General features: G+C 45.1%; 2 protein-coding genes and 3 pseudogenes across 2 annotated transcripts; 3 read left to right on the top strand and 2 right to left on the bottom strand.

Moving 5' to 3' along the window:
- Positions 1 to 11,528: 11,528 nt before the first annotated feature.
- On the bottom strand, positions 11,529 to 12,571 carry LOC136455037 (glutathione S-transferase T3-like). Its single transcript, XM_066455228.1, has 2 exons — positions 12,474 to 12,571; positions 11,529 to 12,201 (listed from the first exon to the last, which is right to left on the bottom strand). The coding sequence occupies exons 1-2, from the start codon at positions 12,569 to 12,571 to the stop codon at positions 11,529 to 11,531; spliced, it is 771 nt and encodes a 256-aa protein (XP_066311325.1).
- Positions 12,572 to 15,931: 3,360 nt separating this feature from the next.
- LOC136452819 (WD-40 repeat-containing protein MSI4-like) lies at positions 15,932 to 21,337 on the top strand. The gene is made up of 15 exons (XM_066453409.1): positions 15,932 to 16,190; positions 16,845 to 16,908; positions 17,061 to 17,147; positions 17,369 to 17,431; positions 17,650 to 17,715; positions 17,809 to 17,883; positions 17,963 to 18,038; positions 18,993 to 19,191; positions 19,413 to 19,494; positions 19,930 to 20,003; positions 20,107 to 20,218; positions 20,329 to 20,403; positions 20,541 to 20,602; positions 20,699 to 20,798; positions 20,931 to 21,337. Exons 1-15 carry the CDS (start codon positions 16,066 to 16,068, stop codon positions 21,030 to 21,032), a joined length of 1,362 nt encoding a protein of 453 aa, XP_066309506.1. The 5' UTR covers positions 15,932 to 16,065; the 3' UTR covers positions 21,033 to 21,337.
- Positions 21,338 to 24,818: 3,481 nt separating this feature from the next.
- Positions 24,819 to 33,619, bottom strand: LOC136455036 (vacuolar-sorting protein BRO1-like; annotated as a pseudogene).
- Positions 33,620 to 63,467: 29,848 nt separating this feature from the next.
- Positions 63,468 to 65,136, top strand: LOC136455035 (glutathione S-transferase T3-like; annotated as a pseudogene).
- A 449-nt stretch (positions 65,137 to 65,585) lies between these two features.
- Positions 65,586 to 67,131, top strand: LOC136452818 (uncharacterized; annotated as a pseudogene).
- Positions 67,132 to 70,132: the final 3,001 nt, after the last annotated feature.

The following is a 70,132-nucleotide window of genomic DNA, read 5'->3' as shown; positions in this document are numbered from 1 at the left end:
CTTGTTTATCTTGCTGATCTTAGAGCAACAGCAATGTATATGGGTGAACCAGTCCATAGGACTAGGTCCCACAGCAGGTGGCAATAGCTATTTCACAAGGCACAATGTATCCGACTCATCTGTCCAAAGGAGTGGGGCCCACGATCAAATAAAATTCTTGGTCCTCAACCTCCCGTTTCCTTCGCGCGAGTTGCTGGAGAGCTTCGTCCGCCGCCGCCGCCGCCTCCATCACCTCCATCCCCGATCTCACTCTTTCCACCAAATCCGACCATGCCCTTCCGTATCTACCTCCTCAAGTATTGCATCAACTAGGATGTGCAACTTCCCTGTCCTGATGAAGCCTACACAGTCAGATTGGGTGGCTTTGCACGGTGACCTCGCGGGCGCCCGGTGACCTAGGGCGTGCCCCCTCACGGATGGCCGGCAACCTGGGGCACCAGCACCTCGCGGACGGCCCGCGCGTCCACCTCGCAGACGGCCGGCGTGGCCAGCTCACGGACGGGCGGCGCGGCTAGATCGCGGACGGGCGGCACGACCACCTCCCATGGCGCGTGGATGGGCGAAAATCTTGGGCGCGTCCACCTCGCGGAAGGCCACCTCATAGACGGCCAGCGCGGCAACAAGCCTCCGCCTCATCAGGTATCTCTACCACCAATCTCTGCTATATTTAGTTTATGTTTGCATGGACTTACAGTTGGTACGATTGCTATATTTAGTTTATGTTTGCAAACTGAGAACAATGAAAGGAAGAAAGTACAAGTGCCTAAATATTGATACGATTACAAAGTATTTGGAGGGGAACACATAATCCTTAATTAATTGGATAAGCCATAATCTAGCTGAGGCAATACTGTAAAATTACATTGCATAAAAACTATAAAATTTCACTCCTTGAGACTCTACTCTTGGTGTGCTTGATGCTGTTGTGTACTGAATTTTTGCCATATGTGCTCTATTAAATCTTCCTTGAGACGCATGTGACTTGATCGATTGCGAATTTTCCATGTCTTTGTCAAGTACATCTGTGAATCCATAAATTGGTCCATGTGCTAGTCCGATTAAATTTGGGGATGATTGTGCTTGCTCATATGTGTTATCATCTGGTGTGTCATAGATGCCTCTCTCATCCTCTATTATCATGTTGTGCAAAATAATACATGCATACATAATATTGGCTAGCTCTTCCCGTTCCCAGAGTCTAGCTGGGTGACGTATGATAGCCCAATGCTTTTGGAACACCCCTGAAAGGTCCTAATATGGCTAGAGGGGGGGTGAATAGCCTATTTAAAAATCTATAAATTAACTAGAGCAATTTGATTAGTATGACAAATAGCATAATACAAACTTGCTCTAGCTCTACAAGGGTTGCAAGCCACCTATCCAATAATTCTAGTTGCAATGATTACTTAGGCACCCAAACTTGCTATGTAATTACTCACTATGAGCTCTCAGTCTTGCTACTCTAAAGAGCTCAACTAGATGAATATAAATAATAAAGCAAGCTCTTAATTCTAATTACACTAAAGAGCTTGTATCAACTAGTTTGCAAGAATGTAAATAAGTGAGTAGGATGATTATACCGACGTGTAGGGGATGAACCAATCACAAGATGAATATATAGCCAATCACCGGGAGAATACCAAAGACAAGAGACAATCGATTTTCTCCTGAGGTTCACGTGCTTACCAATACGCTACGTCCCCGTTATGTCGACCAACACTTGGTGATTCGGCGGCTAAGAGGTGTTTTACAAACCTCATCCACACGATAGGACACCGCAAGAACTGACCCATAAGTAAGGTAACTCAATGACACGAGCAATTTACTAGAGTTACCTTTCGGCGCTCCGCCGGGGAAGGTACAACTCCCCTCACAATCATCGGAGATGGCCACGAACAATCACCAACTTGTGCCAATCCTCCACCGCTGCTCCAACCATCTAGGTGGTGGCAACCACCAAGAGTAACAAGCGAAATCCGTAGCGCAACACGAATATCAAGTGCCTCTAAATGCAATCACTCAAGCAATACACTTGGATTCTCTCTCAATCTCACAAAGATGATGAATTAATGATGGAGATGAGTGGGAGGACTTTGGCTAAGCTCACAAGGTTGCTATGTCAATGAAAATGTGCAAGAGTTTTGGCTTGAGCCAGCCATGGGGCTATATATAGAGCCCCCATTAAATAGAGCCGTTATACCCCTTCACTGGGCAAAACGCGCTCTGACCGGACGCTCTAGTCATATTGACCGGACCCTGGACTCAGCGTCTGGTCCACTGATTCATGCCATGTGTCACTAGCTTCAAACGCTATTCATCAGATTTCAACGGCTACGTAGTTGACCGGACGCTCCGGCTAAACTGACCGGACGCAGAAGCCTCAGCGTCCGGTCGTTTCCAGTAAGCTCCCCGAGGCATATTTCTTCGACCGGACGCATCTGGTCCACCTTGACCGGACCCAGACCAGCGTTTGGTGCAGTACCCTAGGTACTGTGCTGACCGACCAGCTCGATCGGACGCATGCTACAGCGTCCGGTGCTTTTAGACCCAGCGTCCGGTCAGTTGACCGACGCCAGTGTCTTCGCGACCAACTCGTTTTCACTTCTAACTTCTTCACCCTTATTCCAATGTGCCAACCACCAAGTGTATCACCATGTGCATATGTGTTAGCATATTTTCACAAACATTTTCAAGGGTGTTAGCACTTCACTAGATCCTAAATGCATATGCAATGAATTAGAGCATCTAGTGGCACTTTGATAACCGTATTTCGATACGAGTTTCACCCCTCTTAATAGTACGGCTATTAATTCTAAATGTGATCACACTCGCTAAGTGTTTTGATCACCAAAACAAAATGGCTTCTATATTTTATACCTTTGCCTTGAGCCTTTTGTTTTTCTCTTTCTTCTTTTCCAAGTTTAAGCATTTGACCATCACCATGCCATCACCATTGTCATGATCTTCACCATTGCTTCATCACTTGGAGTAGTGCTACCTATCTCATAATCATCTTGATAAACTAGGTTAACACTTAGGGTTTTATCAATTAACTAAAACTAAACTACAGCTTTCAATCTCCCCCTTTTTGGTAATTGATGACAACCCTTATACAAAGATATGAATTAAAGTTCATTTGAATCCATGTTGCTTGTCCAAGCATATTTACCATGTGTAAAGGATATGGATAAGTTTCATGAACTCCAAATGGTAGCAATTGCTCCCCCTACATATGTGCTAAGAGTTTGGATTGTAGCTTGCACATATGCTTAGATAGGAAATATAGGAGACAATTTCTACCAAATGATGCTAAGGTGTAAGAGATGGACCTTTGAAGCGTGATACCAATTAGAGTGCACCAATATATCATCCTTAGCACCATTAGTAACTAGACATATACTAGAACTAGAATACCCCATGAGATCAATCATTACATGCAAGGGTCTAGTTTCCATAGAATGAACATAAGTCTAGTTACTTAGCCTATGCATGCTAGTTTTTCATTTCAACATTCAAACCTACAACTAGCATACACCACACAAGCATGGATATTTAACATTAAACTTATGCCATGCAAGCAAACATATGTAATGCTCATTCAAATGCACCATACAAGTTTATGAGCTTGCTCTCCCTATTTGTATGCTCAAAATTTTAATTGATCCCCTTCTTTTGTCATATATTATCTATCCCCCTTTGTTTCACTATCTTTGTACACTATTTCTCCCCCTTTGTCATCAATGACCACAAAGGCTTAAAGTATAGATAGTGGTGACCTCAAATTATAGATATATTGGGGTGAAACCATGTGAAATGAGGATAATTTTCCCAATTTGTTCAATCTAGAGTACTTGCAAAAGTTATTTAACTCGGTTTGATCCAAGGACAAGCTTCTTCATACCTCTAAATAAGGGTTATCTTGTACCATGTTGAGTTAAAAACTTATAGCTCATTTTCTAAATCAGACACTAGGTTTACAAGCCCACAAATATGTCATATGCTACCACTAGATCATTTCAAACATACAAGCAATAGTGGTACCATACAAGCATCAAGTTCATTTAATCTTTATGAATGAGCCTATTCAAATATAAAATATGCCTAGATGCACTAATCATGTCCTTAGCAAGGATGTATGTCATGCCAATCAACTTTTACCTTGGATTGCTCAAAGGAGAGGTATGTCAAATAATGGGGGTGCATCAACACATATTGGAGAAGTTAAGTATATTCAATTCATTCCTTAGCTTACAAAACCTCTTCTCATCAAGTGGCTTGGTGAATATGTCGGCAAGTTGATCTTCAGTGCCCACACTCTCTATGCAAATGTCCCCCTTTTGTTGATGATCTCTTATGAAATGATGACGGACATCTATATGCTTTGTTCTTGAGTGTTGAACCGGGTTATTGGTGAGCTTTACGGCACTTTCATTGTCACATAGCAATGGCACTTGCTTGAACTTGATTCCAAAATCACTTAAAGTGGCCTTCATCTAAAGTAATTGTGCACAACAACTACCGGCCGAAATGTATTCCGCTTCGGCGGTTGAAAGTGCTATACTATTTTGCTTCTTTGATGACCAAGACACAAGTGATCTTCCCAATAGTTGACATGTGCCCGATGTGCTCTTTCTCTCAACTTTGCATCCCGCATAATCAGAGTCCAAATATCCAATCAACTCAAATCTTGCTCCTTTGGGATACTATAATCCCACATATTCTGTATGCTTCAAATACCTCAATATTCTCTTAGTTGCCTTCAAATGACTTTCTCTTGGTGAGGCTTCAAATCTAGCACACATGCATACACTAAACATCATATCCGGTCTTGATGCGGTCACATAGAGTAGGCTTCCAATCATAGACCGATATATCTTTTGATCCACCATGTTGCCACTAGCATCACTATCCAAGCTTCCACTTGTTCCTATTGGTGTACTAATAGCTTTACTCTTATCCATTTCAAACTTCTTGAGCATGTCCTTGATATACTTGCCTTGACTTACAAATGTGCCATTCTTCATTTGCTTGATTTGAAGACCAAGGAAGTAACTAAGTTCTCCAATCATAGACATCTCAAACTCACTTGCCATTATCTTGCCAAACTCCTCACAAAATTCTTGATTTGTTGATTCAAAGATGATATCATCAACATAGATTTGTATTACAAACAAGTCATTCCTAAGCTTCTTGGTGAAGAGAGTGGTGTCAACCTTTCCTATCTTAAATCCCTTAGAGAGTAGGAAATCCCTCAATCTCTCATATCATGCTCTAGGTGCTTGTTTCAATCCATACAAAGCTTTTCTCAACTTATAGACATGGTTGGGTTTCTTCTCATCTTCAAATCCATGAGGTTGCTCAATATACACAAGCTCATTGATGTATCCATTTAGAAATGCACTTTTCACATCCATTTGGTACAACTTGATGTTGTGGGCATAAGCATAAGCTAGCAAGATCCTAATTGTTTTCAATCTTGCAACCGAGGTATATGTTTCTCCAAAGTCAAGACCTTCAACTTGAGTGTAACCTTAAGCCACCAATCTTGCTTTGTTCCTTATTACTGTCCCATCTTGATCTTACTTGTTCCGAAAGACCCACTTAGTTCTAATTACATTATGATCCTTAGGCCTCTCAACTAAATCCCATACTTGATTTTTTGTGAAGTTGTTTAGCTCTTCATGCATAGCATTGATCCAATCAACATCCCTCAAAGCTTCATCTATCTTCTTAGATTCAATGGATGACACAAATGAGAAATACTCACAAAATGAAGCTAATCTTGATCTTGTTTGTATACCTCTTGAAATATCACCAATGATAGTGTCCAATGGATGATCTCTTACAACATTGGTTGGTTGAAGCACTTGCACTTGATTGCTTGCATTAGATTGATCATTTGGTTGAGATGATGAACTAGCCATTTGTTGATTTTGCACATTACCATTACTAGTGCTTGCTTGGATTTGATCATGAGAACCACTAGATTGTATATTTGAGTTAGAGAGCACTTGATTCTTGTCATCTTCAACATCAAACACCTCTCTAGGCCTTAACTCACCAATGTCCATGTTCTTCATTGCATTGACCAATTGAGTGCCTTTTATATCATCTAGGTTCTTATCTTCCTCTTGGGAACCATTTGTTTCATCAAATTTCACAACATGAACCTCCTCAAGAGTACCACTAGCCAAATTCCAAACTCTATAAGCCTTGCTAGTAGTGGAGTAACCAAACAAGAAACCTTCATTACATTTCTTTTTAAACTTGCTCAATCTAGTGCCTTTCTTCAATATATAGCATTTACAACCAAAAACCCGAAAGTATGCTATATTGGGCTTTCTTCCATTCAATAGCTCCTAAGGTGTCTTTTCCATCATGGGGTGACAATAGAGTCGGTTGCTATAGTAGCAAGCCGTGTTGATTGCTTTGACCCAAAATGAATGACTCACATTGTACTCACTCAACATTGATTTTGCCATATCAATCAAGATTCTATTCTTTCTCTCAACTAGCCTATTTGATTGAGGAGTATACTTGGCCAAGAATTGATGTCTAATTCTAAATTCATCACATAACTCATCAACTCTAGTGTTCTTGAATTCACTACCATTGTCACTTCTAACTTTCTTGATTGTGGTTTCAAACTCATTGTGAATGCCTTTAACAAATGATTTAAATATTGCAAACACATCACTCTTATCAACAAGAAAGAATACCCATGTGTATCTAGTGAAATCATCCACAATCACAAATCCATATTTGTTTCCACCAATGCTAGTGTATGTGGTTGGTCCAAACAAGTCAATGTGCATCAACTCAAATGCCTTAGATGTGCTCATTATGCTCTTCTTAGGATATGTATTATCAACTTGCTTTCCGGCTTAACATGCACTATATAGCTTATCTTTCTCAAATATGACATCTTTCAAGCCTCTAACTAGGTCATGCTTAATCAATTTGTTCAATTGTTTCATTCCAACATGGCCAAGCCTTCTATGCCATAACCAACCCATGCTAGACTTAATGATCAAACATGTTGACAATTGAGCTTCTTTAGCATTAAAATCAACTAAGTATAGATTCTCATATCTAAATCCTTTGAATATCAAGTTAGAGCTATCTACACTTATGATCTCTACATCATCCACACCAAATATGCACTTGAAACCAAAATCACACAATTGAGCTATCGACAATAGGTTGAAGTTCAAGCTCTCTACAAGTAACACATTGGAAATGCTAAAATCATTGGATATTGCAATCTTACCAAGCCCTTTGACCTTACCTTTGCCATTGTCACCAAATGTGATGCTATCAATCCCATTGCTCTTGCTTTCATTGATTGAATTGAACATTCTTGGATCACCAGTCATGTGTTGTGTGCACCCACTATCAAGTACCCAATGCCTTCCTCTAGCTTTATAATTTACCTACAAGAGAAGATTAATTCTTTTTAGGTACCCAAACTTGCTTGGGTCCTTGTAGGTTAGTCACCAAGATCTTTGGTACCCAAATAGCCTTCTTCTTTGGGCCCACAATTGGTGCACCAATGAACTTAGCCTTCACACCATTGGCACCCTTATAAAGCATGTAACAAGAATCAAATTTGATTGAGGATACATTAGGTAGCTTGTTCTTGTTAGTATTACAATTTTGCTCTATATGCCCAACTTGCTTGCATCTATTGCAAAATCGATCATTGTCCTTCACAAAGCTAGCTTTGGGAGTGACAAAGGCTGCCTTGCCTTTCTTGGGGGTATAGCCTAATCCCTCTTTGTTGAGAGAAAACCTTTGGCTACCCAAGCACTTTAGTAAGTGGGCATCTCCACCATAGGCATTGCCTAAGGCACGAGTGAGTTCATTCACCTCCTTCTTGAGGGTTTCATTTTTCACTATTAGTGATGTATTATTCATAGGTGGAGTGGTAATAATTATGCTACAAGAAGTGTTAGTGGGAGCAACAATAATGGGTTTATGAAAAGATTCATCAATGAGATCACATGTTAGTCCCACATCACATGTTACTATCACTTGCTCCTTCTTGGCTTCCTCCTTCTTGACTTGCTCAATGAGAGAGGAGTGAGCCTTTTCAAGCTTAGAATGAGCTTTTCCAAGCTTCTCATAGACTTTCATTAGCCTCTCATGAGTTGCATTGAGCTTATCAAGGGATTGCTCAAGAAATTTGACTTTCTTGTTCAATTCTTTGCACTCCTTTCTCTTCATCTCAAAGCAAGTATGTACTTGCTCACACATGTCCATGAGCTCCTCCTTGGAGTACTCCTCTTCCTCATCATCATCATCACTCCTACAAGCATCACTTTCACATTCATTATCATCACTCATATCATATTTTATCTTGGTAGGTTTTGCCATGAGGCACATCGATGGAGTGTCGAAGATGGAGGGCTTGTTGTTGATGGCGATGCTTGCTAGTGCTCTCTTGATAGATTTTTTGTCATCATCACTAGAGCTATCACTATTCGAAGAGCCATCACTATCCCATGTGACCATATAGCCTCCACCTTTTTTCTTCTTTTGGAAGGTCATCTTCTTCTCTTTCTTCTCCTTCTTTTCTTTCTTATTCTCCTTGTGCTTCTTCTTCTCATCTTCATCATTGTCACTATTATATGGATAATTTGCTACTACATGATCGGGGCTCTTACAATTATAGCATCTTCTCACATACTCCTTTTTTGTGTGTGATCTCTTCTCTTTCTTGCACCATAGCCCTTCTTCTTCATGAATTTCCTATCTTGCGCACAAAGAGAGCCATAGCTTCATCATCAATATCACTAAGATCATCATCATCACTTGATTCTTTCTTGAACTTGCCCTTGTTCTTTAATGATGATGAGCTAGCCTTAAATGATATGCTTTTCTTCTTCTTATCTTCTTCTTCCTTTTTGTCATCCTTGTCATCCCCCTCCCTTTCCACACGGTATGTCTCTTGTGTCATGACATCACCTAGTACTTGGTTGGGGGTAATATCCTTCAATCATCCTCTTATGATGAGCAATCTTAACATCTCAAATCTTGGAGGTAGGCACATTAAGAACCGATAAGAGACATCATCATCCTTGATCTTTTCTCCCAAAGCCTTTAATTCATTGACAATTACTTGTAATCGATGGAACATCTCTAGAATGCTCTCATCTTCCTTCATCTTGAAGCTTGTCAACTTGTCCTTGAGGATGTACAACTTGGCACTCTTCACCGCCGGTGTGCCCTCATATGTTTCCTCCATTCTCTTCCACACCTTATTTGCTCTTTCACAATCCTTGATTTGCTCAAACACCTTGGAATCAATGGCATTATATATGGTGTTGAGAGCCATTATATTGCATTGCTTGTTGATCTTATCTTGGTTAGTTGGATCATCGGGATCAATGATAGCATAGTTATTCTCGGTCACTTTCCATACTTGATCATTGATTGAACCAAGATACATCCTCATCTTTCTCTTCCAATAATCATAGCATGTGCCATCAAAGAACGGTGGTTTGTCCCCCACATGGTTGAACACAACTTGAGCCATAATTTGACACCGAGGTTGTTAAGCCTTCAATCAAACGGTGACCACGGCTCTGATACCATTTGAAAGGTCCTAATATGGCTAGAGGGAGGTTAATAGCCTATTTAAAAATCTACAAATTAACTAGAGCAATTTGATTAGTATGACAAATAGCGTAATGCAAACTTGCTTTAGCTCTACAAGGGTTGCAAGCCACCTATCCAACAATTCTAGTTACAATGATTACTTAGGCACACAAACTTGCTATGTAATTACTCACTATGAGCTTTCAATTTTGCTACTCTAAAGAGCTCAACTAGATGAATGTAAATAATAAAACAAGCTCTCAATTCTAATTACACTAAAGAGCTTGTATCAACTAGTTTGCAAGAATGTAAATAAGTGAGTAGGGTGATTATACCGACGTGTAGGGGACGAACCAATCACAAGATGAATATATAGCCAATCACTGGGAGAATGCCAAAGACAAGAGACAATTGATTTTCTCCCAAGGTTCACGTGCTTGCCAACACGCTACGTCTCCGTTGTGTCGACCAACACTTGGTGGTTCGGCGGCTAAGAGGTGTTTCACAAACCTCGTTCACACGATAGGACACCGCAAGAACTAACCCACAAGTGAGGTAACTCAATGACACGAGTAATTTACTAGAGTTACCTTTTGGCGCTCTACCGAGGAAGGTACAACTCCCCTCACAATCACCGGAATAACTGTGAATAACAGTGACTGGTCAAGCACATTAATATCATTGTTCGAACCAGCAGCTCCAATAAAATGCATAGCAAATCCATAGGTCATAAGACGCAACAGCCTCTAGCATTATGGTAGGTACCTTATAATCACCTCGAGTGAATTGCCCTTTCCAAGCAACCAGGCAATTCTGTCACTCCCAATGCATACAATCAAGACTACCCAACATCCTAGGGAAACCACGCTGTTCTGCTACTTGCAGTAAGCGTTGGATGTCTTCACTAGTAGGCTTGCGTAGATACTGCGCACCGAATAGGCTTCTAACACCAGTAACAAAATGAATCAAACACTCCATTACTGTACTCTCAGCAACCCCAAATGTTTCATCCATAAGATCTGCTGGTGAACCATAAGCCATCATTCTAATGGCAGCAGTACATTTCTGTAATGGTGATAGACCCACTTTGCTAAATGCATCTCGACGTAGACGAAAATATGGAGACCAAACACCTAGAGCTTGGACTATGCGTAGAAATAAATGCTTCCTCATGTGAAATCTTCTATGAAACTGATCATATTGTATAAGGGCTTATCTGAAAAATATTTAGCAACTAGTCTGTTGTGATCACCTTCATGATCTCTGTTGATGTACCTCCTTGTATAACCCCCACGTCGAATAGAGGACCTAGCTGATTCTGCTTCAATCTTAGCTTTAATCTCCTGCTCAAGCTTAGACTCAGTCTGTGCTTCAAGGTCAGACTCAGTAGAATCACTTGAGTTAGTTGACATTATTTGTACTAGTTGTGGGCTGGTGTCTAGTAAATGAGGGAGTGCAGTGAGTGTGAATGAGGGAGTGGCTGTGGACTGGTGTCTAGTGAATGAGGGAGTGCAGTATTTGTAGCTGATATCCACTTGTATGCAACAACCATCTACTGCTTTTGTTTGTCTTTTTCTCAACATCTATATTCTTGTTTGTCTTTTTCTCAACAGCTATATTCTTGTTTGTTTTGTTCTCAACAGCTATATTCATGTTTGTCTTTTCTTAACAGCTACATTTACCCACAACAGCAAGTTTTTTTGTCAACATCCATCTGCTGGTTTCATTAATAATGGGGTACAACCATCAATAGCTTACAAATACACTGCCAATACTAACAATTACACTAATATTAGGAGTACAGCCATGCAACCTAATACATAAACTAATTAACTTAAAGCTTACATACATAGGTTTACAGATACACCGACCAAACTTGAAAACAACTACACTAAATATTAGGGATACATGCATCTCGTGCTGCTTTTCTACTCCTCAGCCAAGTCTTTTGTAATCTGATCCAGTATGCTCTCATGCCTGTTTTTCTCTTTTTCACTGAAGTTTGAGGTATCTATTTCCAGCAGTTTCAAATAGGTGTTATACTTTTTAGCCCTTGCTGATTTTGCTTTCATTGACATTGCTTCATGATACATAACCATATGTTGACTTGGTTGGCTGCTCAAAGGAGATGGCGCAACAGCTTTTCCTATCCCTTTCAGCCTTGCCTTCGCTTTCTTCTGCCCCTCGGGATGTACCTCTCTACTCATGGTTTCTCCCTCTGTGTCTTGGTTGGACGAAGAAGTGTATGCTCCTGAGTTAGATAGCTTGATCCTTTTTGGTATGCTCTCCTCTTGGATGATTCTACGCCATTTGGGCATCTTCTTGACCACATCCCATAGGTACTCATATATAAAAGACCTACCCTTGTTGCCATTCTTGAAAAACTCATGGGCTGCTTTCTTCACCATGTCATCAGATTGCCCACTGCTGCGTGCATTCATAGCTTTAGCATAGGCTCCACTGAACTTTGTGATATCCCTCTTGACATCACTCCAATGTGTCTTCAATTGTTTGATTGACCTCTTGTGGCTATTATTTGGTGCGTTGTCGTTGAACTCAGCGGCTACAGCTTTCCAATAGTACTCAAATTTCCTGTCATTGCTGATTACAGGATCAGTGGAGTGTTTTGTCCATACACTGAATAGCTTATCATTTTCTTCTTCACTCCAATTGATGTGTTGATGCCTCTTTGGTTCTTCTTCGCTGCTATCACCTAACTCTTCAATGTTGACTGATTACTTCTCTTGTTGTGCAGAGCATCAAGAACTTGACTCAGATCCATGAGAAGAAGTATTGGCTGCAGCTCCACCAAGATGGGTGAATTGCAGCACTGATGGTGGCCTATTGCCTACAGTTGCATCCAAAGGACCAACACTTTCATGCAGATGAAATCCTTGAAAGCCTGGTGGAGGTGCTTGAAGCCAACTCCCTTGTTGTTGAACACCTTGAAATATGGGAGCAGATTGGCCATATTGTGGGTGGATTCCCGGAGGACCAAAAGGATTGAAGTTTTGCAGAAAGTTGGATGTTCCAAAGGAAAACTGAGATTGGGGTGTAGGAGGTGAGATCTGACCACTACCCTCTGATGAGTACTGGGATGGAAAGTCCTGATTCAAGAGGTTTGAAAAAAATCTAAAGGGAGGTTTCATTGGAAAGTTGTGTTCTAGAGTAGATCTCAGGTGCTGAGAATTAAGCAACAAGCTTCAAGTTTGAGTTCGTAGAGGCAGCAAGCAGGCAAGTGAAGATGAGGCCAGCGCCCTTCAGTTTTGTAGAGGAGCAAGCAGGCACGTGAAGAGGAGGCCAATGGCTAGCTTTCTGAGCCAACGGCTCCTTGTATGTTTAATGTGTTGTGTCAGATGAACAGTTAAAATAATATTTTTTATTCTCTGGTGGGCTGGGCATATCGCAATGGGTAACTTTTATTATTTCTTTGCTATAGACTGCTGCTATAATGTATCAGCTACCTGGTACCTATTTTTTTATTCTCTATGGAATACTTTCTCTGAACCTCGTGGTTGCTCTTACCACGGCGTTGAGGATAGGTATGGATTTTATAAAAAAGAATGCTAAACTAATATGGTGAGGAGAAGCAATTGACTTTTGGGTAAGGTATGATATTTCTTTTTGAGTAGGATGTTCAGGAATAAGCGGCCGGACCAAATGGAGAATAACCGACATATTCCAAGCTCTTATTTTAGCGCAAAGCAGTCTGAACATGCGAAAGAATTAACGGTAGTCAGTGCTTAACGTCCCCATCAAAGATCATGATGCCGTTCCCGTGCTAACGTCCCCATGAAAAATCGAGAATCGACATATGCCGAACCAACTCGTCCTTTCAAATTTCAGCTACCCCCTAACTACATTTCGTTGACTTCAATTCATAGCTACTCCTACTATGTATCACACTATCACTACACCTATAAACTCGTACGTACGTATTCAATTTGATTGCACGTTATCAAACACGGGGAGCTCAAGTTAAATAATAGGAAAAAGTCTACTCCACCCTCCTCATTATGGGGTGGTCTACATAACCCCTTTAACTATGAAATAGTCTGATTTACCCCATGAACTTTCCAAAACCGTCTATTTTACCCCCTAGGTGGTTTTCAACGGCGGTTTTGCTACAGTGGCAGGGTTTTGTCTTTTTTCCTTATTTCCGCTGAATCTTTGAAAAATCATAGTAAATCACAGAAAAATCATAAAATGAAAAATCTAATTTTGTTGGACTCCACATGAGTAGATCTACACAGTGAACATATAATATGGTACACTTTAGCACAAAACTTTTACTGTAGATTTATATTAATTAGAAAATCTAATTTTGTTTGTAATTAATTAGAATTTATCTATAACTAAGTTATACATGGTCCAATGAGTACGAAATTTTTACTATAGTTTAAGCATATAATAATTAACCTACCATAAAAATTTCACCACAATTGAACCATAGAAGCTGCAGCTATGAATTATTCTAATTAATTACAGACAAAATTGGATTTTTCAATTAATCTAAAGCAACAGCAAAAACTTTGTACTAAAGCGTACTATATTATATGTTCACTGTGTAGATCTACTCATGTGGAGTCCAACAAAATTAGATTTTCCATTTTATGATTTTTCAAAGATTCAGCGGAAACAAGAAAAAGACAAAACCCTGGCACTGTAGCAAACCGTCGTTACTGTAGCAAAAACATGTTACTGTAGCGAAGAGCCGCTGAAAACCTCCCGGGAGGTAAAATAGATGGATTTGAAAAGTTCAGGGAATAAATCAGATCGTTTCATAGTTGAGGGGTTATGTAAACCACCTCTATAATTGAGGGGTGGAATAGACTTTTTCCTTAAATAATAAGTAGTACTTCACAATCACCGATCAAGTCTCGTAGGAGTAGATGAGAAGAGACGCAGACAACTAGAGCCGCCTTGACAGGTTGACTAGGGCCGCCAATTTCGTCTGTATCATCATCATACATATTTTATTAGGACGTATAATATATTTTATTTGCAATAAAAAAGGCATATAAGCAATCAATAGCAGCTCGGAAACGCACCAAAGTCTCAGTTTTCACAATATAATACCTCTTGAAACATACTAGGAGTATTGAATATAACAAAAATGGTAATTTTTTTATAAAAAACAATTGGAATATAAATGGTTTTATTTAATCAAAGGAGGGGGAGATTTTTTTTCTAATAAAAGGAAGAAAAAAGTCCACATTACCTCACTCAATTTTCGCGAAAGTCCGTTTTTTCTCCCTGAACTCCAAAATCGGGCAAAACACATTTCTCAACTTTTAAAACCGTTCATCTTACCTCCTTGACCCTGTTATAAGCAGTTTTGAAGGCGATTTTGTCTTTTTCTTATTTATTTATTTCGGCCGAATCTTTAAAAAATCATAGTAAATCATAGAAAAATCATAAAATATAAAATCTAATTTTATTAGACTTCACGTGAGTAGATTACACAGTGAACATATAATATGATATGCTTTAGTACAAAGTTTTTGCTGTCGCTTTAGATCTATGCTTTTCTATAATTAATTGGAATAATTCTTAGCTGCAGTTTCTATGGTACAATTGTGATGAAAATTTTATGGTGGACTACTTATTGTATGATTGAACTATACTAAAAATTCCACACTCATTAAATCACGTATGGCTTAGTTATAGATTTATTTATATTTAATAAGCATAAACCTAAATGAAATCTATAACTAAGTTATACATGATCAAATGAGTATGAAAATTTTACTATAGTTTAAGCATACAATAATTAGCCCACCATAAAAGTTTCACCATAATTAGACCATAGAAACTGCAGCTATGAATTATTCATTTTAATTACGAAAAAGCATAGATCTAAAGCTACAACATAAACTTTGTACTAAAGCATACTATATTATATGTTCAATGTGTATATCTACTCATGTAGAGTCCAACAAAATTGGATTTTCCATTTTATGATTTTTTATGATTTACTATGATTTTTTAAAGATTCAACCAAAATAAATAAAAAAAAAGACAAAACTGCCTTAAAACCGCTTATAACTAGGCCAGGGAGTTAAGATGAACGGTTTTAAAAGTTGAGGGAGGTGTTTTGCCTAATTTTAGAGTTCAGGAGGAAAAACGGACTTTCGCGAAAATTGAGGTAATGTGGATTTTTTCCAAATGAACGAAAACCAACTTCTTCACAGGCTATTAGAAGGTCCACGGTCCAGCCCAACTTATAGCAGGCCACGAAATACTCTCTCCGGCCTTAAGATTACTCGGCCCAGCCCAGACAGCCCCCGCTCCGCTCCGAACATTGGATCCCTCTGTCTGCTCGCAACGCAGGCGGAACCACCGAACCAGGGACTCCACAAGCGTCCAGGCTCGAGACGCCAGCACGCTCTCGCAGTAGCAGCGAGCGTGCCGTGGGAGTGAGAGGCGCGGGGCAGTCGCCGGCGTCGACCAGCGGTGTCGGAGATGAAGGAGAGAAGCGGCTCCAGGGCGGCGGTGGACGAGCGCTACGCGCAGTGGAAGTCGGTCATCCCCGTTCTCTACGACTGGTTTGCCAACCACAACCTCGTCTGGCCATCCCTCTCCTGCCGGTAACTTCCTCTGCCCACCGCACCTCCTCTTCCTTCCGGCTCGCCCTTTCGGTTGTTTCGTGCCCGTAGCCACCGTTTCCCTGAAGATTCCTGCAGGATTAGGGTTTTGATGCTGGTGAGATGGAGTAGGGCGTGGTTCGTGCCTAGGGTTTTGATCCGGGGTTGTACTTGCGGTGACTCTAGATCTGTCCCATGGATCGTGCGTTGGTGGGAATAGCGTGGGAAGGGGCGGGAATGATGGGTCTGGATGGTGGATTAGCGTTTTGTGATGCTAGGGTTTATGGGTGGGTGGGTTTTGGCGGGTGTCACTGTTTGACAGTTTGAGGGGGTAGAAGCCTTGTCTTCATGTTATTAACTTATTACTAAGCAAAAAAATGTTATTAACTTATTATTGCTGCGGCTACTTGTTCAATTTGAACAAATCTCTGAAAATTCCTAATGCACAGTTGATTAGAGTGGGAACATGATTTTGGTCATGCACCTTATGTGCATGAGTGCATCAGAGTTGTGCTTGTGCAGCATCCTGTTATCTCACCAGATAATTTGAAACTAATGATAAATATTTGCACATTAACTGCTTTCTGTAAGATGCTTGTCCCCTCCTCCATGTGACTCTGCAACTTACGATACTGATATCTGGTTGTTCGGTAACAGGTGGGGGCCACAGTTTGAGAAAGCTACCTACAAGAATCGTCAACGCCTTTACTTATCTGAGCAGGCAAGTGCATCTGCAAGCATATACGTATTATTTTATATCAGTTTGAAGAAGCAAATGCTGTCAATGCTTAGGTTTTTGTTGGCTGATGAGTATGCATGCTATCGTTATTGGAGCTAGCTAACTGTGGGGTTGCTTTTGTGCTATGCTTTCAGACGGATGGGAGTGTGCCTAATACTCTGGTTATCGCAAACTGTGAAGTTGTGAAACCAAGGGTTGCAGCAGCTGAACATATCTCGCAGGTTAGTTATTGATTGTTGCATTGATTACAGTTGTGTTTGGAGAAAGCAGAAATGCGTTAGTTTTAGCTGTGTCTCTTGTGGTGTTTCTTTGATCTTTGATTCCAGTTCTCATCTCAACATAATCAGAAACTTAAGACTTTTTCCAGTCAGAGTTTTGTCTAAACTGCATTAGAATGGTTCCAGACGATAGTGCTCACCAGATATCTACATTCCTTTTGCAGTTTAACGAGGAAGCACGATCACCTTTTGTTAAGAAGTACAAGACCATAGTTCATCCTGGTGAAGTAAGGGTTATTTTATATTGAAGTTGGCCTTTTTGTATTTTATTAGTCTACTTTTTACATGTTGCTCATGCAGATCCTAAAATGTGGCCACTATGTATTGGCTTTTCAACCTTGTTCCTCAGCTTGCTTTCGTATTTGAATTGTAGTTATACGATGCTTTGTCTGATTTATTAAACCAGATGGTTGATGCATTGTTTGTGTCTTTACCTTGCAAACAGGTTAACAGAATCAGGGAGCTTCCACAGAACAGTAAGATCATAGCCACTCACACTGACAGTCCAGATGTATGTACAGACCTTTATACTGCTGTTTAATTCTTGTGAGGCATAATGGGTTGCGGTTTTATGGGTGTCAACCTTTTTTCCATTGTCATTCAGGTACTTATTTGGGATGTTGAAGCACAGCCAAATAGACATGCCGTCCTGGGAGCTTCCGAATCTCGCCCTGATCTGGTATGATTCATTGTTTAGTTCAGTGTGTCAGATGTACTCTTTTTTGGCACAGGGCTTACTAGCATGTACTGTTTGTTAGATATTAACGGGACATAAGGAAAATGCGGAATTTGCGCTTGCCATGTGTCCAGCCGAACCATATGTCCTATCAGGAGGTTAGCCTATTTTCATCTTGTACGTTTGTGTTTTCCTACTCCCTTAGGGGTCAACTATTTATCTAGTTTGTTTGGATGTCTCATGCGCAAGCTTTAGCTCCAAGTAAGTCTCGTGGAATGACAATATGTTCCCTTATTGCATTGGCAAGTGTCCTTCCCCTTAGGATGTGTATCTTTCTTCACAAAAATGTGTATGTTCTACTACCTGTTGCATTTAATTACTTAGTCATTAGTCAATCTTGTGCCCTAGGATTTATGTCTCAATCCATTTGACGCATAAATCTGTGCAGCAGCGTCTTTTTAACTCCAATTGACTATGTTCTCTTTTGGAAAATTTATTATCGAGAGTTGGATACTGTCCATGCCCATTATGGCACTTTGTTGGGACTGAAGGTAGCCGTTATTTAAAATTAAAATCTTGTGCCATGAGCTCGCTCTCTGTGATGCTTACAAGTGTTAGTTATCTTAATATACTAGACTAGATTTGTCATAACAGTTAATGATTGAATTATTTGTCTTCTAACAAGTAATAAATGTTCCTGGCTCACGTTCGATTTATTTATTGAGAATATGCAATTGTCACTTGGGCCCCTCCCAGACTTGTGAACTCAACTTTTGATTTCATGGAAACCAGTGCATGCAAGTGTGAGCAGGTTCAATCCTGATTTAGCTGTCTGATAGAATGAGAGATACCATGTCAACTTTAAGATACATGGAAAATAAATTAGAATGGAACCTTAGTCGTCACCACACCATATCAGCCTATGTAATAACCACGTGGTTAAGTTCAGTTTGGACCTAAGATGATTTACATGAAATTTTTTTGGGACTGCAAAGTTCTGTTTTCCAGCTATACAGACCCTATGAAAAGGGCAGTCCTTTTTCAAAGTCTATTGCTTATTGCGCTTTGATAAATGATAACCTGTGTTTTGTTCAAATACATAACTTAAATAGGAAAGGACAAATCTGTTGTCTTGTGGAGCATCCAAGACCACATATCTGCCCTTGGGGATTCCTCGTCTTCTCCTGGAGGATCTGGCAGCAAGCAGTCTGGTAAAACTGCAACTGAAAAAGAGAGTCCTAAAGTTGATCCTAGAGGTATATTCCACGGACATGACAGCACTGTTGAAGATGTTCAGTTCTGCCCTTCCAGGTAAATAGTGTTATCTATTTTCTGGTTGCCTTCGAAACAATGGATGGACTCCAAACATTAGCATATATATCAACATCATCATCATCCAATTTTTCAAATGTTCATTGTTAAAACAATTCTTTTTGTTTAATGCTGTTAGGATCAGTGGTCTTGTTTGTGAATATGCCTTATTTTCATTTATATTAATACCCTTTTCTTTTCTTTTCTTTTCGGGGATGTAGTGCGCAGGAGTTTTGTAGTGTGGGTGATGATGCTTGTCTTATTCTGTGGGATGCTCGAACTGGCACTGGCCCAGCTGTTAAGGTGACGTTCTTCTGTTCCGCATCTAATAGGATCAAGTATGTTTTTGGCCGAAGTTGAGTGCGTGAATGCAATGTGCCTTCTTTTGTAATAACATAGCTTCAAGCAAAGAGGTGATAGGCTTTTAGCTTTTAACGAGACCATTGTGACTCACATGGAATTATTTACCTGTTGCATGATTCTTCTGCTTCTAATTCTGTTTTCTCGAATAGTTATTCATTTCATTAACCCAATTGATATAATGTGTTGAAAAATTGAGAGATTTATTGGTTCTGGTGAACAATATTTTGTTCAGTTTTTTTCTTTAAAAAACTTCTTCCAAACAGGGTGTGTTTTTTTGGTAATATGGTGTACCTGTCGATCTTCTTTCTCAGGAAATGGAAATTTTACATTCAGTATGAACTATGACGTTAAAAGTTATTTATTCTTTATTTCCAGGTTGAGAAAGCTCACAGTGGAGATGTTCACTGTGTTGATTGGAATCCCCTTGACGTTAACTATATCTTAACTGGGTATGATGGCATTAAGGCTTAATTCAGCATAATTTGTGATTTTTTTCCATTTCCATCAGTTCCTTACATATTTAAGTAATGAATGTTTCAATTGATATTTCAGTTCTGCCGATAACTCTGTCCGAATGTGGGATCGTCGCAATCTGGGTTCGGGAGGAGCTGGTGCTCCAATTCACAAATTTGAGGGCCATAAAGCTGCTGTTCTTTGTGTTCAGGCATGTCAAGATAATAATTTTTCTATTATGTTCTCTTTATACAGATATGGTTGACACCTATGATGTTTTTGGATACCTTTTTGCCATAATTCTAGTGTTTTGGATTGCAGTGGTCACCTGACAGAGCATCTGTTTTTGGAAGTTCTGCGGAAGATGGTTTCTTAAACGTGTGGGACCATGAGAAGGTAACCACTCATATAAACTGAACTATTCTTTTCTGAAGGAAACATGCACAACTATTGGTGAAGGTGATTGGATTCAGTTGCCTGTGATTTCTCTTGTACTTCTCTGGCCTGACTAATATAAGTTTTTGTACTGGCAGGTTGGGAAGAAGAAAAATTCTAATGTCCCATCTGGGCTTTTCTTTCAGCATGCTGGTCATAGGTTTGTTGTGTTTGTCTCAGATGCAAAACTAACCCTTTGCATACATGCTTCTATTTTTGCCATGCATTTCATAATTCATGCTGTACATCTTGGCAGGGATAAGATCGTAGACTTCCACTGGAATTCGTCAGATCCTTGGACAATTGTCAGTGTCTCTGATGATGGTGAGAGCACTGGTGGAGGTGGAACACTGCAGGTACATCTCTTTCTTGCAATATTGCAAACAAGTGATTTTATAAGAGAAATATCAATCTGCATTTTCATAGTTAATTGGAGTTACTAAATCTACTAATGATTGCCTTCTATTCTTACTGTTTTGTTTGTGCAGATATGGCGCATGAGTGATTTGATCTACCGCCCTGAGGATGAAGTTCTTACAGAACTGGAGAATTTCAAGGCTCACTTGGCCAGCTGTGCTCCGAGAAATTGAGTCATGTGGTTATCGTGGAATTCAATCCTGTGAAAACTGAGTCGGTGATGTAGTTTCTTGGCCATAAGTATGGCCCCAATTGACATTGGATCTGTCCTCCGATGCTCCTAGAGCTGTACCCTTGAGGGGCTTGTGCCTTTGTGAGCTTGTGTTAAACCTGTTGTATGACTAAATTAGTATGTTCGCAAACGCGTCAGAGCTGGATGTCTAGTCTGTAGGCCAACTATTGGGATATTTGCCGGATATTGTCAACAATTGTTCCAGATTTGTGTATTGGATCTAATGTGATTGTCAGCAATTGCTTATTTTTATGGCTCGTGTGAGGGTGGGTCTGAGCGTGTTTGGTTCGGGCGTTTTACCCTGTTGCATATTAACAGCGGCACCTGATCACTTTATTTATTGTTTGTTTCAGCTGCTGCCTAATCGATCGACGCGGTATCAGATACCTGGCCTTCATAACGACGATGCTGCCCACTTTCTGGCGTTGTCCATTGCGTTCTTCAGCCTCGAAACCAAACAGAAGACGTACTTCCTCCCTCCCTTATTATTTGTCGTTTTAGGTTTTTTTGTCATATGACTAAATTTATAGAAAATACATGCAACATTTGTATATCTAAATAAATTTATTAAAAAACTAGATTCAAAGATTTATCTAATGATATCAATTATGCATTGTAAATATTAATATTTTTTTTATATAAAATTAATCAAAGTTATTTCTCAGAAAGCGAGAAATACTTATATTTAGGGACCGAAGGAGTAAAGTATTGCATTGTAACATATTGTGGTAAATGATTACATTAACATTACTGTCCCAAAATTTGAACCAAACAGCACACGAAGGTTTCAGTCTGGATATATTCGTACTCCCTCCGTCCAGAAAAACATGCAATTCTAGCACAGTGTTACGTTTTAGTATCTTAAGTTTGATCAATTATAGATAAAAAAGTATCAATATTTGTGATATCAAATAAATATTATTAGATTAATTAAGAAATATATTTTTATAATAAATTGATTTGGAGCCATAAATATGAATACTATTCACAGAAATTTGGTTAAACGTGAGCTGCCTTTTCTAGCACGCAACCCATGGTTGCATGTTTTCATCAGCCTGTTCGCTTGTTGGTTTCAGTCAGGACTTATCAGTCAGCCAACAATATTTTTCTCTCACGACAAACCAGCATCAGCTAATTTATCAGTCCAGAAACCAATCTCTCACGACAAACCAGCATCAGCCAATTTATTAGTGCAGAAACCAATCAACAAACACACTCAATGAACAGAGCGAGTAGAGTACATCGGAACAAGATAAACCGACATGCATGTGCCATTGTGCCAAAAAGCGTATGTTGATAGGAGTTCATGTGTTGCCGGGATTTTATCCTTAGACCAGAAAGCGTTATTCCCGTTAACGAAGTACTCTACTGACCTGCCCTGGTTCCGATCTCAGCACGACGGCAGCGGAACAGAGGACAGCAAGAACAGGTGAAAGAACCGTGCTAGCACGTGACGTGAATCTAGACCACACGCGAAACGCCAACTGGACGAACTGTGGAGCAAATATGTCCAAAGTGTCCACCTTCAGAAGATGGTAAGATGGACGTGCATATGCTGATGGGAGCGCACGTATCTTGCCGGTGCTTAGGGCGTCCCCAACAATGTACAAATTGCTAGTCAAGCTGAAACCTCATTGGTCAGAGCAAAGACATGGCAGCGCGCTAGCGAGTCACTCCTAGCTAGGCTCGCACGTTCTTCGAGAAGACCTCTCACAGTTTCCGTGATCTCTCCGTCTCAAAAAAAAACACGTAATTCAACAGAGTATCTTGGTTTAGTATCCCAAATTTAATTAATTATAGATAAAAAATATTAATATTTATGACATCAAATAAATATTATTAGATTTATTATAAAATATATTTTCTTAATAAATTAATTTGAAGTCATAAATGTAAATAGTATTCACTAGAAATTTGGCCCAACATAAAGTATTTTTGCTGGCACATAACCCGTAATTAAGTGTTTTGTTGACAGAGGGAGTAGTTGTATAGTCTGACATTTGTTTTTTTTATTTTTTATTGTTTCTTGGCTATCGAAGCGGTGGCCGGTGGTGCGGTGTTCTCTCAGAAATCAGAATTGATGCGAGACACAGCCGCGGCCAACGTTCTCGTCGTCTCATGTCTGTTCCTGCGTCTAACATCTGATCAGGCTGTGCAGTTAACTTTTTTTTTTGGCTAACACACGCATACGTTTTCTAAAGAAAGAATAATATCGTACTAAGTCAACGACTTGCAAAAGCGTTGATAAATTCTAAAATAAATTCGTAGGCTCCACCACAAAAACAACAACAACTAAGATACGTGCAATTAACTACTTGGTCGTATGTACCTCTCCAATTCAACGTCGCAGAAGGTGGGGAGAAAAATATCCAAGAGCGCATGGAGAAAAGAAATATTTTTACATCGCACGGTTTAAAACTGTCATGCTGAATGAATGATGATCGAGGAGAAATTAAAGCGCAGATTGTTTGCTTCATGCTGAATGAAGACCTCTGATGATGGATTTCTTTGATACTTCTGCCAGCGAAAACGATGCGAAAGCTCGGTTCTTCTCTTTGCTGCAAGAAAGGAGATTCATATACGAGTATACGACCATGCTTTGCAACCGCAAATGGATGCAACCGCAGATGCTTGTTTGCAGCCAAAAGATTTCGATGAACTGGACACCTTTTCACATTTTGAAAAATCAAAGCAGGTTTTACAAAAGTGGCCCTGACGACTGAGACCAAGGTCGCAATTAGGCCGAGAAAGGGAAAATGGCCCACTAAGGTTGGGACTGGACGCTGGTATATGCTTTGTTTCAGGGGATGTTATGTTCACAACGCCGAAAAGAAGTCATGTTATCGCTCATCCCGGATATTTCCCATATAAAAATATTTTTTTCTTCACTACTGGAAGTGCCTTTTTCTTCATTCTTCGTGGAAAATTATTTTTCTTTTTGGTGGGACATTAGAAGGAAAATTCTCTCAGTTGTTTTGCAAAAAGAAAGGAGAATAGTCTCGGTTGGGAAAAAAAGGGTCGTTCCCTCGAAGAGAAATTGTTCGAAGATGCATAAACAAATGACTTCTACTAATCACGTACTCCTATGCAGGAACAGTATGTTGCTACTGCTACAGCAGCGCTCAACAAGCCAACAACGCAAGGAGCACTTCTTGACTTGTTGCTATCACCCGTTTGGATCATGGGAATTAAATTTATTTAAATAATCATAATTTAGATATATATTAATTAAGTTAATATAATTGTATATAAATTATATTTGTATATTATTGTTTAGGGGCTCTTGCGTTTGTACCCTTGTTTTGTATCGAAATTGTGATTTTGCCCCTATTTTTTTGACTTTGTGAATTTACCCTTACTGTGCCATTCACGAAGCACCAGTTTGCCCCTGCTCCGTCATCCACCCCTAACGGTGTTAAACTTTGTACAAAAGGACATAAATGCCCATGCGATTTTGCCCCTGTTTGTTATGCCTAATTGTGATTTTACCCTGATTTAGAATTAGACTTTTTTATTGTATGTCTAATTATAATTATTTGAACTCAGATTTAATATTGATAAATATTCAAAATTTTGGCAGCACCTTTGCTATATTTTGCTAGCATCATGACAACAATATGAAGCACATATAAAACACATAAGAAAAATCATGGAGAACCACAACATTTCAAAGTCTACCATACAACATATCAACATGTCCACAAAAGTTGTGAAAAAAACATGTCCACAAAAGCTACAGGTCTACACCATGTCACATGTCCACAAAAGCAACTACACCGTGTTATATACTATTGTTAAACTCTCACCGGTCTTTTGTCAAGGATAGGCATCAATGGATAGTTCTCCTTCACGCCTCGTTCAATCAGAGAATCACTATCAGCAGCTCTCTTGAGATTAGAAGCAAACAGATTCAATCTATCCTGAATATTCTTGTTAGGGTGCTTGATTGAGGTCTAGTCCAACGACTCCCAAATTGTGTACGAAATTGTGCGTCTTCATTCGCCTCCTTCTGTAGAAGTTCTTCAGTCTGAACAAGTAGTTCCTGATTGACCCTGCTCAAATCCCTAAGCTGCTGCAACTCAGATTCTAAGCCAGCAGGGCCACCACTTATCTGCACAGCCTCTACGTCTTCCTTCAGATCCAAGGGCAAGGTTATATTTCCTTCCAATGAAAGAATAGAATCTGGTAAGTCCATTTCCTTCAGCCTGACTCTAGTGATCTCACTAGCTTGCTGTAATTTCTCTACTTGGGTCCGGATAATATTATCTACCATCTCTGTGTACTTAGAGAGTGCTTTCATGCTGTCATTAGGCACAAGTGATGAAAAAAACCTTTCCTTGCTGGCATCTAAAACTTCAGCCAAAGAGGTAGGCTTTACAAGGGACACTGCAGGGAGGGCTCCCAAGGAACCAGCAGCTGGAACCCGCATCAGGTAAACACGATCATTCTCCTTCATAGCCCTTTCCAAGTTGGTTTTCATGTTACTTTCCAGCTTGTTGACTGAATCCAGAAGCTGGGCAGCAACTCCCTTCGCAGTCTTCTTAGCATCTGCCAAGGCACTCATACCAATCTTTAAACGTACAATTTCCTCAGCAATTTCTTCTTTCTGATGAAGATCTAATGAATACCTATAGCAAGCATCGGCGTAGAATTGAGCAGCTTTCAGCTGGACATGGGACACCCATGTCTTATCAAAGTGCTGACTTAGAGGAGGTGCACTGAGAGCTGCATATGCTTCTTCATAGAATATGCCCACCTGAAAAGATATGTGAACATGTAATGACGAAGAATTAGTTAGATAGCACATTGACACCAAAGTTTTGCAGAAGAAAGAACTGTACGGCATCATGAATAAGAATGTGTTGTATTAATGGTAGCTAAAATGAACCGTGCAACTCATATACAATTAAGTCATCATATATAACTAAATCAAATCAATTGTAGGAACTAATCTCACAACTGGATACACACACGAACTTGCTTGCTAATTCCTAAACAACTTAAGAAACATTCAGAGCTTTCATTCATTCCACATCAATCCAAACTAAGCTCCCATATCGCAAAACCTAAACAATAGGAAGTAATCACGCACCTGCCGCGCCACCTTGGAGCACAGCGCGGGTGGCTTCCCTCCACTAATGACCTTCTCAAAGAAGCACTCCTGCGCCTGCGCGAGCATGAGTTTCTCCAGCATGCCGGCGCACTCGGGCGTGATGTCCACGGTGGTGGCCCCCGTAGCGACAGCCTTGGCCGTGACCCCGCTCTCCCTGAGCCACGCGAATGCCCCCGCCGCACTCTGGAAGGCGCCGCACGCGGTCTTGATCCCGGCGTCGGTGGAGCGGTCCGCGGCAAGCGCGATCTGGGAGTAGACGGCGCCGAGGTTGAAGAGCACGGCGGCCTTCTCGAGGTGGACGGAGGCGAGGGCTCACTTCTTGTTCCCCTTGAAGGCATCGTGCCAGGTGAAGGTGAGGGAGTGGACGTGGGCGCGGTCGGCGGAGATGGGGAAGCGGGGCTCCACGAGCGCCAGGGCCTGCGCGTAGGCGAGGAGCGCGTCGCGGCACTGCTCTAGGGAGGACGGGTCCGGGAGGGAGGGCTGCTTGACAGCGGCGTGGAGGTCGCGCACCACGGTAAGGTAGTCGTCGGCCGCGGCGACCTCGCGCTCCGAGTAGACGGAGGCGATGTAGAGGCGCAGCGGGCGTCCAGGCACCGGAGCCGCCCACTCTGCCCGCCCCTGCGCCCCGGCCTGCTCCACGCCACGTTGCCCCGATGCCGCACCTGCTCCGCCCGCCCTGATGCCGACGCTACTTCGAGCCGCCGCACCCACGCCGCACGCTCCGCCGCCTAGAACCGCGCTGCCCGCTCCGTCCCTCTCCGATGCGGTCGGTGTCCTGTGGAGTCGAGAAACAGCCAGAAAGGATAAGGGGCAGTCTGGGCATTTAGACTTTTCTTTTTAGGTTTCGAATTTTTTTAATCCATCTATTCGATGGCCATCCGACGGACGTCCAAAGCAGGGGCAGACGGACACTTCAGTTCAAAATAACAAGGGCAAAAATACAAAGTTAAAATAGTAGGGGCAAAATCACAATTGGAGTACTGAACAAGGGCAAGAACACAATTCTCCCTATTGTTCACTCACACACTACAACATAACTACTAGGTTCAAACCTTGAGCACACGCTCGAACACTTAGCACATAGCGGAGCTCCCATCGCTCTCGGCCCTTCAGACTAGAGTTCGACTGGGCCTCTTGCAACCTCCATCTTTCTCCCTTCCATTTGTAACCCCACAGCAAACTTTGAGCATCTAGGCTCAGGAATAAAGTCACCGACCAACTTAAACTGGACGTAGGCCACATTGCCTGAACCAGTATAAACCCTGTGTCATTGAGTGCTAGGTCACATCCGATCACAACGTACGATAAAACTATAAATATTTACGTATTGGTCACTTTCTGCACCGACGCCGGGTCCCTATCTATTGAATCAAAGACCCATGACATGCTCCTCCCTACATCGACGCCTATACAAATCCAGTGGTTGCTGCATGGATTTAATCATAGAACTAGATAAGCTCTTTTGCATCGAATAAAATATATCAAACAAAGCTTTAAGTATTGTCGGGTACCTTAGAATGGGGTACCCCAAGCAAAACGTCAAATGGGTTGCCCAAGTCCCATCTAAAAAATAATAATGATGATAAAAGCAAAAGGATAAGTCGTGGGCCCCTCCCCGTCGCGACCAGGCCCACTGGGTCCTCCTCCTCCTCGCCTCGAGCCCCGAGAAGGAGGTCTCGACAGCCCGGCGAGGCTCCCTAGGGAGGCCTCGGCAGGAAACGCCGTCTTCGCCTCGCCCGAGGCTCTCCACAGAAGGCCTCAGCAGGAGGCACGTTCCCCATACCGCACGAGGCCTCTCACGTGGAGCCTCAGCAAGGAGCCTGATCTTTGTCTTGCGCGAGGTCCCATTCTCCGTGTCGCTCGAGGCCGGCTTGCCCGCGGTCCGTCGCCCCCCGCCTCGGCCAACCCTCCCGACAGCCGGTCACGTCCCATTAATGCTTTCAACCACTCCCGTGATCTCAGCCGGACAGCGGCTCAACGTCACAGAAAGACCGACGCGACCCGAAGTCGCATCAGCACCATACCGGCCAGGACAGGGCACGGCGGGGATTACCAGCCACTGTGTCCAAACACTGTGACCACGATCAGCCGCCGTCAGCGCCTGGGACAGGATGTGGTGGGGGTTACTGGCCACTGTGTCCTACCCCTGTGTCCATGATCAGCCGCCCGCTCAAGGCCTCGGCCCTGTACACCAAGGCCTCGGCACTGTACATCAGGGCCTCGGCAATGTTGGGGTCCGCGCCTACCGAGACCCCCCCACCGCAGTACCAGCCTCGGCCCCGACCAAGTTTCAGCCTTGTGCATAGTCCGTCCACAGCGGCTTATGGTCACCGCCACATCCACTCCGAGGCATTCCTGGGGCTTCCACAACGCACAGGACAGGGGAAAGACCGACGTGATCCGAAGTCGCATCAGCACCATACTGGCCAGGACAGGGCACGACGGGGATTACCGGCCACTGTGTCCAAACACTGTGACCACGATCAACCGCCGTCAGTGCCTGGGACAGGATGTGGCGGGGGTTACTGGCCACTGTGTCTTACCCCTGTGTCCACGATCAGCCGCCCGCTCAAGGCCTTGACGCTGTACACCAAGGCCTCGGCACTGTACATCAAGGCCTTGGCAATGTTGGGGTCCGCGCCTGCCGAGACCCCCCCACCGCAGTACCAGCCTTAGCCCTGACCAAGTTTCAGCCTCGTGCATAGTCCGTCCACAGCGGCTTATGGTCGCCGCCACGTCCACTCCGAGGCATTCCTGGGGCTTCCACGACACACAGGACCTGATGGGACGACCACGCCGCCCCAGTACTCCAAGGATGGGCCGCTCCGACGACCACGCCGCCACAGGAACAGGCCACAGGGCTTGGACATGCCGTCCCTGTCGGCACGACGCCGCATAGTAATACATGTACTGCCCTTGTCCCCCCTTCAACTATAAAAGGAGAGGACTTGGGCCACTTAGAGGGGACGCCCGGAGGACACACACGCACACCTTCCAGCCGCTTGAGAGCAACGTCTCAGACGGCCCCACGACACCCTGCCGAGACCTGGGACAAGTTCCCTCTCTCCCCTAGCTTGTAACCCCCTACTACGAGCACTTCGGTGTAAGGAATACAAGTTCTATCCCTCAGACTGGACGTAGGGCGCCGATTGCCTGAACCAGTATAAACCTTGTGTCTCTTTGCATCACCATCCGGAATCGGGAGCACGTAGAACAAATTCACTAGTCGGTTGAGGACCCCTCGGTCCGAAACACCGACAGTTGGCGCACCAGGTAGGGGGCGTCTGCGTGTCAGTTTCGTCATCCCAGCAGGTTCCGAATGGCAGACCCCATGCGACCATTGCATCTCGGCACCATAGTTTGGTTCGGGAGCCTAGAGTTCATGTCTCTAGGGCATGAGTACGACATGGTACTCCTCGCTCCTCGAGCCCCACCGCCCGACGATGAAGTTACGCACCGGCAGCCCAGGCGCAGGCGGCGCCCGAGCGGCCGCTCTCGCCATGCTCGCCAGGCACGACACGGGCAAGACCACCCCGACGTTACGCGAACCCGGGGCAGCACGCCACTCCCCGCCGATATCCTACAACCAGCTGTTGGTACGGGGTCCCTGGCTGGGGACCTGTCTGGCCTGAGCTTGGACAAAGGGAAATCGTCGGTGGCTCGCGATGATGCCCAGTCGTCAAGCTCCGCTCCACCACTCCCTGAAGAACCGACCCCGGCGGAGCAGAATCTGGCAACGACATCATCCCCGTACCCCTTTGGGTTGAAAAATGCCACCGCTTCTTACACCTACGCGTACGCTGCTGCTCATGAGAGTCCCTCAGAACGCTGCCAGCGCTTCGGTCTCGACCTAAGCACCCACGCTGACTCCTCGGATGAGGACGAGGCATGGCTCGGAGTGGATTTCTCCGAGCTCCACGACCCTGGGACTTTGCGCCAGTTCTTGGCCGCAAGCGACTACTGCTTCGGCTACTCCGACTCCAACGACGAAGGCACTTACGACCCCACTCGCGAGTGTTTTCACGTCGGGCTTGGGATGCCGAGGGCAGGCGAAGAGGATGAGGGGGTAGGTAGCCACTCCCCACTTCATCCAGGGGCGGGCGCCGTCACGCCCCCACGCAATGCCCTGCCGACCGCACGAAATGAGAACGTCACTCTTGCACGACCTCAGCGCCCAGACCTAGAGCAACTCCGTGAGCTCCAGGCCAAGGTCGAGCAAGACCAACTCCTTCTGCAACAGCTTCGAGACTCTCTCGAACAGGAATAGCGAGGCCGCGGCGAAGGTGGGGGAGCCCGACGAAGAGCTCGCGATGTGTATCACCGCATCCATGACGACGAAGGAAGCGAGCAACCCCCAGTGTTCAATTGCGCCAGCCAGAACGTTGTGGCTACGGCAATACTGGTTCACGCAATGCCCGAGCCTTCTACCACGGAGGGGCGGCGGGTCCGCGGCGAGCTCCGTGATCTTCTAGAGACCGCTGCGGTTCAGTAGGCCGAGAGTTCCACCTCCCGACGGCGCGGGGGCGCCTCGAACCTTCTCACGGCACCGCCTCGGCAGGACAGGGAAGCCTCGGCTTGTCCTGACCTCGACTGAGCGCCGATAGCCCACAGGGTCCCCGTGCTTCTGGATCGTCTCGGCAATCGACGCGAGGTGTAGGGAGACCATGAGGTGGTCAGCAGGCGACGACGCCACGACAACGAGGGGCCCGCCCGGGGCTACCACCCACACTGAGGCGGTCGCTACGACAGCGGTGAGGACCGCAGTCCTTCCCCTGAGCCGCCAGGCCCTCGGGTCTTCAGCAGGGCCATCTGCGCTGCTCCTTTCCCCGCCCGGTTCCGACAGCCGGCCAATCTTGCGAAGTACAGCGGCGAGACCAACCTGGAGCTCTAGCTCACCGATTACCGCCTGGCCTGCCAGCTAGGTGGCGCGGACGATGACCTGCTCATCATCCACAATCTCCCTTTGCTCTTGTCGGACTCGACACGAGCCTGGCTCGAGCATCTCCCTCCCTCGCAAATCCACAACTGGCGTGACTTGGTGAGGATCTTCGTCGGAAACTTCTAGGGCACATACGTGCGCCCTGGGAATTCCTGGGATCTTAAGAGCTGTCGCCAGAAGCCGAACGAGTCTCTCCGAGACTTCATTCAGCGCTTCTCCAAACAATGCACCGAGCTACCCAGCGTCGGCGACTCGAAGATCGTCCAGGCTTTCCTCTCCGGCACCACTTGTCGGGACTTGGTCCGAGAGTTAGGTCGCAACGTCCCACGCTCTGCTGCCACGCTCCTCGACATCGCCACCAGCTTTGCCTCAGGAGAAGAGGCTGTCGGAGCCCTCTTCCCCGATGCCGATACCAAGGCTTGACCGGGGGGAGCTTCCCGACGACCGAACTGAAGCACGACAGCTTGTGCGCCGAGCCAAGACCTACGCCCTCTACAATGGCAAATTATACAGGTGAAGTCCCTCAGGCGTCCTTCAACGATGCATCAGTTCCGAGGTGGGCCAAGCCCTGCTTTGGGACTTACACGCAGGCGCCTGCGGGCACCATGCGGCGCCTCGGACGCTTGTAGGGAACGCTTTCCGCCAAGGGTTCTACTGGCCGACGGCAGTCGCTGATGCTACCAAGCTAATACGCTCCTGCGAAGGTTGCTAGTACTACGCTCGGCAGACACATCTCCCGGCCCTGGCCTTGCAAACCATCCCCATCACATGGCCGTTCGCCGTGTGGGGGCTCGACATGGTCAGGCCTCTGCAAAAGGCCCCCGGGGACTACACGCATCTACTGGTATCAATCGACAAGTTCTCCAAATGGATCAAGGCCTGTCCGATCAATCGAATCAAATCTGAGCAAGCGGTGCTGTTCTTCACTAACATTATCCACCGGTTTGGGGTCCCCAACACCATCATCACCGACAATGGGACGTAGTTCACCAGCAAAAAGTTCCTGACGTTTTGTGACGACCACCACATCCATGTGGCCTGGTCAGCCGTAGGACACCCAAGGACCAATGGCCAAGTAGAGCGTGCCAACGGCATGATCCTACAAGGCCTCAAGCCAAGAATTCACAACCGGTTGAAAAAGTTTGGCAAGAAATGGCTCGCCGAGCTCCCATCGGTCATCTGGAGCCTGAGGAACACTCCGAGCCGAGCCACGGGGTTCACGCCTTTCTTCCTAGTCTATGGGGCCGAGGCCATCCTCCCCACCGACCTGGAATATGGTTCCCCGAGGCTGTAAGCCTATAACGAACAAAGCAACCGCACAACCCGAGAGGACGCCCTCGATCAGCTAGAGGAAGCCCGAGACATCGCGCTACTACACTCGGCCAAGTATCAGTAGAGCCTGCGGCGCTATCAGGCCCAACGCGTCCGAGGCCAAGACCTGAAGGTAGGCGACCTAGTGCTGAGGCTAGCACAGAGCAACAAGGGTCGCCACAAGCTGACCCCGCCATGGGAAGGACCGTACATCATCGCCCAAGTCCTGAAGCCCGGGACCTACAAGCTGGCCAACGAGAAGGGCGAAATCTTCACCAATGCTTGGAACATAGAACAGCTACGTCGCTTTTATCCCTAAATTTCCAAGCATTGTATATATCGTTTCTCGAAATGCAATTAAAAAAGCGCTCTTTAGTTGGTCTTTACTTTTCGAGGAACCCCCCCCCCCCCCCCCGAGCCCACAGTAGGTCTCGGCAGTACAATAAACACAATAAGGGAGACTTGGCTCTGCCTTAGCAGAACCAAGCCTCCCTCGGGGGCTAGATGGGGGACTTCCCCTAGGTCCCACGCGCCTTTTTTAGTTGCTTTTCGAAAAAATTCCTATGCCAAGTCTCTAGCAGGCTCTGACGAATCATTTGTAGAGACTCCTCGGACCAAGGTCTGTTTCCTAAGCAAGAGGCCGGCTGAGTCGCGAGACAGCCTACGCCCCCGGGTTACGGCACTCCCTCACTACCTCTCGCTCAAGGGATGGCTTAGGCCCCAAAGGGGTGTTTTGCAAACGAAATCGGATCAGGAGCAACAGAGGGCAAAGGCTCGGAAACATGAGAAAAACAACTAAGAAACACAAATACGTTAGAAATAAAAGCCTCGACGGCCACAAACGTTATGATACAAAAAAACACAAATACGTTAGAAATAAAAGCCTCGACGGCCACAAACGTTATGATACAAAAATAACCCCTATTCTATCTTTACATAGCCCCCGGGGCCCAGATTAAGGCTCAGGGCCCCCAGCACCGGTAGAGGGTAGGGGAGGAACCACCTCATCTTCAAAGAGCATCGCCAGCGCCGTGCCAGGGCCTTCCACCGCCTCCAGCAGCTTCGCGACCACCGCGTGGGCCTCCTTGTCATCATCAGGCATAACGTAGCCATCACTGATGGCTAGGAGGTCGACACCAAGGTAGTGAGAGGAGATGATGGCCATCGCCCGCTTGACACCCATGTGCAGCGCCCCTCGGAGCCGCTCGCGCATCTGGCTGCTCAGCGCAATCAAGTGGCTCCCCAGGGAGCTGCCCGACTGAACCCCCTCGACTTCCAGGGCCTCACAGGTGGAAAGGGCAGCACGCTTTAGCGCCTCATGCTCCCCGATCTCAGTCTCAAGCACCGTCTGCACCGCGCTGGAAGCTTCGGTGGCCCGAACGACCTCCGCCTCTGACTCTGCACCACGGAAAATGAAATAAGATCGAGCCAGAGAAAAAACAACCTAAGTTAGGGACGGGAGCCCATGGAGCTCACCCTTGGCCTTCAGCTCCTAGCGTCGGGTCTCGGCCTGGCAGGCCTTGGCTTTTGCCTTCAACCGCTAGGCCTTGACTCGAGAGGCCTCAGCCACCCTAGAGGCTTCACTCCCCAGCTCTGTGTCATACGAGGAAGTTAGAAAGCGAACATAAGGGGAAGAAAACAAAACAAGGGGACTCAAACTCACCCTCGACCGTCCCCCTCAAAACCATAGCCTCGAATTGCGAGGCCTCAGCTGTAGCAAGGGCCTCGTCCAGAGCGCCTTTGGTTAGCCGGTGCGCACTCTCCTCTGCCCCCAGCTGCTCGGCGAGGGCCTTGCCTGAGGTCATCGCTTCTTCAGCCCGGGACCTGAAGGCATCCCGATCGCTGACGGCGCGGGTAAGCTCCTCCTCTAGCTCCTTGATTCGCGCCGCCAAGGGGGCGAGCTGCATCTGGGCCGTGGCCGCCTCGACCTTCGTGTCGGCATAGCGAAGGCGGAGGTCCTCCACCTCCGTGCTTTGGGCCGACAGAAGCTCGTTAGCATCGGCAAGAAGGCCCCTCTGCCTCTGAAGCTGGTCCCAGATTCCCCTCTCCCACCGGAGGAAGACCGACTTCCCAAGGGACCGGGTCTCGAGCTCCTGAGGAGGCAGAGCAGAGGTCATCGATTGCGACAAAACCAAGGAAAGAACAACATCGCGCGAGAAAGGAAAACACAAACCTGAGCGACTCCGGGCAGTTCGTTGGCCACCACGGATAGCGCCGTCCGTAGCGACCGTTCCGCCAGCTCGCGGTACTGCTCGAAGGTACTCCAGCGCCTGCCCTCGGCTGTGTCCTCGAGGGCGAACAAAGGCTCCCCCTCAGGGTCATCTTGTCTCTGCCACAGTACCCACAGGTGATCCCACCCACGGGGCTCGGGTCGCACCCGCACAAGGGCCAAGCTTCCCTCGTCTAAGAGCGGCGCCGGCTGCTCCACGGCGTCGGTCTCCTCGGCGCCAACCACCTCCCGTGCCCGGGAAGTATCGTCGGAGGAGATCGTATAGACCTCCGTCTCCTGGGCACTCTCCCGCAACAACGGCGGGCCCTGAGCCAAGGGCATGGCCGAGGCCTCCGCCGCCGACATCTCCGCCTCCTGCACAGACGGCCTCGCTGCCATCACGACAGCCGTGGTGAACTCGGGGGCTCCGGCCTCTGCAGTCACGGCCTCGGCGGTCTCGGGGGCTCCGGCCTCCGTCATTATGGCCTCGGCAGACGCAGAAGCACCGGCCGCGGACACTGCGGTCTCGGCGGTCATGGGCGCCGGGGCCCCCATCGCCTCAGCCCCGGAGGCCCCAGGAGCCTCGGCAACAAAGGGCACGATGGCCCCATCTGACCGTGTAGGGGCCGCCTCGGCAACCCTTCTTTGGGCAGCCGGTTCCTGTCGGTCGACCCTCGCCGACGCCGCGCCACGCTGGATGGCGGCTTGTGCCTCCGCCACCCAGTGGGCAGAGGAGCCAGGGCTCGCCTTAAGCGCTTTAAGGGGCGCCAAGGGGAGGTCGTCCGCAGGCCACTTCCGACTAAAGAAAATCAACATACAGGGTCAGCACGAGACCAAAAAAGCGAATGGAAGGCACCATAGCCCCACCAAAAACACACTTACTTTGAACGGGGCAGCCCCAGCTTTGCCACAGCAAACCTCCTCCGCAACGGCGGAGGTGGCGGCAGGGGCGTCGCATCCGTATCCACCGGCGCTGGTCGGTCCTCGGCGGACCCCGACGCCCCTTCGACCCTCTACGGGGCCGGTGGCGTCGCCTCCACCGCTGCCGGCTCCGCCGCGACCGCCGAGCTTACCGGGCTAACGGCGCGTTTGCCTAACGCCCGCGCCTCGGGCGTGTCGGCCATGGCCCCGGAGGGGGCCACCGCCGGGCCTGGGTCCGCTTCCTCTCCCCTTCCCGGGGGTGCCGGGCTGCTTACCAACGCCCCGGGCGCCACCTCCTTGACGTCCAGAAGGTGGTCTAGGGGGCCTCGCCCCACCATGCCCTTGTCATTCCCGTCCGAGGCCTCCGTCGACAACGACGTCGACGGGGACTCCTCCAACGGGAGGCCTTCCTTCCATTGCTGACGGCGGCGCTTATCCAACACCTCGCGCGCAAGGATGTGCTTCGTGCGCTTCGCCGCCTCAGCATCCTTCCACTTCTTCTACGCATCGGCATGAGCGCGGTTAATCACCCGCTGCCCCACGTCCTCGGGAACGGGCAGCGGGGAGGAGCGCACGTCCCTCATCCCCTGAACAAACCACAAGCGCGCATAAGGAAACAAGGGATAAAGAGAGATTGAGGAGGCTCAGAGGCTGCAGCGGCACTCGACTTACCAGCGAAAGAAACCCCCGCGACGGTCGCATCACGAAGGGGGTCAGGTTGCCGCCCCTCAACTTCACATCTACCGTCTCCCCGTCCCGACGGTGAATCTCCTCGTTGGAGAGGGCGGAGGAAGACATCCGGGTGCCTTCGATGGGCTCACCCGGCCTCATCTCGAACAGCCGCCGCCGTCGAGCCATCAGCGGCAGCACCCTCCGGCGGTGGAAGGCGGCCACGACCACAGCGACGGTGAGGCCATGGTTCCGCAGCCTCGCTAGCCCCTCTAGGAGCAGCTCCAGCTTGGGCTGGTCGACCTTCGGGATGCCCCATTTCCATTTCTCTGGGCAACTCCCCACAAACCGCCCAGTATAAGGGGGAAGTCCCCCGTCGTCGTTGCGGAGGTAGAACCAACTCATGTACCACCGGCAGTTGGAGGACGTGAGTTGGGCCAGGATGTAGAGGTGCAGGCGGTCCTAACGCACTTGGAGAGTGCAGCCTCCGGCCCTCGACGCCTTCCTCTTGCCCGACGTGCCCGTCGGCTTGGTAGTATGCCCCGCCCGAAATAGGTGGAGCCACAAATCCCAATGGGGAGCGATCCCCAAATACCCCTCGCAGATGGCAACAAAGATAGCCACCTGAGCGATGGAGTTGGGATTAAAATTGTGGAGCTCCACTCCATAGTAATACGGGAGCGCCCGCATGAACCGGTCCACCGGAACGCCGAGGCCACGCTCGTGGAAGGAGACGAAGCTCATGACGTAGTCGTCGTGGGGCCTCGGCTCCAGCTCGCCATACGGAGCAATCCACTCCGGCCTACTAGGGTCTATCACCGGGCGGAGGAGTCCACCGTCGACAAGCGACTGGAGCATCTCCTCAGTGACATCCGACGGATCCCAGGGGTCTGCCTCGACAACAACGATGTTGCTGGCCATGAATGCGATGGAGGAATCGGGCGCGGCGGTGAGTTTTTCTCCCTCCCTCCACGCTCTCACTTTTTTCTCTCTTTCTCCCTAGACTCGCTCTTCTCTCCTCTCCTTCCCGGCACCCGCTGCTCTAGCGACGGCTCGACGGAGGAGGCAGGCAAGGTAAGATAAGGAGGGGCGAGACTCTTCGGGTATTTATGCAGGGAGGAGGTGAAACGAACGGGCAATGAAATCAGGGAGGTTTTCCCCATCCGGCACGGTTAACCATGAGCCGATTTCGGCGGCCCACGCGCCCATGTCTCCCGCATTAAATGCGTGAACAGTTACGTCCCGTCCATCACATCGCGCTCGCCCACTACGGTAGCAGGCGTCGTTTCGCCTCCCCATGAAACCGCCTCAAAAGGCGCGCCAACGGCGGCCGAGCCGATAGGGAGGACATTTCCCACGGCCTGTTCCTTTCATAGGAAGGAATCGGGCTCTGAGCCCGTTACGATCTAGGGGTTCGAAGGTTGGACCCCAAAGGGTTTTGACAGCCACCCCAGGATAACAGAGTCAGGGGCAACTGCGGGTGAGCCTATACGGGGCCGAGACCCAAGCGAGCGAAATGCCTGGGATGCCCAAAGTTGTGTCCGAGACCAACAGGAAAGTATCCGAATGGGATCCCACCGTAGGGAGGCACCGAGCCATCGAGGCCCAACGAACGGCCTTGGCACCCACTAGAGAAATCCTCTGGTACTCTTGGAGTGTGTCTCTGGACCGCTTGCCATCCCCTAACGAATGGGGTTCGGACCTCCACTCGGACTAACCGATAACAGCTCATCGGAAGTGCCACCGCTCGTGCCCATTGAGGGTAGCGAGGCACGTTCCACCCCTCCTTCCGAGCGAAAAGGAAGCGCGAGGGTCGCATAAAAAGTCAGGGGAACCCCTGATGGCCTTCTCGCCCTATGCAGAGGCTAGGGGGCTCCTCCTGCAAGAATACTGAGACCTCACGACCCGGGCTCACGCCCAAAGGGGCCTCGGCAAACAAACCCTCACGCGCGAGGGGCGTATAAAAAGTCAGGAGAACTCCCGACGGCCCTCTCACACAGAGGCTAGGGGCTCTTCCTGCAACCTTGTCGAGACCAGAATGGGCTCGGCAAACTAACCCTCCGTCCGAACGAAAAGGACACGTGAAGACCAGATGAAAGGGCCAGAACACCCAAGACAAAGACAAACAGTCCAAAACCGCGCTAGAGGTTTCACTACAAACACGATAAAAGGGCGCCAAGGCCGTTACGGTCAAGGGGTTCGAAGGCTGGGCCTCCAAAAGGTTTCGACAGCCGCCCCAGGGCAATAGAGTTAGGGACGACATCGGGGCGAGCCTATGAATGGCCTAGACCTGAGCAAACGGTCGCTCAGGGCGTCCTAAGTCGTGTCCGAGACCGGCGGGGAAGTATCCGAATGGGATCCCACCGTAGGGAGGCACCGAGCCACCGAGGCCCGCAAACGGCCTCGGCACCCACTAGAGAAACCCCCTGGTACTCTTGGAGTGCGTCCCTGGACCACTAGCCGTCCCCCAGCGAATGGGGCTCGGGCCTCCACTCGGACTACCCGCTAACAGCTCACCAAAAGTGTCCACGCTCATGCCCATCGAGGGTAGCATGGCACGTTTCACCCCTCCTTCCGAGTGAAAGGAAGCGTGAGGATCATAGCCAAATTCAGGGGGCCCCTGACGAACCTCTTGCTCCACGCAGAGGCTAGAGGCCTTTTTTCCCTGCAGCCTCGCCGACACCCCCGCAACCTAAACTTGCGCTTGGGGGCTTGGCAAATGCAATAAGAACTACTCGTTCAGACACGGAAATGAAGAAAGCCCCTGGAGGAGTAACTCCACTCCCCCAGGGGCTCGGGGGCTACACCCGGTGGGTGCGCTCGCGCGCACCCACCAGAACCTCAAAAAACAAACCCTAATTCCTACGGGGCAGGTATGAACCAAGCCTTGGCAAACCCTCAGGGGGAGTGCAAGCCTCGGCAAACCCTCAGGGGGAGTGCACGCACTCCCCCCGAGGCTCGGGGGCTACTGTCGGGTACCTTAGAATGGGGTACCCTAAGCAAAACGTCAAATGGGTTGCCCAAGTCCCATCTAAAAAGTAATAATGATGATAAAAGCAAAAGGATAAGTCGTGGGCCCCTCCCCGTCGTGACCAGGCCCACTGGGTCCTCCTCCTCCTCGCCTCGAGCCCCGAGAAGGAGGTCTCGACAGCCCGGCGAGGCTCCCCAGGGAGGCCTCGGTAGGAAACGCTGTCTCCGCCTCACCCGAGGCTCTCCACAGAAGGCCTCAGCAGGAGGCGCGTTCCCCGTACCGCGCGAGGCCTCTCGCGCGGAGCCTCGGCAAGGAGCCTGATCTCCGTCTCACGCGAGGCCCCATTCTCCGTGTCGCTCGAGGCCGGCTCAGCCCGCGGTCCGTCGCCCCTCGCCTCGGCCGACCCTCCCGACAGCCGGTCACATCCCATTAATGCTTTCAACCACTCCCATGATCTCAGCCGGACAGCGGCTCAACATCACAGAAAGACCGACGCGACCCGAAGTCGCATCAGCACCATACCGGCCAGGACAGGGCACGGCGGGGATTACCGGCCACTGTGTCCAAACACTGTGACCACGATCAGCCACCGTCAGTGCCTGGGACAGGATGTGGCGGGGGTTACTGGCCACTGTGTCCTACCCCTGTGTCCACGATCAGCCGCCCGCTCAAGGCCTCGGCGCTGTACACCAAGGCCTTGGCACTGTACATCAGGGCCTCGGCAATGTTGGGGTCCGCGCCTGCCGAGACCCCCCCACCGCAGTACCAGCCTCGGCCCCGACCAAGTTTCGGCCTCGTGCATAGTCCGTACATAGCGGCTTATGGTCGCCGCCACGTCCACTCCGAGGCATTCCTGGGGCTTCCACGACGCACAGGACAGGGGAAAGACCGACGTGACCCGAAGTCGCATCAGCACCATACCGGCCAGGACAGGGCACGGTGGGGATTACTGGCCACTGTGTCCAAACACTGTGACCACGATCAGCCGCCGTTAGCGCCTAGGACAGGATGTCGCGGGGGTTACTGGCCACTGTGTCCTACCCCTGTGTCCACGATCAGTCGCCCGCTCAAGGCCTCGGCACTGTACACCAAGGCCTCGGCACTGTACATCAGGGCCTCGACAATGTTGGGGTCCGCGCCTGCCGAGACCCCCCCACCACAGTACCAGCCTTGGCCCCGACCAAGTTTCGGCCTCGTGCATAGTCCGTCCATAGCGGCTTATGGTCGCCGCCACGTCCACTCCGAGGCATTCCTAGGGCTTCCATGACGCACAGGACCTGATGGGACGACCACACCGCCCCAGTACTCCAAGGATGGGCCGCTCCGATGACCACGCCGCCACAGGAATAGGCCACAGGGCTTGGACATGCCATCCCTGTCGACACGACGCCGCATAGTAATACATGTACTGCCCTTGTCCCCCCTTCAACTATAAAAGGAGAGGACTTGGGCCACTTAGAGGGGACGCCCAGAGGACACACACGCACACCTTCCAGCCACTTGAGAGCAACGTCTTAGATGGCCCCACGACACCCTGCCAAGACCTGGGACAAGTTCCCTCTCTCCCCTAGCTTGTAACCCCCTACTACGAGCACTTCGGTGCAAGGAATACAAGTTCTATCTCTCAGACTGGACGTAGGACGCGATTGCCTGAACCAGTATAAACCTTGTGTCTCTTTGCATCACCATCCGGAATCGGGAGCACGCAGAACAAATTCACTAGTCGGTTGAGGACCCCCCGGTCCGAAACACCGACAAGTATAGAGTTGAACTTACTCAAAGTTCTATGGTAGCCATATAGTAGAGTACTATTGGAGATTTTTAAAAGCCAGGGCAATGTATGCCGAAACCTTAAGGGACTAGTGCCTTAGTTTCTTTGCACGGATGTCCTCTTTCTCCCGAAAGGTCTTTCCAGCAACTAGCTCTTTGGCATCTAGTTTCCACTGTCTAGGGTAATTAAAATTTGTTTGTGCTATAACTTGAGGGTCTATATACCTGACTTTCACACTTGGCATTTGTTTTATAGTGCGCACTTGCATTCTATAAATCACGACATGGGTTAGTTACAATAAAATGCAAAGATTATATTCATATCATATCGGGAGGGCAAGGACTTACAGGCACCACGTACAAATTAGATATATTTCCATTGCTCTGAGGTGAAAGCATGTCTGCATGTCATTGAAGTCAATGATATTTTTTCTGGCTGGGCATCCAAATGTGCCGGCAGAGAAGCATGCTTGTATGAGGTCTATGCTCGTTAGGAGAACATGCAAGTACCAATCATGAAACCTTCTCATTCCAAGTGGTAGGCGCTGGATGTCCTAGTTTGGTAGGAAGGGCTTGCCTCTTTCATATGTTTTTAGGCAATCCTTTGACCATTTGATGGCATCAACATTTGGATACTTCTTTGTTGTTTGGTGGACTTTGCTAGTGACGGCCTCCTCAGAAGCCCGTGTTGGGACTTTTTTTAACTTGGTTCTCAGGCTTTAACTAGTCATGGGCATACCACTTGTGCACCGATGAGACATATTTCATTGGAACATAAATTAGCCATATGGTGATTGGATGCTTCTTTTAAAGTTTCCATTCAGGCACGTCCTCATCTTCTTGTGCATCACCTTCTTCAGGAGGCACTCATTGTTCATGTATCGGTTGTGCTTGTCGAGAAGACTGTGGCATCTCATCATGCACTTACTCAATACAAGCTGGAGAAGGTTGTGGCTTATCAGGCACGTGCTCGCTAGGAGGTGGGGAAGAATGTGGTATCTCAGGAATGTGGTGGTCACGAGATGGTGAAAATATCTTCCCATCCTCAACAACTCGCTCCAAATTTGAGAGAGGGGGAGGCGGCGAAGAAGCAGTCAATATAATGTCCCATTTGTGCTAGAGAATGAACTACCCCATTATGTCTCTGAGTAACACCAGCCCCTTGAGAGTTGCGTAGTATATCCTCCACTACATGAACTCGAGCTTCACGGTATGCACCTCGACCCTAGTATAGTCCGACGGTATCTTATTATTGTGGTGTAAGCCACCGGGAGGATGTGCAACACCCATTGCCACCTCCATCACAATGTTCTGTCGGCCGCTGAGAAACACTAAGGTACAACTAGTTGGTTCTCATATGCGATCAACGGGGGTTATGGCTGTAGTGGAACTTTGGCTGCTAGGAACTTCCGGAAGGCTGCCAACTAATGCTAGTTCTCCCGACAACGCCATTAATGTTCGTGGCTCCATAGACATTCCTCGCTCCTCCAGCACCTTCGCAATTAGAGCCTTCACTTAGAGCTCAAGATTGGCCTCCTGGTCTCTGCCATGTTTCTTGTATATATGTCTATCCTCTTCAAATCCGTGCTTCCATTGAAGGGATTCATTCCATCGATGCTCAAGCCAAACCATACATTCCTTGGGTCATCGCTAAATTCATTGTGCTTCTCATCGATCCTTTGCCACTGAGTACAATCAGCCAGGTGTGCAATCTTATCATCATCCACCTTGCGCTCATCACCCACCATGTCATGAGTGTGGCTTCTTTAGGGTTTAGGAAGATACGTCTCAAACGGTCGGTCACTAGCAGGTACCCCATTACCAAGGCAGGAATTCTTCTCTGCTTTGCATCGTTGCCTAATGGAGTGTTCTCTCGGGGCTGAGATTCTTGTACCACCTTTTCGTACCCTTCTTATTCATTTTTTCCCGTGGAGGTTTCGTCCCCACCGTAAAGGTCATTGTTCTTGTATTGGCTGGCCCCACACCGAGGACATTTATATAGTGACTTGAATATTTCGCTATGAAAAAGGATATAGTTGTTAGGGCATGCATGGATTTTTTCAACCCCTATTGTCAATGGACTTATGACCTTCTTCGCTTGGTATGTGGCAGCACCCATGACAAGAGATGCAATAGATCATTGAAACTACAGTATGACCAGTCGTACTTAGCCTTCAAGATGAATAGCTCAAGCATAAAACGTAGCAATGTCTAGTGTGTCGGACAACCCTTTTTAACACCATACACAGCCTCCTTTGATGTTTTTCACCCTTTCAAATTTTTTCTAGACCTTTCGGGCTCTTTAGTAAAATCTCTGGTCCAAGGGCTCGAATCATGTCCTCCAAATCATCTTCATTCCCGATACGTGCTCCGCCATCATTATTGGCACCACCTTCGTCGTTACCATCCAAACCACCAGCATCACCACCTTGTTCACTGCCAAACTTGGGATCCATTCGTGCATCAAGCTCTGCTGAATATTGGGACAGGGATTCTAGGGTTTCATCATCGTATTCCTCCTCATCCTCGTCGTTAATAATAACCGTTTTACCATGATAAATCCACACTGTGTAGTCCTCAACCAATCCTCGCATAATCAAATGTGATCCAATGATAGTCACATCTGTCCATGTCATATGGTTCTTGCAATCTTTACAGGGACAAATAATTGTATCCTTATTCTCTGTCAACGTCGTTGCATGCTTCTCTGCGGCTTCAATAAATTTATCCATCTCTTCACAAAAACCTGCCTTGAACCTTAACGAATCATACATCCAAGAGTTCATGTACTCCATCTTTTACAACAACAACAAAATAAATATTAAAGGACAATTTATTCAGATATATATAAAAAGAATCAAATTAATAATTACTTGAGAATAATTATATATACTTTAGATATATATATATATATATATGAATATAAATCAAATATAATTACATGAAGCATACCAACACACCATGGTAGAGGAAAATTAATTAATGGCCTATTTATCCATAAATAATTAAAATACATATTTGTCGATTATAATAAATAATTTCAAAGACAATAATTAGCAATAATTATATTTTACCCAATATCTTTCATGCAAACCCTAGTCGAATTTCATCAAACATAAATTTACAAAAATAAAATTAATAAAAAAAGCAAACCTTAGATCTAGATCTAGATCTATATGCACATGAAACATCCATAAAACTAACTAATTGTTCACTAAAATCAAGAAACATAGACCAAATAAGGGTATGCTCTTATTCCCCTAGCTAATTTACTCTAGTACATTCAAAACTTAGGTCTAATTAGTTTCATAAGTAGCTCAAGCACCATAGAAGATAGAGAATAACAAAACTCTAATTACCCACTAACCAACCATTAAAACTTCAAAAAAATGCGGAATGGTATTTTCTTACCTTCTACAACCTCTTCATCAAAGGATTTGAGATCAAAACTTTCTCCCTTAGTAGAGCAATTTTTGGGAGGTGCCTAAGGCCTCCTAAGCCTTTTTTCTCGAATAGGAGTGAGTGACCCGAGACGGAAGAAAGGGATGCAGCCTTTTGTACGTGCATCATTTGTTGGGGCAGCTGGTGATTGAGCCGCCCCTACAAATCGTAACACCGGGGGCGGCTTGTGATTGAGACGTTCCTACAAATCGATCCATTTGTAGGGGCGGCTTGTATCACCAGCCGTTCCTACCGTGCCATTTGTAGGGGCGGCTAGTCTCGTGGGTCCCGAGCACGTCCACTGTAGTGGTGCCTCCATCCCCAGCCGCCCCTAAAAAAAATTAAGCCGTTGCTATAAACATTTTCTGTAGTAGTGACGTAAAATGATGATTTATAGAATTAATTTTCATCTTCTACTATATAAATTTGAGATAGACTTATATGTAAATTTTGGAGGACAATATTGTATAATTTTTTTTAAAAAGATTTGGGTTGGATATCCAAACACTCAACGCAAGGCACACACGTCTTTGTACTGTCCGATCTCATCGTATCTTCTTTCTTTCTCTTCCATCAGACGAGACTAATAGCTGACTCACCGTGTTGGAGGACCCGAATCAACGACTGTTTCATGCACGCGTTGTCAGCCTTTTCGTTTGCTCATAAAAGATTATAAATTTTTAATAGGGAATAATGTTTTTCTCTCACACCAAATCAGTCCGTAGTAAATAATCCATGATATGACACTGACTGTTGTCGGCGCCAACATGCCGTGCTATTTTTTGATATAGCAGCTGGAATGATTAGACACCATGTAGGGCGACAAGTACAGTACAGAGGCACTGCTCGATGCTCGCCTGTTTAAAGGGATGATGTCCTAGCCATGCATGCTAGCGCCATTATCCGGGGAATCTGCTCCGTCGGTGCATGCCTTTACTTTCGTGAGAGAGAAAAAAAATACATCTTGCTAGCTCGTGCATGTGTTTTCGGCTCCAAAAGAGAGTGAAGTGCTCCTTGCACATGCATATATATATTTTGGTTATATATGGTACGACTTCGTTGTTTGTTCACGAATGAGTCTAGTCCACTTCAGTTGGTCGGCTCGATTTGTTCCCGCGGTCTGTCTATATAATTAACGATTGAGATTATAAGGAATTGCTCAAGAGAGAAGAGAAACTCCGTGCTCAATTGTTGGCCGGAGGTATTCTGGTGGTACACTGTCTGTTCCAGATTATGATTTATTTTAGCGTCGTTCTAAGTTAAATTTATTTAACTTTAACAAGGTTTATATATAGAATATAATTTTTTTTCTAGGAAACATGTTTTGATATAGTATATATTTAAACTTGTAGCTGTTATATGATTTTCTAAAACCATGATTAAAGCTAGAAAATATAACTCAGGACAAAGCAAACTAGATTATAAGTTGAAACGGAGAGAGTAGACGATATCTATATCCTGCATTCACTGTTTCCAAAAGGTTGGTGTTTTTGACCATTGCCCATATCTTTTCAGTTATCTGTGGATACTAAAGTCCTGGCTTCAAAGCATTTTTTTTTTGAAAGTCACCGGGGTGAGAGGATCCCCACCTGAATTTTATTGATCATGACTCACCGATTGGCGTTTTAGTACAAGTTATCCCATTGGATTTTAAAAGGAGAAGGAGAGATTGAATGAAACGACTATTACATTGCCATACTGAAAACACCAAGCCTAACTTTGTGCAATTGCAGCATCTTTCTTTGGCAGCCTCGCCTTCCATAGGTCGACATCCCTTGAACAAGCAGCTAATCTTTTAATAGACCAATGACTCCAGCCTATTATTTTGCCACGTGTCTCTCCGCCGTTAGATTTTGATCCATCGAGCCAATTAAGGCCCTGTTTAGATCCCACCCAAAAACAAAAAATTTTCAAGATTCTCCGTCACATCAAATCTTGCGGCACATGCATGGAGCATTAAATATAGATAAAAAGAATAACTAATTGCACAGTTTGTCTGTAATTGGCGAGACGAATCTTTTAAGCCTAAATAGTCCATAATTGAACAATTTTTGCCAAATACAAATGAAAGTGCTACAATAGCCAAAAGCCAAAAATTTTCGGAACTAAACGCGCCCTAAAAGCTGAACACGGCAAGCAGCCGAGCTCGAAGATTGGAGAGTCCCAGGCGGAGTTCAACCCAGCCATGACCGCGCAGCCGAGCTCGAAGAGTGCGGGCAAGCTCCTCGTGAAGGTAGCGCCTGCGCCGATGCTGTAACACCCTAAAATTTGCCTCTTTTAAAAATAGGATTAAAATAATTTAATTTGAATTTTTGTGCTCATGAAATATAGAAAAAATAATTTTTTTTCATTTAATTAAAATTCATCATAAGGTTTAGCAACATGTTTGCGCATACATGCTCTTGCATCTTATGTATTTGATTGAGTGGTTTTGCTTAAAAATTTAAAACAGTTAAAATTTCTTTTGTAAATGAAAATGGCTTTGAAGTAAAAGAAAAGAAAATTTGAAAATAAAAGCATTTAAAAAGGTGTAAAACTTATCTTTGAAAACTTACCAAAAATTTTCATCTATGTCTGAATTGGAAAGTGAATTTGAAATCCTGTTCAAATTTGATTTGGTTTGTGTTTGAATTGGTTTTGAAAATAAAATAGAAAAGGAAAATTTTGTCTTTCTCTGTTTAGGCCCGAAGGCCTGTTTCCCCTGCTCCCCGCGCAGCCCAACGGCCAGCCCACCCCGGCCTCGCTCTCTCAGTCCAGCTCTGCCTTCCACAGCCCACCACTGCAGCTCGGCCTAGGACTCCTCTCCCGCTCGGCCGCTCTTGCCGCCAACCCCGCGGCCCAGCAAGCACGCGCCCGCAGCGCCTCCCCTCTCCCTCACGATGGCTCACTGATAGCCTGACCCGCGCCCTGTGTCGCTGACGTTGTGGCCCCGTCTGTCAGCTCCATCTCTCCCACAAGCTCGTATCCCGCACGGACTCCTCCGCCGCTGTCCGAGTCTGCCCCGCCCACGGCTCCCTCCATTTGCCGTGCCTCCCAAGGCTCCAGGGCCATAAATAGCAGATGCCCGTGCCCGCCGCTACCTATCCCACGCCCTATCCCGCAGCGCCATCGCTCTGAGCTAGCCATTGCCGCCGTCTGGATCCCGTCGGGAGGAGCCGACATCGCCGAGCCGACGTCGCCGAGCCGACGTCGCCGAGCCGATTGGAAGCCCCTCCGTCACGGTAAGCTTGTTCCCGAGGTTCATGTTGGCGTTGCTAGCATGCCTAACCCCTTTTATTCCTCCCTCTCGCGCTGTCATGGACTTCCCGCGCCATAGGTGCTCCGCCGCCGCCATAGCTCGCCGCCCGCATGCCTATGCTCCTTTTTAATTTCAATTGACCGCCCAGATGAGTTCTCCGCGCCTCCCTCTTGCTCCCCGTCCTCTTCCCGTGCTCTGTGGTGACCGGGAGCGTCGAACCGACGTCGCCGGCAAGGTCCGGCCATGGCGTCGCCGTCTGGATGCAGTCGCCGGTGACCTCATCTCTCCCAACCGATCGCAGCCGTCGGATTCGTGATCAACATCCCAGATTAGATCATAACCCTTCGCCTAGCATAGTTTCTAAAGAGCCCCTCTATTTTCAGAAAATTAACCCGCGGTCCTTTGCGCGTTTCACAGTTTATGTTTCTTTCTTTTGAAAGCGTATTTTCGTTCGGTTGGACTGAAATACGTTTTCAATTATTTACAGTTTTGCCATTCAACTTGTTTTAGCCATAATTTCTCCGTTTTAACTCCGATTTGATCCGTTCAACTTGCGTTAGGTTCGTAATTTCATAATCTATGTGTTCATACTACTGTTCAGTATGTTTTTAACTTTTAAAATTCATGATTAGATTTAATCTAATATTCGATTAAAAGAAATCTTGTTTAAATCATATCTTCTGTGTCTTAGATCCGTTTTAGTCCATTCAAGTTGCATTAGATTCATAGCGTCAAGATCTACACATTAGTAACCGTGTTTATCATGTCACTAATACTGGAATTTCATGGTTTGAATCATATCTTAAATAATAATTATGCAACTGGATTTTATAAATAGAATATGATTTGTTTCACTTTAGTTTTATAAATTAAATCTAAATTTGACTTAAATTATAATCTCTATGAGATATCTTATATATGTTTTTATATTTTTAAAACACATGAAGCTAATAGTTTTATATTTTCTCCTATGAGCGAATCTTTCGGTAGATGTATCTTTTTCACCGTAGCTTCGATTAGCGTGTTTTTCGCGTCTGTGTGTTCGTAGTGAGACGTAGATTCATTTTACAAACTTTTCATCTTGATTTTATGTTTGGTGTACTGTTCTAATTTAGATCTATTGTTTGCTTCATGTATGATTGTATGGATGCTCGTGTGGTGCTTTATGATTACGTCCAGTCGATGAGATATACGTGGTGATCAAGAAGAAGAAGAAGAGCGTTGAAGATTAAAGCTTACCGAAGGATCGGTGTTTAAGGCAAGTATAGCATGGGATCTTCCTTGTTGTCCTATACACCTTTAATCATTTAATTCATATTGTATGTGTCTACCTTGACTGCCTCCAAGGATTTTCTAGTGCTTTGTTACCTTCTACCTTGATACCTTTGGGTTATTGCATTGAGTAGTATGATGCTAGTGCTTAATTAAAGACCATGATCTTGTAACTTGACTAATGGTATATACAATAAACACTAAAAGATGCTTTTTAGCAACATGGAACAAGGGGCTAGAGCATTGGGCTATTTATGGTGCTCTAGATTCCTCTTCCTAAGGACTTATATGTAAGTGATCATCCGGGACTTATAGTACAGCTGTTAGGGCTATATGGCTTTGGCTTTAGCTCAGTATGAGGACCTTTTCTAGCTTGTTAGTGGTTACCTTTATGGCGCAAGAGGGGTGTGTTCCGGGTTGGATATAGTGCGGCCTCTGTCCGTCAGTGTATAGGTTGTGCGTCATTGTGCCTGTCGGAAGGGAAGCCCTACTTTCGTAGGCCACAGAAACCTAGCGGTCCTAACTTGTTAGATGAACCTTTGAAAGGCTTCATAGTGAACCCTGCCGACCTTCCTTGGTAGTGGGTCAAGAGGCTGATCACCTCGGGCGAAAGGGTAAATCATGACTCACAGTGAAAATGTACAATCTTTGTAGAGTGTAAAACTGGTATATCAGCCATGCTCACAGTCACGAGCGGCCTTGGAACCCTTACGGAATAGATGATGAATACGGATAATACTGATGATGAATATGCTCATTAATAATTACTGTTTATGCTATTCATTACTCATGTTTACCTGATCATGTGTTTATGGGTTTGTGATAAACTTATTGCTACTCCTATGCTAAAATTATGACAATTAAAAGCTAATCACAGTTAACCAGTGTCAGCCTTTTGAGCCTCATAAACCCCGTGTTATATTTGTTGAGTACGACATGTACTTACGCTTGCTTTATTTTTAATTATTTGGATAAAAATCCCGGATGGGTACCAGATTGCTAGAGTTTGGAGGAATTAGACTTGTGATCAACCAGTCAGTTGTCCCTGTGGATTTGGAGTCTTCGCCTAAAGATCGGAGTTATCTTTACACTATTTATACTCTGAGGTTATATTCTTTATACTAATACGTTATGTATTTAAGCATTGTCTATTGATATTACCGTTATTTATAGCTATATGTGAGATTTAACTTCATGGACTCACATATGGTGCGTATCTGGTTTTGGTCTTAAAACCGGATGCTACAAAGTGGTATCAGAGCAATACTAACTGTAGGACGCAAGCCTAGTTAGAAATTGGCCATCTTAAGGATTTGAAATTGCTATAAACCCCTTGTTCTATAAATCTTGATATTTTCTTCTCTACTATATATCTATCCTTGATATTTATCTCCTCCTTGATGCTTGTTTTAAGTCTTTGTTCTCATCTTCACTCCTTGATTTGATATGCTTTTAGAACTATTTCTTACCACCTTCTTGCGTAATCTAAAGATGAGTCTTAGGATTGTTACCCCTGGTACAATGAGGACGATAATATCGCAAGTTGAGTCAATGATTGAATTGTGCATCTTTAATGCTTGTTGAATTGTCATTATGCTTATTATTGTTTTGAATCTTTGTAATGATTGCAATGATCTTGTTGGGTGTTCCCACAATTTTATTTAGTTTATAGGCCTAAGGCATAAGGATTAATGCAATAACTAGATGGGTTTCGCTTATCTCCTGTTTTCTCTATCATGTCTTTTCAGAGCAGTCTGCACTCTTTGGCTTATTTCTCTAATCTTGGATGACCATAAATCATGAGAAAATTTTGGACAACAGTAGACTTCAATATCTTTCTCTGAGCGCAAAAATCAACCTCATATCTATTTTGGTTATGGAGATATAAAAATCACAAGGCGATCCATCTGTGCTGTTTGGAACCTAGAATAGTTTCTATTGTGTACTGTTTTCGACTAAGAAAACTGAGGAATTTGGAAAAGTGTTCTATAAGAAAGTTGTGGAGAATTTTACAAGCTTTCCAACGATATAAGCTACAACTTCATTGGATCAACAGGATGAGTGTTACAGCTGTTTTACTGCGCTACTATTTTTCTGCTCGCGAGGAATTCCAGATTTCTTGTTCCTGCTCATATGCGATAGTATCATTGGGATGTCAGAATGACTTCATACTAGTTAGCTTATCTAAAAGAATATGCAAGCTATGCTTGGTGTCCCCTAGTTTATTTTTCTTAAGGGGGGTAGCCAAGTGGAAGAATTTACAAGATGAAGTATCCTACATTCTAGTTTGCGCAGCAGAAGCGTGGTGGTACCCAAAGATGTGAAAGAAGTTCAGAGTCTCAACGAGGTTTGATTAAAGGTTCAAGGAAGGTTTATCCAAGATCATCAAGATTTTGATAGAGCTACTAGAGAAGTTTTCAAGTTAGTTCGGATAAAGAAACTTCAGCTAAGTGTTGAAGGAATCCAAGAAGAGGTTAAAGTAAAATCTAAGTATTAGCTTTGCCAAATCCGGACAAGAGCTTCATAACTACAATGATGCACCTTGTCAAGGTGTGGGATGTGTCCTGATGCAAGAAGAAAAATGTAGTACCTTGTTCATTAAGTCAACTAAGGAAGCGTGAGTTGAACTAACCGACGTGTTATCTAAAGTTATCCACTATGGAGCATGGAAGTAATATCTTCTTGGAAGTAAAAGTGATATATAGGAGAATCATAAGAGTCTACAGGACATATTCACTAAGTTGGTCTTGAGCTTGTGTTATCCACGTTGGAATGAAATGGATTATGACTTGGAAAAGTGCTATCACTTGGAGAAGCAAAGTCATGGCCGATGCTCTTAGCAAAGGAGAATTATGCTAAGAAGGTTCGGGTGACACCAAGGATTAAGAATTGTATTCCAAGTTCAAGTGACTTGGCCGGAATCATTAATGTTTGAAGGTTGGTAGTAGAATATCCTTCTGACCAAGAGAATCGTCAGGCCTCGTTGGAAGGTGAATATACTAAGAAAGAGAATTGATATTACGGACTAAAAAGGAAAGATAGCCTAGTGATTGTAGTTACTTAAGAATTGTTCAAGGTACCTGTCATAATCTTGGAATTAGTTTGACAAGTTACTTGGAGTAAGATTTACATGTATACAAAGTAAAGTGGATTCTTATCAAGAGGATGGAATTACACGAGGAAGTAAAGAAGAATTCGGAGACGGAGTATCTCTATCTCCTAGTCGACATCTTCCGAATCTTGAGGATGAGATTCATCTTAAGGGGGGTAGAATTGTAACACCCTAAAATTTGCCTCTTTTGAAAATAGGATTAAAATGATTTAATTTGAATTTTTGTGCTCATGAAATATAGGAAAAATAATTTTTTTTCATTTAATTAAAATTCATCATAAGGTTTAGCAACATGTTTGCGCATACATGCTCTTGCATCTGATGTATTTGATTGAGTGGTTTTGCTTGAAAATCTAAAATAGTTAAAATTTCTTTTGTAAATGAAAATGGCTTTGAAGTAAAAGAAAAGAAAATTTGAAAATAAAAGGATTTAAAAAGGTGTAAAACTTATCTTTGAAAACTTACCAAAAATTTTCATCTATGTCTGAATTGGAAAGTGAATTTGAAATCCTGTTCAAATTTGATTTGGTTTGTGTTTGAATTGGTTTTGAAAATAAAATAGAAAAGGAAAATTTTGTCTTTCTCTGTTTAGGCCCGAAGGCCTGTTTCCCTTGCTCCCCACACAGCCCAATGGCCGGCCCACCCCGGCCTCGCTCTCTCAGTCCAGCTCTGCCTTCCGTAGCCCACCACTGAAGCTCGCCCTAGACTCCTCTCCCGCTCGGCCGTTCTTGCCGCCAACCCCGTGGCCCAGCAAGCACGCGCCCGTAGCGCCTCCCCTCTCCCTCGCGATGGCTCACTGACAGCCCGACCCGCGCCCTGTGTCGCTGACGTTGTGGCCCCGTCTGTCAGCTCCATCTCTCCCACAAGCTCGTATCCCGCACAAACTCCTCCGCCGCTGTCCGAGACTGCCCCGCCCACGGCTCCCTCCATTTGCCGTGCCTCCCAAGGCTCTAGGGCCATAAATAGCAGATGCCCATGCCCGCCGCTACCTATCCCGTGCCCTATCCCACAGCGCCATCGCTCTGAGCTAGCCATTGCCACCGTCTGGATCCCGCCGGGAGGAGCCGACGTCGCCGAGCCAATTGGAAGCCCCTCCGTCACGGTAAGCTTGTTCCCGAGGTTCACGTTGGTGTTGCTAGCATGCCTAACCCCTTTTATTCCTCCCTCTCGCACTATCATGGACTTCCCACACCGTAGGTACTCCGCTGCTGTCCACATGCCTATGCTCCTTTTTAATTTCAATTGACCGCCCAGATGAGTTCTCCGCGCCTCCCTCTTGCTCCCTGTCCTCTTCCCGTGAGCTGGGGTGACCGGGAGCATGAAAGCCAACGTCGCCGGCAAGGTCCGGCCATGGCGCCGCCGTCTGGATGCAGCCGCCGGCGACCTCATCTCTCCCAACCGATCGCAGCCGTCGGATTCGTGATCAACATCCCAGATTAGATCATAACCCTTCGCCTGGCATAGTTTCTAAAGAGCCCCTCTATTTTTAGAAAATTAACCTGCGGTCCTTTGCGCGTTTCACAGTTTATGTTTCTTTCTTTCGAAAGCGTATTTTCGTTCGGTTGGACTGAAATACGTTTTCAGTTATTTACAGTTTTGCCATTCAACTTGTTTTAGCCATAATTTCTCCGTTTTAACTCCGATTTGATCCGTTCAACTTGCGTTAGGTTCATAATTTCATAATCTACGTGTTCATACTACTGTTCAGTATGTTTTTAAGTTTTAAAATTCATGATTAGATTTAATCTAATATTCGATTAAAAGAAATCTTGTTTAAATCATATCTTCTGCGTCTTAGATCCATTTTAGTCCATTCAAGTTGCGTTAGATTCATAGCGTCAAGATCTACGCATTAGTAACAGTGTTTATCATGTCACTAATATTGGAATTTCATGGTTTGAATTATATCTTAAATAATAATTATGCAACTGGATTTTATAAATAGAATATGATTTGTTTCACTTTAGTTTTATAAATCAAATCTAAATTTGACTTAAATTATAATCTCTATGAAATATCTTATATATGTTTTTATATATTTAAAACACATGAAGCTAATAGTTTTATATTTTCTCCTATGAGCGAATCTTTCGGTAGATGTATCTTTTTCACCGTAGCTTCGATTAGCGTGTTTTTCGCGTCTGTGTGTTCGTAGCAAGACGTAGATTCGTTTTACAAACTTTTCATCTTGATTTTATGTTTGGTGTACTGTTCTAATTTAGATCTATTGTTTGCTTCATGTATGATTGTATGGATGCTCATGTGGTGCTTTATGATTACGTCCAGTCAGTGAGATATACGTGGTGATCAAGAAGAAGAAGAAGAAGAGCGTTGAAGATTAAAGCTTACCGAAGGATCGGTGTTTAAGGCAAGTATAGCATGGGATCTTCCTTGTTGTCCTATACACCTTTAATCATTTAATTCATACTACATGTGTCTACCTTGACTGCCTCTAAGGATTCCCTAGTGCTTTGTTACCTTCTACCTTGATACCTTTGGTTTATTGCATTGAGTAGTATGATGCTAGTGCTCAATTAAAGACCATGATCGTGTAACTTGACTAATGGTATATGCAATAAACACTAAAATATGCTTTTTAGCAACATGGAACAAGGGGGCTAGAGTATTGGGCTATTTATGGTGCTCTAGATTCCTCTCCCTAAGGACTTATCTGTAAGTGATCATCCAGGACTTACAGTACAGCTATGAGGGCTATATGGCTCTGGCTTTAGCTCAGTATGAGAATCTTTTCTAGCTTGTTAGTGGTTACCTTTATGGTGCAAGAGGGGTGTGTTCTAGGTTGGATATAGTGCGGCCTCTATCCGTCAATGTATAGGCTGCGCGTCATTGTGCCTGCCAGAAGGGGAGCCCTACATTCGTAGGCCACAGAAACCTAGCGGCCCTAACTTGTTAGACAAACCTTTGAAAGGCTTCATAGTGAACCCTACCGACCTTCCTTGGTAGTGGGTCAAGAGGCTGATCACCTCGGGCGAAATGGTAAATCATGACTCATAGTGAAAGTATACAACCTCTGCATAGTGTAAAACTGGTATATCAGCCGTGCTCATGGTCACGAGCGGCCTTGGAACCCTTACGGAATAGATGATGAACACGGATGATACTGATGATGAATATGCTCATTAATGATTACTGTTTATGCTATTCATTACTCATGTTTACCTGATCATGTGTTTATGGGCTTGTGATAAACTTATTGCTACTCCTATGCTAAAATTATGACAATTAAAAGCTAATCGCAGTTAACCAGTGTCAGCCTTTTGAGCCTCATGAACCCCGTATTATATTTGTTGAGTACGACATTTACTTACGCTTGCTTTATTTTTAATTATTTGGATAAAAATCTCAGATGGGTACCAGATTGCTAGAGTTTGGAGGAATTAGGCTTGTGATCAACCAGTCAGTTGTCCCTATGGATTTGGAGTCTTCGCCTGAAGATTGGAGTTGTCTTTACGCTATCTATACTCTGAGGTTATATTCTTTATACTAATACGTTATGTATTTAAGCATTGTCTATTGATATTACCCTTATTTGTAGCTATATGTGAGATTTAACTTCCTGGGCTCACATATGGTGCGTATCTGGTTTTGGTCTTAAAACTGGGTGCTACAGATGCAGACAGAGCCGATGGAGGCCTAGAAGTCGAGGCGGGAGCATCTGCAGCCTCCATGCCCCTCTTGTTTCCATGTCCTCGATGTTGCCACTGTTAGACTATTCGGATCGTCTAGGAGTAGATCTAGCCAGGGTGCTTGATGATTTAAAGACCTAGGATACCTTCTAGTGCAACAATAGAGAGACAGAGAGGGAACGGGAAAGGTACCGAACCTGACACGGCAAAGGGGGAGGGTTCAGAGGCCGCCATCGGATTCGTTGATGCAGTCTGCTCGCGGACAGCGACGGTTGGGGAAGACGTGTCGGAGATGCAGTGCCGACGGTGAAGATGACGATGGCGCAGTGCTGTGGCGGAGGTACTTCCCATCACTAGCTGCGCCCCTCGCTTAGATCGGGTTTAGGGTTTGTCGGTGGGGAGGTCGGCTTAGGTCAACCTCGTGATTAGAGCCACCGGCCCCCATCTCTTTTTATAGCACAGGGTGACAGGGGCCCTCCAGCCATGGTGGGCTGGGCACCCCCGATCAGGGCGCAAATCAAAGGCCCAACTAGGCCGTTGGGTCCAGTTAGGTTAGAGATCAATCTAACAATCTCCCCCTTGATCTCTTTCCATCTTTCACTTTCAAATTCTTTACTTTTCTTCATTCCATTATAGATTAGCGCATAGAGCATGTCTCATCGTTACGGTCCATTGCCGATAGATTTAACAGCTACAACACACTACTCTGTTCTAAAATAGATACTTATCTTTGGGTCTTCTTTTGTCCAAGAATTATAGGCTTTCCCTTAAACCCATGCCGGCTACATGTTCTCTGAACACGTTGGGTGGTAAGCCTTTTGTAAGCGGATCCACGAGCATCTTTACTGTCCTTATATGCTCAAGACTTATGACTTGATCTTGGACTTCATCTTTCACACCATAATACTTTATGTCAATATGTTTAGCAGCACCACTTGACTTATTGTTGTGAGCATACTGTACTGCTGGATTATTATCGCAGTACAACTTTAGTGGTCTATAGATGTCGTCAACCACCTTCAAACTGGGTATAAACTTCTTTAGCCAATTCACCTGCCCCGTTGTCTCATAACATGCTACAAACTCGACATATATTATGGATGATGTAGTGATGGTTTGTTTTGAGCTTTTTTATGAAATAGCTCCCCCTGCGAGAGTAAATACATATCCAGACGTGGATTTTCTATCATCTCCCGTATAATCAAAATCTGAATACCCCACTATATGGAGTGAATCAGATCTTCTATACGTCATCATGAGGCCTTTTGTTCCTTGCAAATAATGCAAGACTTTCTTTACCAATTTCTAGTGTTTTATTCCAGGATTGCTCTGGAATCTGCCAAGTAACCCAGTAACAAATGCCAAGTTAGTGCGCGTACATACTTGAGCATATTGCAAGCTTCCAACAGCTGAAGCATATGGAACCACTTTCATTTGATCAATCTTATATTGGTTCCTAGGGCATTGAAAATCCCCATATCTGTTGCCCTTGACTATAGGAGCAGGTGAGGGACTACATTTATGCATACTGAATTTCTTTAAGATCTTTTCTATGTATGCCTTTTGTGATAGTCCTAATACCCCTTTACTTCTATCTCGGTGAATCTCGATCCCTAGAACGAATGGAGCTTCACTAAGATTTTTCATATCAAATTTTGAGGACAAAAACTTCTTTGTCTCCAGTAGTAGACTGACATCACTACTAGCAAGTAAGATATCATCCACATACAGGATAAGGAAGATGAACTTCCCATTCTTAAACTTTGTATAGACACAATTATCCTCAACATTGTCTTTAAACCCAAAATTCTTTATTGTCTGATCAAATTTCAAGTACCACTGTCTTGAAGCTTGTTTTAATCCATAAATGGATTTCTTTAGGTGGCATCCCATTCGTTCTTTTCCTTCTATGACAAAACCTTTCGGTTGTGCCATGTAAACATTTTTCTCCAAGTCTCCGTTGAGAAATGTCGTCTTTACATCCATCTGATGTAATTCTAGATCATAATGTGCCACTAATGCCATTATGATTCTGAAAGAATTCTTACATGAGACTGGAGAAAAGGTCTCATTGTAATTAATCCCTTCTCTTTGCATAAAGCCTTTTGCCACAAGTCGGGCTTTATATGTCTTTATATTACCTTAAGAGTCAAGCTTTGTCTTGTAGACCCATTTACAACCTACTATTTTGGCTCCTTTAGGAATTATCTCTAAATTCTAAACTTTATTGGCATTCATTGATTTCATTTCATCTTCCATGGCCTCAAGCCACTTTGATGAATGATCACTTCTCATGGCTTCTTCAAATGAGGTGGGATCATCCTCCATTTGAAATTCATCAGTGTTGTACACTTCATAATCAGCAGGAATAGCTGATTTTCTAACTCTTTGAGACCTTCTAGGGGCATCCACGTTTGGCACATCTTCTATTTGAGGCTGTTGTTGCTCCCCCTCATTTGTGGCAATAGGTTCTATAGGATTATGAAGAACAGGTTCCTCATCATTATTCATTGTTGCCACAGGTGGGATAACAATAGGTGCTCGCACCACAGTGTCTTGCACTGTCGGTGTAGCGACAGCAGGTAGCGAAAAAAATGGCTCATGAATTATCAGAGTGGGTGCATACACCCGCTTCTCTTTAAGGTCAATTTCTCGAGCTACCATGTTCCCCTCATTATTTCATCCTCTAGGAAGATAGCGTGTCTTGTTTCCACAAACTTTGTATGTCTATCTGGACAGTAGAAACAAAAATCTTTTGACTTTTCTAGGTAGCCAATGAAATGGCAACTCACTATTTTAGGATCTAGCTTCCCAATGTTTGGGTTAAATACATTTAGCCTCAGCAGGGCTCCCCCACACACGCAAGTGGTTTAGTGAGGGTACTCTTCCTGTCCACAACTCATATGGTGTTTTGGGCACCGACTTACTTGGTACTCTATTGAAAATATGAATGGCGGTTTTTAACGCCTCCATCTATAGGCTCAATGGTAAGGTGGAGTAACTTATCATACTACGCACCATATCTATCAGTGTACGATTGCGTCTTTCAGCTACTCCATTCTGCTGAGGTTCGCCCGGTGTAGAATACTAGGCTACTATGCCATTCTCCCATAAGAACCTTGAAAAGGTCTAGGAACTTGGCCATATGGGGTATGCCGACCGTAGTACTTCCCCCACGGTCGGACCTGACTATCTTAATCTTTAAATCATGTTGGTTTTCAACTTCTGCCTTAAATATCTTAAATTTATCCAATGCTTCCGTTCTTTCTTTGATTGGATAAATATAGCCATAACGGGAGTAATCATCTATGAATATTATGAATGAATCAAAACCATCCACACTCTTTATAGGAAAGGGACCACAGATATCTGTGTGAATAATCTATAGAATTCCTGTGCTTCATTTGGCATCTTTCTTAATTTTCTTTACATACTTTCCTTTTATGCAATCTCTACATTGTTCTAAGTCTGTGAGCTCTAATGGAGGAATAATATCATTCTTAACTAGTCTTTCTATTCTTCCCCTCGAAATATGGCCTAAACGACAGTGCTATAATTTCGACAACGCATCGTGAGCTCTCTTTCGTTTTCTGTTTACATCCGTAGACGAGGATACATTCACATTGTCGCACGCAACGTTCCCATCATCACATACAACATTCACATCATCACGTAGTGATAACAAATAAAGCTCATTTTGTAAGATAGCAAGACCAACACATGCATCATTAAATGTTATCTTATATTTGCTATTTCCAAAATGGCAATCATAACCATCATTGTCCAAACATGACACACTAATCAAGTTCCTCTATAACGAGGGAACATAAAGAACATCTCTAAGTATGAGTTTGAAACCATCAGCTAGCTCTAGAGAAAGATCACCAACGGCTTCAACTTCTGCTTGGACTCCATTTGTGACTTTAACGTGTCTTTCGCTTCTTTGCGTAGTCCTCGTCGAATGGAATCCCTGTAAAGAATTAGCAACATGAACATTTGCACCTGAGTCAATCCACCAAGTAGATTTCAAATACTGTACATACAGGGATTCATTTATGAACATAATAATGTTCTCACCTTTCTTTGCCATGATCATCTTTAGATAATCGGGACAATCTTTCTTATAATGTCCCATCTTCTTATAGTGGAGACATTGATCTTTCTCTACCATGAACTTGTTTTGCTAAGGCTAATGCAGCATGGGACCCTTTCCCTTTGACTTTGAGGAGAAGTTAGCATTAGTATTCTTTTTCTTGTTATCTTTCAGATAATTGATAGTGCCACCATTGGCAGCTTTCATTCTCTCCTCTTGCATACACATAGCCATGAACCTCTCCATGTCCTATTTTTTGGGTTGTATGTTATAGTTGACAACAAAAGTGTCAAACTCTTTTGGCAAGGAAGCAAAAACCAGATAGATAAGGAACTCATCCTTGAGAGCCAGATCCATTGGTTTTAGCTTGGATGCCAAATGGCTCATCCTTAGTATGTGCTCTCTTATGCCACCATTGCCTGAGTATCTCTCTGTCACCAGCTGCTTTATCAGTTGGGTAGCATATGTCTTTGAAGAGCCAGTGAATTGACTCTTTATTCTTTTGAGATACTCAGTGATGGTGTCACACTCTAGGATTGAGCCCACAATTATAGGCTCAATCGTGTTCTTTATCATAGCCAAACACTTCTTGTTGGTAGTGACCCATTTCCTATGCTCAAGGTCATAGGACATTCTTTGGAATGCAAAATCTTTCTCTTTGGTTGCCCAGGTGGCATCAGCCTCGTTTGTCTCCCGCACCGATGCCACAGGCTCTGTGGGACACGGTGTGGTGACTACCTAGTCCACCTCAGCGAGAATGAAAGCCCGGTCGATCTTTTTCTTCCACTCAATGTAGTTATCATCTTTTAGAGTGGAGATTTCTTTGATTCAACTCATTAAGTTGTATCCTCCTAAAAACACAATTCATATATATATAGTGAGAACATAAATAATAACAATAACAATTGCATGCCTTAGTTCAACATTGGTCAAAATTAAAACATACAATTGTTCTCTACATTAATTCTATATCTATATCACCGTTGGCCGGAAAATAGAATTGATGCAAGACAAAACATCATAATATTGCCATTAATCAACGTTGGTCAGAATAATAACAATATTATGAATGAATCAAAACATATCCATTTTTTAAAATTAAATTCTCCCATTGGTTCAAATTTAATAATGAAAATAACATCTTTACATACGCAGCGGAAAATAATTCAATTTGATGAATTTTACCCACAGGAAAATCCTCTTTTCTATTTTCTTTTGAGCCAATTTCTATTTTTCAATTTTCTGGAAAAAAAGAAAAAACGAAAACGGGCTCATTCTTTACTGTTTCAGCCCAAAACCAGTAAAAGCCGGCTCGGCCCACCGCTCCGCGCACGCACAGGCCGCACCTAGGCCGCAACGTGGGCCTGGGCCACCAAAGCTCCGCGCGCACACGCGCCCGCCTAGGCTAGGACGCTGGCCCGTTCAATCTCGGTCGTCCGTCCAGATCCGATGGCGACCCACGCGTTTCGCTTGGAATAAAACCTCGACGCAACGCGCTCCCAAGGAAACCCAACCTCATTCTTGACTGCCCTCTTTCTCTCTTCGCCTCACTCCGCTCTCTCTTCTCTCCTTAGTACCACAGCACCGAGCGACGAGCAGGCGAAGTAGTGGAGCAACAGCGCCGTCGCCGACCCCCTCGCTGACGTGCGCGCTCCCCAGCGGGTGAGCGCGCCGCTGTCGAGTGGCCTGGTCGTGGCGCCTCTTTGGTCGGAGCCCGGCGAGTAGTGCCCCCCGGCTCAGCCCTCTTTTCCCCACGCGCCATTCTGCATGACGGTTAGGTAGTCCCTCTGGGTTTCCCTCTTCCCCTTTTCCCCTTCTTTGGTTCTTGTTGCTCTTCTCGGTTTTGATCGATTTGGATGAGATTTAGGGTTAACTGTGTTAGGGTTAGGGTTTCGAGATGGCACTATTTATCTTCCCCAGAGGGACTCTATGGTTTTAGGGTTTGACATCTTACATTCTTGAAACCAAGCCCTCATTATTTCTTTAACCTAGTTAGGGTTAGGGTTCATCCGAACCCTCTTCTTTTCTCAGATTTGAAGGGATCGAAGTTAGGGTTCAACCGAACCCTTTGTTGGTCGAAACCCTCTTCTTCTTCTTAGACCCACACTGGATCTAATCTTCTTTTTCCTTTTCTAATCGGTTTACCCGTTCTAGATCTAAAAACCTAGAAACCGATGGCTCTGGTACCATTGTTAGACTATTCGGATCATCTAGGAGTAGATCTAGCCAGGGTGCTTGATGAATTAAAGACCTAGGATACCTTCTAGTGCAGCAATAGAGAGACAGAGAGGGGAGGGGAAAGGTACCAAACCTGACATGGCAGAGGGGGAGGGTTCGGAGGCCGCCATCGGGTTCGTTGATGCAGTCTGCTCACAAGCAGCGATGGTTGGGGAAGACGTGTCAGAGATGCGGTGCCGGTGGTGAAGATGACGACGGTGCCGTGCTATGGCGGAGGTACTTCTCATCGCTGGCTGCGCCCCTTGCTTAGATCAGGTTTAGGGTTTGTCGGTGGAGAGGTCGGCTCAGGTCAACCTCGTGATTAGAGTCACCGGCCCCCACCTTATTTTATAGCGTAGGGTGATAGGGGCCCTCTAGCCATGGTGGGCTAGGCACCCCCGATCAGGGCGCAAATCAAAGGCCCAACTGGGTCGTTGGGTCCAGTTAGGTTAGAGATCAATCTAACAGCCACTTGCCAGTGGCTATCAAGATTCGAGCTCAGTACCAGCGTCGACGCTTCCATTGATAATGCAGCTAATTTGTTCGATGAAATGGCCAAGTTTTTTTCCTTTTTCCTTTCAAATTTTGCTTGCTGATTTGTGTATAGTACAGACCCCATCTCTACAGTAGAGAGACATACATCGTCACTACCGTGCGGATCCGCGCACTACTCACCGCACTCCAGGCATAGCTCAACCAGCAGGTGGCGGCCACTGCCACGCGCGAGCTGCTGCTCGACAACTGCTTGCACATCGTCTCCATGGTACGCGCTCTAGGTCTCCTTATTCTTTCTGCTTATATTCTTACCTAATAATGCAGCTCATCCTGGTAATACTTACTTGCATGGTCGACGTTGGGAGACTAAGTAGATACAAAGTCTCATTTAAGTTCATTTTCTAAGTTTTAGCAATACTCCAAACTATGTTTGGGATTAAAGGTGCTGCATTTACTGCTACTAATTCATTATCCGTATTAGAAACCACATGAATATTCTGGCTGCTTAATTGCTAGGATGGAAGCTCTAAGGCCAGTCTCAATGTTGATGTCATGGGAGTGTCATGCACATTAATTAGGGTGACACATCAGCATGGGAAAACTTTTTGCATGAAATGGTGAGGAGAGAGAACAAGTTCGTTTCATGGCCATGACACTCGCTAGCTCTGTTTCCAAGCTCTCAATAACCCCACGACACCCGCATTGAGAGGGGAGAGTTTCATCCCACCGATCCCGTGCTCCAGGCGCAAAGATCCAATCCTTCCCGCCCCATTCCCCGCCGCGCGCGTGATTCCTCCCGCCTCGCGCGCGATTTCTTCTTCCTCCTTCCCTGCGTGTGCCTTCTTCTCCTTCCCCATCCCACCCTGCCGCTAGATTCAGTGCCATGGATGTTGGTCGTAGCTCCAGGCGGTGAGACAAAGGAGGGAAAGGGTGCGGAGGCAGCCACCTTGGAATGAAGATGGCGTTCTCTCCTACGCCGCTAGCCCCTCCAGCTTCTTCTCCGCCGGCCCCTGCTTTGCCGTCTTCATCCCCACTGCAAGTAGCAGGAGTGCCGCTGGCTGCTGCGCCACCACCGTCCGCCCCAGCACCGCCACTGGGTCCGCCAGCACCGTCCGCCCTAGAGCCGCCACTGGGTCGAGCACCGACATCTGCCCCTGTTGTGCCTTCTTCCTTCCCTAGTGTGCCTTCTTCCAAGCCGTGGCCACCGCAAGGAGCAGGATGGGGAGCCATGCCCCCAAATTTTCCATCTCAACATGGAAACCAGCAAGCCCCAGATCCACGGTAATCAGTTGATTTCGATGTGTAGAGATGTATAGATTTATGCCTGCAATTAGTATTTTTTGTTTTGATGAATATGCCTGCAATTAGTTGATTTTAGTGTGTAGAGATGTATAGATTGATGCCTGTAATTAGTATTTTTTGTTTTGATGAATATGCCTGCAATTAGTTGATTTCAGTGTGTAGAGATGTATAGATTGATGCCTACAATTAGTATTTCTGGTTTTTTAATTGTGTGAAAACTTCAGGGTCTATCCACCTGGTGGTTTTATAAATTTCCTTCAACAACCACACTATCCGCCGCACCCACACATGCCAGGAGAAAATTTTCATTTTGTTGGTCAGACTATGAACGTGAACCCAATATCTCCACCACCACCACCAAGTGCCTATGGAACAGTACCACCCCAAGCTGTGAAACAAGGCACTTCAACAAACGAGATGGTGAATATTGACATTGAGGAAGGAGAGAATAGTGAGGCAAATAGGGCAGTAAAGAAAAGATATTGGACTCATGACGAAGAAACGAGGCTGGTAACTGATCAGTTTTTTATTTTCCTTTTTGTAGGCCAGTGTTTGGTACAATACTTGATTTGTTCATATTTTTTTATTTTGTATTTTGTAGGCCAGTGCTTGGTTGAATGTTTCAAAAGACCCAGTTAGGGGTAATGATAAGAAATTTGATACATTTTGGAAGGAAATCACTGAGGAGTAACAGGAAAGGGAATGGGAAGCGTAGAAGGGAAATAAACCAATTGAAGGTTCACTGGTCACACCTGAAGTCATCGATCATTGATTTCAATGACGCTTGGACTAAGGTAACTCAAATGCGTACAAGCGGATACACCGACGACATACTAGAGGAAGAGGCACAGAAGATATATGAAAGCAGGTTTGGAAAGCGTTTTTCGTTGGTGCATTGGTGGAAGATATTAAAAGAGGAGCCCAAATGGTGTGCATAGTTTGAGGAAAAAGAGAAAGACAAGACTGAGATAGTTGATGTTCCAGAAGAACAGTCACGTCCCATTGGTAGAGAAGCAGCAAAGGCTGAGTGTAGTGGAAAGCGCAAGAAGGATAATGTTATGGAAGGAATTGTCATCCTTGGGAACAATATTGAGAAAATTATCAAGGTGCAGCAAGATCGGAAGGTGGAGTGCGAAAAGGTTACGGAAGCACAAATTCAGATATCAAACGCAAATTTGAAGGCAGCAAAGGAGCAAAAGGAAGCAAGGATGTTTGAGGTCTACAATTCCTTGCTCAATCAAGATACAAGTCACATGTCTGAAGATCAAAAGGCTAACCGAGAGAAGGCATTACATAAGCTTGAGGAAAAGTTATTTGCTGACTAAGGTTAGTTCTCAGTCTTAATGCTGCACTATATATTTGTGTGAATGTAGCACTATATATGTGTGAATACAACACTTTATTTTAAGACTTAATGCTGCACTATATAGCCAGTGAATGTAGCACTATATATGTGTGAATGCAGCACTTTATTTTATGACTTAATGCTGCACTATATATTTTATGACTTAATGTTGCACTATATATGTGTGAATGCAGCCCTTTATATGTGTACTCCCGTAGCCCTATATATGTGTGAATGCTGCACTTGATTGGCAGTTTCACATCTAGTGCACGCATGACAGTGTTCACATGTACATTAGGTGTGAAAACTGCTGCATATGAACCTATATATACACACCTCAGCCTTCTCTCTTTTGCTCACACGAAGGCCTTCTCTCTTTCACATTCTTTTGCCATCGAGTTGTACTCATTCTAGTGCACAACTTTGAGGATGTCTAAGGAAAATGACAACCCTGATGGAAGTCAACATCCTCTGTACTCGTTGGATGAGTTCCTTGCTGAGGGCCAGATCATAGATGATGTTCTCAATGAAGCCACGGTGGTCGTACAGTACACCATCGAATGTCTACAACAAGAGGCTTCTGACCATCGATTCCGTCCGAGGAAGCACATCAAGAGGCCACGAGAGGAAGCACATCAAAAACTAGTTAATGATTATTTCTCAGAAAATCCTCTTTATCCTTCAAATATTTTTCGCCGAAGATTTCGTATGTCTAGGCCACTTTTTCTACGCATCGTTGAGGCCTTAGGCCAATGGTCCAATTATTTTGCTCAAAGGGTTATGCTGTTAATCGGCAAGGGCTCAGTCCACTACAGAAGTGTACTGCAGCTATTCGCCAATTGGCTACTGGCAGTTCTACAGATGAACTAGATGAATACTTGAAGATAGGAGAGACTACCGCAATGGAGGCGATGAAGAATTTTGTCAAAGGGGTTAGAGATGTATTTGGTGAGAGATATCTGAGGCGCCCCACTATGGAAGATACTGAACATCTACTCAAACTTGGTGAAAGACGAGGTTTTCCTGGTATGTTCGGCAGCATTGACTGCATGCATTGGCAATGGCAAAGATGCCCAAATGCATGGAAGGGTCAGTTCACTCGTGGTGATCAAAAAGTGCCGACGCTGATTCTTGAGGTTGTGGCATCACGTGATCTTTGGATTTGGCATGCATTCTTTGGAGTAGCGGGTTCTAACAATGATATTAATGTTTTGAACCAATCTACTGTATTTATCAATGAGCTACAAGGACAAGCTCCTAGAGTCCAGTACATGGTAAATGGGAATCAATACAACACTGGCTATTTTCTTGCTGATGGAATATACCCTGAATGGACAGTATTCGTTAAGTCAATACGACTCCCTATCACTGAGAAGGAGAAGTTGTATGCACGGGAGCAAGAAGGGGCAAGAAAGGATATCGAGAGAGCCTTTGGTGTATTGCAGCGTCGATTTTGCATCTTAAAATGACCAGCTCGTCTATATGACCGAGATGTACTCTGTGATGTTGTGCTAGCTTGCATCGTACTTCACAATATGATAGTTGAAGATGAGAAGGAAAAGGACATTATTGAAAAAAATCTAGATCTAAATGTGCCTCCTAGTTCATCAACTGTTCAAGAACCGGAATTCTCTCTTGATCAGAATGTTCCGTTAGAGAGAGTTTTAGAAAAAGATACTTCTATTCGAGATCAATCGGCTCATTGCCGACTTAAGAATGATTTGGTGGAACATATTTGGAATAAGTTTGGTGGTCGTGCACATATATCTGGTACTTGTGACTATCTTTTGCATTATTGGTTATCTACTGTAGTTAGTTATCTACCTTAAGAATTAACTGCACTGATCTGTATTAACTGAACTGTTTTTTGTTTCTGCAGGATGAAAGCAAGGCTGAAGGTTATATGAAAGCAAGGCTGAAGGCTGAAGGCTATCTAATACTGCACTACTGAAGGCTATCTGATCTTGCACTACTGAAGATTATCTGTCTTGTGAGAAGAACCAGTGAGAGGCCGTGTGCAAGGCTCTAGGCTATCTGAACTATTTTTTTTATCTATCTTAGTTTACTATCTTAGTTCCTGTGAATGTTGAACTGCTCTATGCGAATGTTGAAGGCTACCTGAACTCTGAACAATCGTATGCAGTTCCATTTTATCGTACTTCTGTGTGTGGATGGCTACATAATCAATCGATGCATATGATCCCATCATTGTACAACAATTAAATGCTTTACTTAGTTTTGGAATTGGTGAAATGAAACGCAGCATTGTGAAGGCTAGTTTCATTCATTGTTTCATCCCGCTCAAGTTGATGTGGCGTTTTGGAAATCGTGTAGTGAAACTAAGCATTGAGATTGGCCTAAAAAATTCATATGTTAATATTCGATTCATATTCCAAGAAAAAAAAGACAGATTTCGAAGAGTTGTTATGCAGCCAACGCATGGTGTTTGTCCTTATAACAAGATTTGCAGCCCCTTTTTTATCTCCAGGCACTGCCCATGGTGTTGTCCATGCAGTGCACATTGATTGAATTTTCTATTTATATATAGTAAGTGGGTACATAGCAGTGACCTCAGATATTAGATCATGCCATTATATTATAATACTTAGAGAAATCAAATTTAAACTGTAATTAAATTTGATTCTAATACTTACATAGATCAATTTTTTGGTACAAATTCTTATTGCTTTACTGTGTGGTAGTCAGGAGACAAAGAACATCTTTATATATTTAATGTCATTTTATACTAAAATTTCCAAGATGGAATTGGCGAATACAACAATGAAACAACAGAGCCGAGGACAGGGCTATCTATATACTAGCCCCCTGTCAAGCAAGCAAACTACTACTTGTCCTCTTCATGGCCTATTGAAATTTTGAGGCTATAAATAAAGTTATCATTCGACAGCAAAACTGCACAAGTTTCAACATCCGAAGATGATGTTCTTTGGTATGCTAGCCACCCAAAACCATAGTCACTCTCAAGTCTCAACTGGGTCTCTAGCGGAGATTTTGTGCTGCAAGGTGTCACAACGTGCAGTAGAAATTTGTATAAGCCCCGATTCTTTCTCCCTGGTGTACTCCAAGTAATATGGGAGTATGCGCCTATTTTGAACATCCTTTTAGTACAATTGATTGTTTCCATCTTAGAGGATCTCAATGTTTCAATACTTCATTCTTAGTTTCATGTTTTATATGCAAAGCCAATGCAGGTTTCATAACAAGCTTGTTAATAGAAGCAGAGATTTTAAATGACAACATGATTTCTACGCATTATCCATTCCAGGCTTCATAAATCCTTCTTATCTCTCGATTAACAGATGCTTATAGCCATAGTGTATATCTGATTGGTACACATGTTGTACTCTCTAATAATCCGTCGTCTAAAATTCTTCGTCTCTATCTTTTTTTTTTCTTATTCTCATATCCTATCCATGTACTGCTGAAAAGAGAATGGTTTCCGATCCATCTTTCTGGCCTCTTCCCTATAGTTTGGGACTCTGATTTCTTTTTTCTTTAGTGCTGTCCAGATAAATACACGGCCAGCTACTCTATCAGATACAACGAAATAAAAAATTAAATATGGGCCCAAACAAATGTCAATACACATATGCCCATTTGCAGAATATAAAGGATACATTATCAATGGCTCCACTCCAACGATGGCGTGGCAAAGCCGTGCCTGTGTTTCAGTGTATTCTGGATTGTTGTGTTTTCTGATCTGAAGACCACCCCATTCCTACGTTTCCAAAGCTGTCAGCAGCAAAGAGCAATGAAAGTGCTAAAGTGCTTGCCTGGGATATGAGAAGGACGCTGAAAAGAGCTGAGATCATCAAACAGAGCACTGCAGTCCACGGGCAGGCTGAAGCCGAGCTTTTCCCAGAATTCTTTGGCGAAATGGCAGCCGAAAACCACGTGCTCGGACGTCTCGACGTCGCTGGAGCAGACTTCACAAACTGCAGAATCTAGCACTTTTTTCCGAAGAAGATTTACACGGCACTGGATCCTCCTCTGCGAGAGTAGCCACATGAAAAATTGAACTCTCCTGGGTGCTCGACTTTCCCAAATGAAGGAGGCTGCCGGCTGCGGTTGTCCATCCTTGGACTTGAGCAATCTGTACAGGCTTCCAGAATCGAATTTTCCACACGGAAGGCAGAAAGGGCCTTGCCTGGAGTCAGGTTCAGCGGTTGTAGAGGACTGCTCAAGAATTGATCTAACCTCATCTAGCTCAGACATTGCCTGTTGAGACAATCTAGGCACCCAAAGTTGAGAGCAGTCAATACCGCATGAGTGAAGCTGGGCGACAGAGACCTTTGCGCGCACAGTGGCTGTGAAGCGTACGGAAGCGGTCAGCGAGGGCCTCATCATCCACCCAAGCGTCATACCAGAAGGAGGTTCTTGTGCCATCGCCGATGGAGACAGTGGTTACCGCTTGATAGAGCGGCAGGAGAGACCGCAAAGCCTCCCAGTGAGAGCCAGAGAGATACCATTCAAGGTTGCCAGAGAGATGTGCTGTCTTGCCCATTGAGCCCAAGCTGAGTCCGCCGCAACATGCAAGCGGTGAAGAAGTTTCAGAAGCGGGAAAACATTTAGCGCCTCTTTGGCACGGCTTATGCCGGCTTCGGCTTTATCTATTTTGCGCAAATCGAGACACTGTAACGGGAAGCCGTTTGGTAAGCCGGGGTTAAAATGAATTAGAAGCCGAAAAAAACCAGTTTTTCTAACTTCACCGGCTTTGGCTTCACCGGTGAAGCCGCTTTGGCTTCACCGGCCTTTGCAGCTTTAGAGCGATTGAAGGTCTCTTCCTTTTCCAACAGTGCTGAATTAACTCTGCTGCATGAACGAAGCTTTCGGCAATAGATCGTCCCTGAAGGAACCCTGTTTGGTGGCTGTCAACCAATCCTGATATCTCTTTCTGAAGCCTGATAGTGGGTACTTTTGCAATCAATTTGACAGAGCAATTTTGCAGGCAAATT

This window comes from Miscanthus floridulus, chromosome 5, assembly GCF_019320115.1.
Source record: "Miscanthus floridulus cultivar M001 chromosome 5, ASM1932011v1, whole genome shotgun sequence".
In the NCBI taxonomy this organism is placed as follows: Eukaryota; Viridiplantae; Streptophyta; class Magnoliopsida; order Poales; family Poaceae; genus Miscanthus; species Miscanthus floridulus.
Note: the sequence above shows the minus strand (reverse complement) of the source record. Positions and strands in the feature narration are given on the sequence as shown.

Excerpts from the sequence above, each read along its gene's own strand:
- LOC136455037 (XM_066455228.1), bottom strand. The coding sequence starts at position 12,571 with ATGGCCAATCTGCTCCCATATTTCAAGGTGTTCAACAACAAGGGAGTT. Across the intron at positions 12,202-12,473 it reads GATTTCATCTGCATGAAAGT|CAATGACAGGAAATTTGAGT; the intron begins GTTGGTCCTTTG and ends TCCTGTAATCAG.
- LOC136452819 (XM_066453409.1), top strand. The coding sequence starts at position 16,066 with ATGAAGGAGAGAAGCGGCTCCAGGGCGGCGGTGGACGAGCGCTACGCG. Across the intron at positions 16,909-17,060 it reads GCCTTTACTTATCTGAGCAG|ACGGATGGGAGTGTGCCTAA; the intron begins GCAAGTGCATCT and ends CTATGCTTTCAG. Across the intron at positions 17,148-17,368 it reads CAGCTGAACATATCTCGCAG|TTTAACGAGGAAGCACGATC; the intron begins GTTAGTTATTGA and ends TTCCTTTTGCAG.